This window comes from Haemaphysalis longicornis, unplaced genomic scaffold (assembly GCF_048455015.1).
Source record: "Haemaphysalis longicornis isolate Haplotype H1 unplaced genomic scaffold, Haemaphysalis longicornis Haplotype H1 scaffold_6, whole genome shotgun sequence".
NCBI classification, from domain to species: domain Eukaryota; kingdom Metazoa; phylum Arthropoda; class Arachnida; order Ixodida; family Ixodidae; genus Haemaphysalis; species Haemaphysalis longicornis.
The window spans coordinates 56,714,011-56,786,099 of NW_027526407.1; the positions used below are offsets into that span (position 1 = coordinate 56,714,011).

The window sequence follows — 72,089 nt, forward strand, 5'->3', positions numbered from 1 at the left end:
CTCGTCCTCAAAAATCTAAGAAGCATTGGCGCAGCACATCGACTGCCGAAAGCGCTTTATTATAAGCGTCGGACGGGTTTCACTCGCGACATCACCGGGAACGTTGGCGAGCTCTTCCCACCGTTCACCGATGCTGCTGTCTTGGTCCGGACTCGCTGACTGGGCGGGTTCCGTCGCGAGTCCCGCGCATCGGAAACAGTTACGGAAAGTATTGGGCGTCACGTTGCTCCGTGCTAGGCGCAATGTCTCAGTCGCGGCTCTTGCTCCGTGGTCGCGGCCAATCCACATCTCAATCGCCGCTCGAGATCATGCATTTCGGTGGCCATTCTAGGCGCCCAGAGTTCGATATATCAGATGTGAACTTCGTTATAAGGAATATGTTTCCCGTGTATTTCCGTAACTGAATTATTTTTGTTCGATATATAGCATAATTCGCTCTATCCGGGTTCGTTATAGCCGGATTTGACTGTAGTCCACGCCCAGAAGGAGCGTTTTCTATGGGGATGCTCCGACGACTGTGCGTTGCACATATACCTAAACAAAAATACCTTAACATAAATGCCCCAGAAAGTGGAGGGGGAAATAGCCCCGCCGGTAGCGTAGTGGTCATCGCACCAGACCGGTATTCTGGAGGTCGTGGGTTCGGATCCCACCCGGCGGGCATTTTTTCTCCACTTCCTTTCTTTCTTTCCAAATTCTTCATCTGTTTCTATGACCTACCACATCCTCCCCTTTGCTTTCCGAGGTTTTCTTGACTGCCAACCCTTATTTCTGTCTTAATTCGACGAGCCCCTCATTTCCTATATAAATTGTAGAGGAGAATATGGACGAGACTCAAGTGATCATGATGGGCGCTAGCTATAGCACGGAAATCCCTGTTCATGGACATGCGCCATGCGTTGAAGCCGGAAGACGACGAGGAAGCTTGAAGGAGCTTGGGGAAGAGGTGGCGTCATTGAAGATCGGCATGAAGTGGGGCTGCAACTGTCCTTTTTCCATAGGTAGTCATACCTCACTGTGCAACACCCATTTGAGATAGCCAGCTTACACCGATCCCCTTAAAGGAGGCTTCACCCCAAAGCGTGTTTTATAGCTTCGGTTGAGACACGCTGCACCGTCCGATGAGCTGAATGGACGCCAACAATTCTGCTTTGCATCCCCACATAGTTCCCTTCGGGGAGATGGTGTAATTTTTTCCATACGCTGAAAATTTTCGGTCTACGCTCACTTTGTCGCCGGAGACGATCTATCCACAGACATCTTCGCTGCAAAATGTTTTGCAACTTTCGCTCGTCTGCTTTTTTGTTTGCTCGGCCAGCTTTCCATCAACAGTATTCCCATGCTCGTAAAGCACCCACGCGCAAGCTGAATTCGTTCGTAAGTGCAGGGGGGAAGGGGGGGGGGGGGTGGTTGCATTCTCTTTCGTCGTTGTTTTTCTGCTTGAGTGCTCTTGTGGAGTGAACGGAAAGCATTCCGGGCGACGGGTGGAAGAAATCCCGATGGAGTGCAAAGGGCTCCCGGGGCTTATTGCTGGAACATCCAGAGACGGGGCATTAGCAAGTGATCCCTGCTGGTATAAAGTGCGGCTTAGAGAGCCGCTTTACCCAACAGCGAGCGCAACTCCGACTTGGAGCGTAGTACTCGGAATTTTCGGCGAGCCCAACACCGGCCGTTAGCTCTTTAGAGGCTTTTTAGGGGCGAAACACCTTAAGACCTCGCTTTGTCCGGGGCTTGGCGACCGTCTACACAGTGTTGCGCATGCGCGAGGAGCATTGGATAGAATTGTATTGGATTGGATTAAATTGGATTGGATTGGATTGGATTGGATTGAAATGGATTGGATTGGATTGGGTTGAAATGTATCGAATTGGGTTGGAATTGTATATGCTGTACACACGCGTTGTCACTCATTTACATGCGCGAGTGGGCAATGCCACGGGGGATTTACGGTAAGAACGATCCCCAGTGCTTCGCCCATTCGTCATGGTTCACTTCGTGGGGATGCGGGAATTTTTTTTTTCCCTTCGTATACGGTATGCCATCCTCTTTGTGCTACGCCCGTGTGTTCTTATAACTGTTGCTCGGAAACACGTGGTTAAGTTGTTTGTGAACGGGAGATTGATTACTGCTCATTGTTTCTTAATAATGTATATTTACGGTATTGTCAGTACTATTATTATTAGTAACGATTCTATTTGTCTTACTGCCCCATAAAATTATTATCGCATACACTGAAATTCTTTTCTGCAATTTGAGTAACACCTTGTGGCACGCTTTCAAAAATGGGGTACTGGAGTAATTTTTTAATACGGTCTAAAACAGCCAAAGCATGCTATTTTGATATTACGACCCTTCTAACTATCCGCATTTGCAATCACGAAATGTGAACCTAATGAACTGCACGGTACGTGGCTTACATCACCTCCGAATTTTAAAAAGTCCTCTGGCACTGAAGTCTGCTTACATAAAGCGTAGTGAGGAATGCGTTCTGAAGCTTGGCACGAAGGTTCCGAGAAATTACAACAGTCTGGACCTAGCTGCGCACCAGATACAGATATCGGCGGCATATAGCCACACGTTGGCACCGTCGGATAATACCTACGCGGGTCGCGAGCGTGGGAAGAAGGTTGGGCTGAGAACACCACCCTGCGGAACCCCTTGCGTAGTAGCGCGACGCCATGTAAATAGACTTGCCGCGATGGCAGCCGCAAGGCCATCCGTGCATCCTATCTGGTTCATTCAATGGACACCATTTTCCGGCGAATAGCTGCGCCGGCAATACTGTCAAATGCAGCCTTTGCGTCTAGGAACCCGGCAATGGGCACATATTTCCACGTCTTTTCTGTGCGAATAATAAAAGTAGCATTCGTGGTATACAAAACTCAACGAAAAGGCACGGACGACGAACTCGAAATAGACACAGCACGTGAGAGGATTGCGCAAGCTCTCTACTTATTTTTTATACTGAAAATATTTTCTTTCTCGTAGCTTAAGGCTGTTAAGTGCAAAATGTGGTTAATAGCAAGCATAATAAGCTATTGGGTGATGCTGTACATAAATATTCGGTCAAAAAAGAACAAATAAAAACCGTTTGTTATGCTCTTGCATTTATGACAATGAAAGAACTAAGGAAGCTGCATAAAGAATAATTTCAGCTTTGAAATACGCAAGGAAAAATCTCTGTATGGTAAAAACGTATTACCGCACTAACTTGAAAATTAAAGAGAAAGTGTTTTCGGTGACCTAATATTGAAAGGGAATTCATTTTGCTGTGATTTTTTAATTAAATATCTGGAGCATTTGCATATATATTGCCTTGAAACTGCGTTAATCTATTCTATGTATCAGTAACTGGTCACATATCTGGCTGCTTTAGGTGTAATACATAAATGTGATTGTGTCATATGTGTGTTGTTCACGGTATTAAAGAATTATCTAGCATCATATATGGGCGGACAAGGCACTATATTTGGGTTGGCTGGGACATATACGGTTGTACTTGGCGCCATATATGGCTCTATTTGGGGCCGTATATGCCCATAATTGACGCCACATACGGGCTAACCGCAACATATATGGCCCTATTTTCCGCCTTATATGGCAAATGATAGCATATATTAACACATATATAATTATATGTGGCCATATATAATTTATATGTGGTCCATATATGGCATTTTTGTAAGGGATTACCTGTGCTGTCTACTTCATGTTCGCGGTTTGTGTCTACGTTGGCGTTTCGTACCACGGAAACGAAACGCTAACTAGCCCAGAAAGTTCTGCTCGGATAGACGTGACACCCTCACCATTTTTCTGCGGAGTGCCACAGAGGCCACTTACCTTAACGATGAAGGAAGCTACCGAAGTGTGTGTGGAAGGGCTACGCATCTATAGAACACTGCGGATCGTTTTATAACCACCATTCGTTTATCTGCCTCTCTCAATGTACTAGCGACGGCCCTTCTTCGAACGAGTGTAATTGTATATTCCTTTTTGGCCGCTCTTCTATCAGTGCAAAAGGGCCTGGCGTCCGTTTCTACAATAAATGCGTGTTGTCTGCGCTCGTCTCATGGTCGTTGCGTCTGCAAGAAGGCTTTCGTAAGCAGAGGTCAGACCAGAATAGTCGCTGTTTTCAGACTACACATTCTTAACGGTACCAGACGAAGCTAACAGGCGATGAAGCTATTTAGGGCTCCGCAGAAGACGTCACTCCTCTGCCGCCATGTTTCACTTCCAACTCTTTGGCTCCTTGCTTTGAGATAAATTGAGAGAGAGAGATAGAGAGAGAGAGAGAGAGAGAGAGAGAGAGAGAGAGAGAGAGAGAGAGAGAGAGAGAGAGAGAGAGAGAGAGGGGGGTGACAGACAGACAGAATGACGAAAGTTTACATTGATTGAGTTTACATTCTTGAGGGGCAAGGTTCCCTTTGTTCGAAAAGCGCCCTTCCAGTTCCACAGCCACATTTGGTTTCCTGCGCCGTGGCTTTCCTAATCCCCCGCGCGCTCTTCACGTGCGCCCCGGGATTGCTTTTTAGAAGTTCGGGCGCAGCGCAAGAGGCCCTTCAGAGCGCATTCCTGGCGGAGTCTCTACTCCGGCGATGAGCGTTTTTCTTGGCAGCCGTAGAAGCTTCCTTCGCTCGAGAGACGCGATATACACTTTTGCGCACGCGGAAGTTGATTTCCGCTATGCGCACGCCGCTGTCTTCATTTTCGTTGTACGGGGGTGGGCCTCCTTGAAACAACGGCTCATTTTTCGATGTCGCCACTGGTACTCTGTTTCCAAGAGAGCATGCCTTCGTCCTGGCACTTTCGTCTCGGGGGCAAATTCTATTCCACCTTCATTTTTTTTTCTTTCTTGAGAAGTTCTGTCGTGCTCAAAGCTGATACCACTGAGAGAGAGAGAGAGAGAGAGAGAGAGAGAGAGAGGAGAGGGAGGGATAGAGAGAGGGAGGGAGGGAGGGATGGAGGGACGGACGGACGGACGGACGGACAGAAGACAGACATACAGGCAGGTGGACGGACGGACGGACAGACACAGAGACAGACAGACAGAGACAGATACATAGACAGACAGAGACAGAGACAAACACAGACAGACAGACAGACAGACAGACTGACAGAGCTGATAAACGAGCTTGGCTTGGCTTAGCGGGCTTGACTTTTTACATCTATATTGCAATAAGGAAGGGTGAAGGACGTGAGCGCTCAAAAATATAAGCAAACACGACAACGCACACACAAACAAACACACACGCAAACAAACACGGGAGTGTGATTACTTTCAACATTCGCAAAAATTTGTCCCAACCACAGTGACGGACAAAATACACCAAGGCCCTTCCAAGTTACTTGTAGCCTGTGCAGCAGCGGTCTCCAAGGCGCCATGGTTCCGGTGACGTCACCGACTTTCCGCCAATCTGCGGTGTAGCAAAGCGAGGACACACACACACAGTCACGTGCTCGGTGTCCTCACGAACACTGCAAGTCTGAATGCGAGTGGAGGACACTCGGTGCGCGTCTTGTACAGGTATTCGCTCGTGGAAGCGGTGTTACGGCGTATGATAAATTCAACACCCTTGCATAGACCATGCAGCATAAGCGGAAGGCGGCATCAATTGCGTACGATGCTCGAACTTACAGCAAAGCTGCACCCGGCTTGACTTGGTGAGAGACGAAGAAGGGTGGGAGGTGGAAACCTTGGAGCGTGCCCAGAAGGGTGAGGGACACGTTGAAGGATTGGGGGTGCCTCTTTTGAATGCGCCTGGGGGGTGGGAGAAGCGTATTGTTTAGGGGCGAAGCCCCTTAGGGGCTGGGGCTCTTGGCGTCTCCTGTCGTCGTCATCGTAATCGTCGTCTCATGTACTCACGGTACTAAAACGCCGGGAAACTCGTTCACCCCCGCGCTAGAACGTAACGCCTACTAAAAGGCGCCGGGAAACTCGTTTACGCCTCGCGCTAGAACACTTCGTAACGCGTACTTAAACAAAAAAAAAGAACACTGGGACACTCGTTTACACCTCGCGCTAGAGAGCTTCGTGCTTCAAGGGCAAGAGTTTTCACAGAAAAGCTGTATCTATCCCCCAATGGTTTCATCTCCGTTGGCAAAAGGGCCAAAGCACCAAGAATGCACTTTTACACTGCATGATGCGCCCCTCCCCGGGTTTCACGTTAGTGGAGATGGCCGTTCAGTTATTTAGGTTAGATTAGTTATTAGTTATTCAGATGACCGTTCAGTTATTTAACCCTCTCAAACATATGTCGCTGTTCCCTTCACAAATCTTCGAAATAAATTCAAATTCAAATTCAGCTACTGAAGCCACCGAACTGAACGCTGTCTCTTCGACATTATGACATAAAAAAGAGTGAGAGCATTAAGCGGACTAAAAAGGGTGCGTAAGACCACGGGGTAGAGAACCGAGCACAAAATTACGCGTACAAGGTCACGATCGAAATGTTTGTGAGGACTTCAAATGTACGCAGCGAAAGCGGGCGCAACATTTTAAGCTCTTCTTTGGGGTAAATATGTTGCAGTAAAAGAAACGAGACACGTCTGTAATCTGCGCAAGGCCGCATCATTGATTTGAAAAATAAAAGAAAAAACGTACTTCGCAGATGAAGGTATCTGATGGATATATCATTCCAAATATTGGCTTGCGTTTGTTTTCTCTTTTACTTACACAAACAACAAATTACTCATGATATGAATAAATTGTTGCCGAACAATGAAAAAGAAGAAATCAAGCGAAAATGGTAATTGAGCGAGCGAAATTTGTTCCACTTTTCGGCCCACCATCTAAGCAATCGCCTTTCGACTCGTTCGAGTCCAATTTCAAGACGAGGGGAAAATAAAAAGCTACGCTCTCACAAAGTGTCCACCATCCTTCCTAATTCACTTTCGCATTCACCCACGTCGCCCGCTGCAGCAGTGCCGTCTATTCGCAGGAATTCAAACCGTCATTGGCTTTGGAGAATCCCGCTAATTAATTACGCGGCAGCGCTCGCCGGTGTCGTAAAAAATGCCCCTCACTTTCGGCCGCTGTTCATTAGGACAAAACGGTCGGCCATTTTTCCCCATTTGCAGGCACGACGGATCGAATAACGGCCGCCGAGCAAATTGGCTCTGCGCCTACCGCTGTCGTCTGCTTCGCCCTGGTATCGTCTGCGTCGCATCTTCTCCCGCTTTTCCTTTAAATTCCTTTCTTCGTTATTTTGTCGTCTGCTTCGCCGTGGTATCGTCTGCTGCGCCTCTTTTCCCGCCGTTACTATAAATTCCTTTCTTCCGCCTTGTCGCCTGCATGCACTGTTTTAAATTCCCTCCCTTTTTATCTCTCTATTTCTTTTGGTAAAGCTTTCACTATCAATCTTTCTCTTATTGCGAGTGGGGACTGTGCAATACTTTTGTTGTTAATGCTAGAAGATAAACGAAAGGACAAGTTGGTGCTCGTTTGCGGTACTGGTACGTGAGCTCCAAGCGGTTGAAATTACTAGTATACGAAGAAAAACGCGCTGTTGCACAAGCCTTCTATCCGTAGAAATTCGTGGGTGAGCTTTCTAGGTGTGACGAACGTTAAGAAACGTGCATACAAAGTGCAGACGACCCTCTCTCTCGCACATATGCGCACTAATGAAGGAAAAAAAAAATTCGTAGGTACGACATCCAATTATCAGAACCTACGAAGAGCGTAAAAAGACAGAAACTGAGGAAAGACTTGGTCGGACGGGGCTGGAGTTGGCATTGATCGGTATCGTTCGCTCGTTGAAAAGTACCGATTTTTTATTTACGTGGTTGGTCAGTTATTGAAATTAGTTTATCGGTTGTGCTTTGCCCATTTAAGCTATTTGCTTCATCAACCGCTTTTCAGGACTTGGGCAATCCTCCTCAGTGTTATGTTCTACCCTGTGGATATCTTTGGGGACCACCACGCAATGGAGTAACAAATTTCGGAACCGGAGGACGTTTTTACTGATTGATTGAAATTAGTTTATCGGTTGTGTTTTGCCCATTCAAGCTATTTGCTTCATCAACCGCTTTTCAGGATTTGGGCAATCCTCCTGAGTGCTATGTTCTACTCTGTGGATATTTTTGGGGACCACCACGCAATGGAGTAACAAACTTCGGAACCGGAGGACGTTTTTATTTATTGAATTTATTGGTTCGTTAGGATTTATTGATTGGTCGATTTATATTACAGCGAAAGCTCTACTGCGCTACATCTTTCAAGGTCATTCATCGCGTCGCAAGCGACCTTCAGCCGCCAGTGAACAACCCTGCACCTTCCTTTCTTATCGCTTATTTTCGCGCGCTCGGGAACTCGCCCCGCGGTACCACGTGACTAGGCGAAGGGGAAACGGCTGCTTTTCCTGCGCTTGATCGCTCAGCTCCGGCTAGGCCATCTCTGCGTGCGTTTCGCACAAGCGAGCCGCTTGATTAGGCGAGGCTTAACTGTTGCTTGACCTTGAAAGATGTAAGGTTGAAAGATTGCTTGACCTTGAAAGACCTTGAAAACTGCGCTTGACACCCTAGAGTCTCGCCAACCATGGCGTGCCGGCTTGGCTGTCCATGCATGCCCTTTATCGCTAGCTAATGGATGAATCCAATCATTCAGTAAGTATATCCAGGCGGCAGGTTGTGAAATCTCAAGAGAAAGCAAGCTTCCACGAAATACTGTGTGCAAAGTCTTTGCTTTCGGTGTGATAACTATTTTAGGGGCGAAGCCCCTTAGGAGCTGGGGCTGTTGGCGTCTCCTGTCGTCGTCGTCGTCGAAATCGTCGTCTCATGTAGTCACGGTACTAAAACAACGGGAACGTCGTTTACGCCTCGCGCTAGAACATAACGCGTACTAAGAAACACCGGGGCACTCGTTTACGTCGTTTTGTGCTTCAAAGACAAGACTTTTACAGCAAAGCTGTTTATACCTCTACCCCCCAACGGCTTCATCTCCGTTGGCAAAAACGCCAAGGCGCCAAGAATAGACTTATGCACTGCATGCTTCGCCCCTCCCCTGCAGGTTTTACGTTAGTGGAGATGGCCCGGGATTTTTTAGAAGTGTTAAAACCTAAGCGATTTTTTTTTTCTGTTCATTTGTAGTAATTTACTCTGCGACCCTAATTGTCCACCGGTTGTCGATTTGTCTCACTGCGTGGCCTGCCCAAGTCCATTTCTTTTCCTTTACTTGAACTTTGATATCTGCTACTCTAGTTCGTTGTCTGACCCAGGTCGCTCGTTTCCCGTCCCCGAGTGTTACTCCTAACATTAATTCGTTCCATGGCCGGTTTAGCCGACCTAAGTTTGCTTTCCAGCTGTTTAGTACTGATATTTGTTTTATCGCCACTTTTATCAAGCGTTTGCCAGTCCTCCACTGCACGCTCGTGGTATGCATACGTACGCCACATAAATTTAATGTATGCAGTCTTGAGGTATCAAGAAAAGAGCAATAACGTACGTTACGGCTGGCACTGTTTAAACAAGAACTGCGGTAAAATGTTAACACTCTCGGTCCTCTCCGTCGAACTGCTAGGATTTTTTATGGGTGTCCTTGTGGAACTTTAAAGGGGCCACGAAGAGAAAATGCAACTTCGTGTAATTTGAAAGAACTAGGATTCAGCATCTCACTCAGCTCCCTTACAGCCACAAAAGATGTTTTTTAACGAAAAAAAAAGCAAGAAGTATTTAAAAACTTTCAAATTTTGCGCCACAGTGGCGTGTTATGGGCAACAATGACGTCATACGGGCCAACAATGAGGCATAATTTTCAGTGCGTTAACTGCACGTTAGCATTCAAGTGATGCGCTCAAATGGAACTAGAGGCCCCATTACGGACGGCCTGTCATGTGTTGTCGCGACAGGTCAGTTAGGCGGCCACCAATCGCTCAAACAAGATTCCGTGACGTCATAGAAAAGTTGCGGGAAATTGGCTAGGGGGTCGCGACTGCTTCCCACGTTTTCTTCAATATCTCCGTTATTTGTTCGAAGATTGCCGTGATACTGGTATCATTGTTATCGGGACTAAGCAGTCTTTCTACTAAACCTAACTTGTATTTTGTCTTCATGGCTCCTTCAAATGCGGGGTCATTACTCTCGCATTACTTGGTCCAAATGGCAAGGCCCGCGTTGCTGGCGAGCCCGCAATGTAGGCCCGAGCCGAGGTAACTACCAATTGCCTCAGTGCGGGCGACGAAGAACGAGAGACGAAAATTAGAACTGTTTAATCCATGGCGAAAGAGAAAATGGCGCAGCTTGCAGTAGTGGTGCAAGGCTGGAGAAACAGCCGAGCTGGGGGTCGACCTAGTTTCTCCCCACACCGACAGCGTATCCCAGGTGAGAGGGAGCAGCCGGACCCCAGCAGTGCAAAGCCGTTTTGGACGGCACTGTAAAATAAAGACCATTAAAGTATGTACAGTGTTTTATTCAGTAGCAATCGTCGTCATCCCTTTCATCGTCGTCTTCAACCGCGCAGCAGCGTAGAGCAAATCCTCAGCTGGCTAGGCTGGCGTCACCACTCTCAGCCTGTTTTTAAAGCGAAGCTGTATACCTCTACCCCCCGAGGGTTCTTTCGCGACTGTTGGTGTCGACAGAAAACTCCCGCGAACAAATCAAAGAAGTTACTGGCACCGCCAAGAATCGAACCTGGAACGAATAGAGAAACGGAGCGACAGCACGCTGTATTACCGATAGAGCTACGAGCCTACACGGAGACGGGGGAGACAGATGGTGCAGTAACCGCGCCAATCGAAGTGTTTACTCCCAGCATCACCGCGGATAGCCACGTGATAGTGTCACGCGACCTCTCGCGCCGCTGTGCGCTCCGCCAAGGCACGTGTAGAGGACATGTGCGGGCCTTGCGCATACGCCAGAGTTCACCAACGCACGGAGGCGACGAGATCAGCGGCAGAGACGGAGGAAAAGAGATATCGTCCGACACGGCGTTTTAGCTTCCTTTAATTTTATTAAAAAAAAAAGAGTTTCCACTCATGTGATTCACCTATACAACTCAACCAATCACCATTCATGAACCATGCATTGATTTAACCTTAGCAAAGAATATCTCTTTGAAGTAATAAAGGGCGTGGTTTAGGCCATTTCACTTGTATCTGGTTCCATTCTTTCTATAGTTCATATCACAACCTAGCTGCAGCACTGTGGAGGCTACATTGGTGTCCCCCTCAGGGCGCCTAACTCACCGCGAAGGAAGCGACAAAAGGCGCCGGGGCCGTGCGGTGCCACTTGCCGAGAGGGGAGAAGGGAGTGTCCTTTCAGGACCCCTTTCACGGCGGATTAGGCGCCCTCGGTGGGCGCACTATTGATAACAATGTAGCCTCCACAGTGCTGCAGCTAGCTTGTGATATGAACTATAGAGCCACGTGTGTGAATTCAAGTGACGTTGCATGCGTAATTGTTGCTGGTGTCGTTTACAGCTTCGCTTTCATACCACCTTCACAGGGTGGATTGGCGCGCATTTTTTGTTGTTTATTCTTCTGTCGCTTTGTGTCGGCGGATCGACGGCGCAAACGTATGCTGCTGTGCGGCTCACTGACATGCTTGCCAGCATTCGTCTTGGGAGGATGCGTTAGGCCAGTAGATCTGCACATTCTGCTTTCAAACGAGGCCCTATCAGGAAAGCCGTTTCGGTTCAATGTGTTTCTGGTGAGGCCCTTTCATCTGGGATAGAGAGCGTGTACTCCACAGAAATCGGTCGGCGGCTTCTCTAAAGAGAAATCGTGAGAATAAAACTAAGCTAAGACATCGAAATACGGCCTGTTTGTCGTCTCGCGTGTTTTTCGACATCCTACACTCAGCAACACTATAGATTCACATCACAAGACACAACAACTAAACTCACCCACAACTCGGCGACGTGACTCGGCGAGAAGACATGCTCACGCAGTCTCGTACCATATTATTTATTTATTTATTTATTTATTTATTTATTTATTGTTGGGTTTAACAAGCCGACGCAACGCCCACGGTGAGGCGCGCTGTAGTGGAGGGCTCCGGATTAATTTTGACCACCTGGGGATCTCTAACGTGAGCCGAAATCTCGTACACGCGGGCGCTTTTTGCTTTTCGCCTCCATCAGAAGAGCGGCCGCCGCGGCCGGGAATCGAACCCGCGTCCTCGTGCTCACTCGTATCATAGGAGAGAGCTTAGGTGACCCCGCAGTTCTTTTTCAATGCGAAGGCGTTAAATAACCCATTGAGCGAAAAAAGCGGCTACAGAGTGGCGTCTGTAGCAGGCTCCTATATTCCCCTTTGTCTTTGACGCGTCCCATGGCGCGTTCGATGGCACTTGCACTCACACATAGGCCAACACCCCGATTCATATTCTCAGATTCGAAAACGGCCGTTCTAAACTATGCCAGAGGCCAGATCTCGACTCAGGCCCGCCAAATTCTTAATCAAAAACCACCTATTGATCCTGTAGAATTGATCTGGCTCCCTACCCACACGGGTGTTGGAGGAAATGAAGTGGCACACACCGCTGCCCGAGCTCTCGAGCCCGAGCCAGATTACTCACGTACAGAGCTAGAAATCACGAAACATTACCGCCTCTCCCGCCGCAAATACCCTCCCGCCCTCCCATCCCTATCAGTGGTAGAGGAACGCCTTTGGCGTCAGCTTCAAACTGAATCCCTCTCCTGTTTAGCCGTACTTCATCACATTCACCCCTCACTGTACCCCACAACACTCTGCCAGCACTGCGGAGAACGGGCCACATTACATCACCATATGTGGGCCTGCAAGTGTGACCCCTACCCTCTCATCACCTCCCTCGACCAGTGGGAATCAGCGCTGGGATGCTCAAGCCTGGATATCCAGAAGTCGCTCACGGGTCGGGCAGCCACAGTCGCCGAAGCTCTACGGTCTTCGGCCACCAAGCTGCGCTAACCCTTGGTTAAATAAAGTGTTATCTCTCTCTCTCTCTCTCTCTCTCTCTCTCTCTCTCTCTCTCTCTCTCTCTCTCTCTCTCTCTCTCTCTAGAAAAACACACACACACAAAAGAACACGTTATGACATGCGCAGAGGCACGTGTAAAAGCGGATAGTTCTCAGCTGTCATTCCTAGTAGCCAATCCCTTTGAGTCAAAATGTAACTATTTGAGTTGGTTATATAGACGTCCCGGCTGCGTGAATTGGTAAATCGTCCGTGACCTTCTCACGACAGCTGTCATCATCACCGATCAATCCCCCTGAACGGATGTGTGAGAATCGTTGGTTGGGCATGCGTACTCGACTCGCATTCCTCGGAGGTATGGGTTCGAATCCCATCCGGACCCAACTTTCCCTAATTTTCCTTTCAACCCAATTACTACACTTTTCCTCTCTTTACGCCGTCCGGCATATTGGGAGCCTTCATAGAGTTTCATTACTAATATATACTAGAAGTAACTCTGGCGTTGCGATCCCGGGCCGCCACGGGCGGCGCCATTACAGCTATCGATGTTCCTCGTCTACTTGGCTTAGCTATAGCCGTCTGGCTTCTTTTTTTGTGTCGAAGCCAAAATCAACAAAAGAGGGTAACATTGCTTTTGTTCATCGTTCATGAAGCTTCTAAAAAAATCACTGACATATAAATCTTTTTGGAGCTTTACTTTTATAACAACACAACAATTTTGAATAACCTGTTACGGTAATATTGTTGCTTTTTTGCAGCCAGGGCCAACTTTTAAGCCGGTTCTTGAGCCATGCTAAGGACAAGCGGAACGTGTACATGACGGAATGCTCGCTGAAGCGCGGCTCGCTTTTAGACAGTGGCGCCAGATTTCCCTCTTGCATATATTACAGTTAAACCTGGATTAACGAACCTCTATGTAACGAATTCCTGGATTTAACGAAGTTTTTCAATTCCCCATTGCCAGCTCCATTGAAACCCATATGTCTGCTGCCTCTAACTAACGAAGGCGTTGCGATGGCTAACCTTGATGTAGCGAATTCGCTACGTTGGTGAGTCATTGTTTTTTGCCATTTTTCTGAAGAATAGGCTAGAGAAATGCAGTAATTTAGCGAATTTCGCCCGCACCGCAAACTACTTTTTGCGTTTCCACTAGTGAGAGCGGTGTCGGTTAGGGGCTAGGCCTGCCTGCCGGCGTGTATAGTTGCTCGTCGCCGCTGCTACCTGTAGTGTCGGTTCTGCTGCCAGAAAACGAGAAATTTTGTCTTTTCAAAACAAACTCGAAATTTTAAAGGTCGTCTCCGCCAACGAGAAAGAAGAACGTCGCCGCCCGTTAAAGTGTCCCAGCTATACTCGGTGACAACTTAAGAATGGCGCCGGAAGTTGCCGCTGTGCCTTATCACCGTAGCCGGATGTTTCTCCGCGCAACGCAAGTAGGGCGTTACTGGGAATATTTTGAACATGGCGTGCGCCGTTCCCGTGATTTGTTGGACTTAATATGCTTATAAACGACTCCAGCGACGACAAACAAACTGCGTGAGATAAGGCAGACGATATCACGTATTCATACCAAACCCCTTTCAAAACGCGCGCGCACTGACGTCGCGGGTCCGGCGCTTTGGCGGAGTGATACACTATATGAGGTGGTGCCGTTCTTGAGTTGTAACCGAGTATAGTGATTAAGCTCGTGGGAAAGCAGCAGGCGCAAATCACGCAGTTTTTCACCGCGAAATAAATTCTTGAATGGTGAGTTCACCGTCACTGATGTCTAGCAGTCTGGTTTCGTTTTTGCCTCATTCACGCAAGCCTTAACTCGCAACCTGCACGCAACAAAAACCTGGATGTAGCGAAAAATTGCGAATTTTTTGTCAACTTCGCAATATCCCGGTTTAATTGCTGTGTAGTATGGAACTCTATGGGAGCCGTTTCGCTGGTGCAGACGCCAAACCGCGGCCTTCTGTTCGATGGTTGTAGGTCCGTTACTCAGAGTGGCTTTCGCGAAGGCGGCCGATATCCCTCGCCCTTCATGCAAATCACTTCTGTTGTCCGCGGGAGCCTTGGCATCGGCATAATTCAGTGCAACTGCCATCTCTGCCTTGATTAATCACTGAGCGATGGCCGTTTCTATGGCAGCGAGAGTTTGCAAACAGTCAGCGGCAACCGGTTTCTGTTCCGAGCGGTGTGCTACTGGTTGCTACTAGGATTGCGTGACTGGAGGAAGTGGTTGGTCCTGGCGAGAAAAGTGCTAAGTAGAATAAATCGAGCTTAATCGATGCCGACGTGGCCAATGCAAGTCCGCTGGACGCAATGGTGACATCCGATATTTATCTGGCCGAATTTTCATAACAGTAGGTGTCTGTAGCTCTTGGCCCCACGCCCGTGTGTGCGAGATTTCGGCTCACGTTAAAGATCCCCAAGTGGTCGAAATTAATCCTGAGCCCTCCACTACGGCGCGCCTGATCGCCCGTGTAGCGTCGGCGCGTTAAACCTCACAATCAATCAACTCTTCGCACCCCTTCGGCTATGTTCGGACTACCGACGCAAAAAGCCATATCGTGATCGATAGACGTAAAAAACGGCGCGTCACTCAGTTCGGTTGGGTGAGACGTGAAATGACGTCACTCTTTAAAGTTATTAAGGCAACTGCGGCAACAGTCTGAACCCAGCGTTATCGTGGAAAGCTGGACAGTTGGTAGGAGCTGTTGGTCCTTGCGATATAACATTCCAGATAGAAAATTACGCCCACCTCCCCTCGCGGGAACCCTGGTGTGATGCGACGCTGAGGGGGGTTCAAGCGCAAGCGGAGCGCAACCGTCGACCGAAAGGCCGCCGGAGAGCGGCACACCGGTTATATGCGCAGTGCGCCCGAAGGAGATGAGACCGCGGAGAGAGAGAGTGCCGCGGCTATGACGCAACACAATCCAACACAATCTACTTTAATACAATCCAATCCAAATCCAATCCAAGTCAAGCCAAGCCGATCGAATCCAATCCAATGCCCCTCGCGAGATTGTTCGCTATCGGAGAGGAGAGGGGGAGAGTGGCTGCGGACAACAACGGACGCACGCGGACAACAACGGACGCACGCAGGAAGGACAGGGCCGCCGACAAGAGATGCTCTGAGCGTCGCATCTAATAAATCGAGGTCAATCGACGCCAACGTGCCCAATGCAAGTCCACTGGACGCTATAGCGGCGTGCGATATTTACCTGCCAGCCGATTTTTTGTAACAGTGGGTGTCTTCAGCTCTTGGCACCACTTCTCGTGGAAGGGACGATGTTAGGTATGCAGTTGGTAGCAGAGGTTCGCAAACTTCCACGTATTCCAGTGGGCCGGGTATCCCCTAAAGTATTATTAAGGCGAAATCCTAGGATACCACATCAAACGGCGAAGATTGGCTTCCGTAGCCCGTAAGCACGAATGGTTCCACAATGGCTGCCGATATAAAGAGAAAATAAATAATTAGAAACACCTTTGGGTTCGCTTGTGATTTGAACCCAGGTAGCTACAGCAGGGTGAAAGTGCTCTAACTCTACCTTATTTTTCTTATTGCCGTTCTTCCACAGAGCTCATGAACACGACACATGCACCAACAAACCAGTCACTACAATGATAAAACTGCTAGCAAAAAAGCGGTTAAAATTGCTTGAGGATAGCCAGCTAATAAATCACCGGCTGCCATTCCGTCAGGGCATGCTGAGCCCTTCAAACCAAAATAATCAGGCGAATGGACTCGGAAGTATAATATCTGGAACGTTTATAACATGAACGGCGAACTTCGGCGACGTGCGAATTCCAAATACGCGTGCGGGCACTGCACTACGCTATACGTCGGCCAACGGAAGCCCCGGACTGCCGGACCGTCGTGACTCAACAAGCACTGAGCAAATAAAGCAGCTCTCTCTCTCTCTCTCTCTCTCTCTCTCTCTCTCTCTCTCTCTCTCTCTCTCTCTCTCTCTCTCTCTCTCTCTCTCTCTCTCTCTCTCTCTCTCTCTCTCTCTCTCTCTCTAACTCGACGACCTGCCAGGATGGAAGAAGAATTAACGTGATTCGTGCCTCGCCCGTGACAGTTGAAAAGACTGAATTCAAAACAGCACAAAAAGACGGGACACAAAACGACGACACTCAAGAATATACCCACGAAAGGAAGGCGAGAAGGAATCATGAGAAAGTAAATACATCAAACAGTACACACAAAAAATACAGGAATTATACACTCGCATTGACCAAAAAAAAATGGCCACGTATCTGCTCCTTTCGTTGCAAATGTCGTCGAAAGACGATAGTCTCTGTAGACGTTTGCCAAGGAAATGGCCCCCTTTGCAGCGTTGCGATCTCACACGTGGCAAGAGGCGCGAGGCAAGGAAAGCCAATCCCGGACAGTGCAGCTTGTTTTTTTTTTATGAATTCAGATCGCGTATTTTCTTAACTCGTAAATCAACGGAAGGCTTACCAACGCCATTGCCGCCTGCCTTGTGAATGAGGTATGCTTGATAGGTTTCACGCTCACGCAGTTGGTGGTTAGGACCAACTAGCCCAAACCACCGTTCTAGCGCAGTTGAACTGGACTTCGCGTGAGTGTAACAGGGGCACGCGGAGGAGGGCTGGGACTGCGGGGACGCTGCCGCTTGAATTGTGGCCATATTGCCTGTGGGAGTAATTCGCGCCAAACGAGAAACGAAGGCGAAGAAAATTACACCATCTTCCCGAGGGGAACCCTGAGGTGATGCGAAGCATCACAGAGTTCCAATCCAATCCAATCCAATCCAATCCAAGCCAAGCCAAGCCAAGCCAAGCCAAGCCAAGCCAAGCCAATCCAATCGAATCCAATCCAATGCCCCTCGCGAGAGAGTGTTCGCTATCGGAGAGGAGAGGGGGTGAGCGGCGGAGAGCGCAGCTGGCGCGGCGAGGAGAATGGGAGAGGGGTGGACGCCGACAACGCCGACAACAACGTCGGATGGATGCAGGGACAAGGCGAGTGAATGAGATGCGTCGCATCTAATAAGGCGAAAACGCGATGTAGCAATAAAGAAGTCTTTACTGATAATCGCTGGTCTTTCTCCGCCTTCAGAGCACGTAACTGGGCTTGAGTTCCGAAGTACTGATGTCGCATGTGAAATGTATACATGAGCAACCTCGAGTAGATGCAATCGTAGTTCAAATGAAGAAAAATAAATGGACTTGGGTTGACCATGGACTAAGACGAAACGACAACCGATGGACCACCAGGGAAAAGGAGTGGATACCGAGAGACGAGGCTAGAACATGGGGAAGGCCAAAGACTAGGGAAAAAAATAGCAGTGGCTTAGCTCGACTATTCCAGGATATACGCAGCGTGAGTTAAGGTTCAGCTGGTTATTCTTAGCTTTCCTCGTTGTCTAGGATTAGCTTCCGTAGCACGGCCGTATTTTCGGTAGCTTTAGTCCGGCTGGAGTCCGACGACCGCATTTTGGCTGTAATCCGGCGGCTGTACTTCGGCCGTACACGGGTGGCTTTGGAATGGCCGGAGCCCTAAGGCTGGAATCTGGCCGTATGACCGTAAGCCGGTCGACTGGCCGACGGACACTGGCCGTTGGACAGCCATGGGAGTACGGCCGTATACGGCCAAAAGGCCCACATTTGGACATGGGCCGAACATGGCTGCCGGAAAACGGCCGGACAGAAAATCACCGGCCAAAGTACACCGGCCTGTTTTAGGCCGAACAGTCCTGTGCTGCCTGGGTTACTGCTGCTTCAATGACACACGCACGGTATACGCGTTATGGGACACACGTATATTTATCAAGCGGCTCCGGCGCAGCGTCACCATTCGCCCCAGAGCTAAGCTGGTTCACCGGCAACAACGATTGCCACCGACTCGCAGCAAGCATATATCGGAACGACCAATCGGTATGGGTGTTTCCAGCGACCCTTAGATTGCTGCGAAACAAAATAGCAAACAGAAAAAATCAAATTGGTGTGGACGCCTGCTCACGCCTCCATGGAGGGTAACGAGTTTGCCCACCAACAAGCCCACGCACTCGCACCCAAGGCTTCGGAGGAAGGCGTGGAGTACTGCCCGCTCATCACTTTCAGAGAAATCACGCAGCACTATCGGCTAGAAAGACAGACACTCCCTCCACCTCATCCTAGCCTCTCTAAGGAGGAGCAGAAGACAGTCTTTCGCCTCATTCAATCGGAATCCTTCCACCACCTATCAACGCTCCACCTCATGTTCCCGGAGCAATACTCCGCCGAATGCAAATTTTGTAAGAAACCAGGATCACCCCGCCACATAATTGGTGAGTACGACTTTAGCCCAGAAAATCCACCCCTCGACGATTCCCCCCACCCCCTCTTTTAGAGAGCAATGGGAGATTTTTTATGTCCAGCTCCTCACTGGCGACCCAGATAGCGCTGGCCGACCATGCGCAGGCGGCATTACGTCTTATGAGCTCCAGTACCGTCATAAATAAAATAAAGGTTTGTAGCTCATTTAGTGCAGTTCCAGGGAATAAGGAACCACTCTCAACGGGCCACAAGCCCCATTTTGAAGCTCAATAAATGTATTCTCTCTCTCTCTCTCTCTCTCTCTCTCTCTCTCAGGCGCACGCCAGTGTTGCTGCGACGCACGAGCCATCTGTTCCACACCCGGCCACCCCTCGCGTGATCATCAAGTGGACCGGGCTGCCACGTGCGGAACGGAGGTCGTCGAGACGCAGTGGGTAGAGCACCATGTACATTGAGTTCCGCCCGCAGGGTCGAGGGATCGAAACCAGGCGCCGGATAGTATTTTTTTTATATAGTGTAGGGGGAGGGGTGCGGACTACGACTACGGACGTCAACGCGGCTGACATCGTGAGTTACTGAGATGCTCTGCATTTAAAATACTTAGGTCACGTGAGCAAAACGTGACGTCACTTGGAACTCCTAAGGACAACGATGGCACTGGACGGGTCCCTGGGTCCCCGAGTGAACGCTTTACGCCGTCAGTATCCAGCGTGCCAATTTGTGTTGGTTACCACCAAAGTATGTCAGACCATAGCCTTCTTTAGGCGTATAAAGGAGGCTATGGCCAGACGTTTCTTGCGTCGTCGGCTGCTAGACGCCGGGAGTCAGCTTCTTACCTGGAATTCCCTAGGAGGCGACGCGCGGGGCCACAAGCCTCCTGCTCACTTCAACACCAAATTCCCTAAATGTCTCCAACTTTTGACGTCACTGACAGTGGTTTTAGGAACCAATCAAAACGTGGAATTTCTTCTTTCTTTTAGCCGCATACCTAAGTAGGCTGCTGTTGTTGTTGTTGTTGTTGTTGATGATGATGATGGCCTTATATATCCCATCGTACAATGCGGCGCGCATTTATGTCCATATATGCCTCATGATCATTCAACGCACCGCATATTATCTTAATCCTACCCGTTACAGCCACGCCATACGTCGGCTGTGTGCCCAACGTTGCTCAGGCGGTGCGCCGGGAGTATTAGCTCTCTGGGTTCGAGGTGCACCGTGAGGCTAGGCCTGTTGCTAAGCGGGACGGATTACGTGCGCGGAGCATTAGCGGCGACCGGGGACCCGAAAAACGGTCTACTCGGTCTTAGAAGTCCGTCTTCGGCAGTGTCGTTTCGTTTGTCCATCGCTTAAGCGTAGACGCTCCTTGATGGCTAGCCGCAAGGCAGGGCTCTTTCAGTATGTACAGTCTTGGTCACGTTTCTAGGCTATGCCAATAAGGTGATGGTCCACAAAGAACTCAAAATACAAGCTTTCCTGTTTAGTTAATCTTCAATGTTGCATGTCTTACCGCCGAAACCAGCCTTCATTCTTACTGTCATCAAATGATTCGGTCACAATTGAAGGCTAAGCTTTCGCTTTTAAGTCTTTGGGGCCGAGAAACTTCTGGTGTGGTCTATAGAAACTATTGACACAGACTGGACGGGGGTAGTCTACACGAAAGTGTTCGTGTATGAGCACAACCATCAATTAGAACCATTTGAAGTATAGTGATTAAAGTCTAGCGATTGAAGTCTACCGATTGAATTGTAGTGATTGAAGTCTAGCGATTGAAGTCTAGTCTAGATTGAAATCTAGTGATTGAAGTCTAGCGTTGAAGTCATGCGATTGTCCTGTTTGCTTCTCTCTAGGTCCCTGTCTTTTTTCGCTGGTAAAATGGCTATAAGTCAATACCAACTAGCCCAACTTTCAGCCTTAACCATCGACTACTTTATATCACCATTTCTTCAAAACGAAATTAACCTAGAATTCGTTTTATTTTTGCACATTATCCGCTGCAAACACCTGCGAACTAAATGAAAGAATTCGTCCGCCATTAAAATTCACTCTTGCTCGAGATGGAGTCATTCAAAATGACTTCGCCAACTTGTACAAAACTCGACCTGCTGCCATAGACTGGCCGCTGCGTCAGACGTAACGCACTGATATCCCGAATCGACGCAGACGTAGGCGTGTACATGCTTGCAAGCACGAAGCATTGAATCATGCAGGGCCCATAATTGAATTATTTATTTGCCGTCGCTATCCGCAGCGAACACGTTCGGCAACAATTACGCCGGAGGGGAAGGTCGATGCGGCGGCTGCCGTGTAAACGAGGCAGAGATGAGGCGTGTTGCACTGAAATATTTATCTTACCCGGGAAGGCGAATTAGCCGACTCTGCGGGTGGAGTGTTTGCCGGGAACTCGCAGCCGCGTGAAACCGCAAATATCAATAAGCGTAGCGCTGCCTCGCTTTTGCCGATTCAGCAGTCCGGATGGCGCAACGAACGAATGGGCTAGGCCGGCTTTTTTTAGGTATGAGAAATCCTGCCGGAAATACAGCGACAAAAACCGCAGGCCATCTACACTAACGTGAAACCTGGGGAGCTAGGGGCGAAGCATGCAGTGTATAAGTGTATTCTTGGCGCCTTGGCGTTTTTGCCCACGGAGATTAAACCGTGGGGGGGTAGAGGTGTACAGCAGTGCTATAAAAGTCTCGTGCCTTTGAAGCACGAAGCGTAATAGCGCGTGGCAACGGAAAACCAGTGTCCCGGTGTTTTAGTACCGTGACTGCATGACACGACGACGACGACGACAGGAGACGCCGACACCCCTAAGAGGCTTCGCCCGTAAAAAACTGCCGAAGCTTGCACTAAGTCGCGCAAGGCTTGAACCATAGCGAAGCTGCAGGATTTGTTTGAACGTGAGCACTGAAGTATACACATCACACGCATTTGTACAAGCTTGTAATTGTTTATTTGCATGTTCCGTCGTTCTTTGCACCGTGCTAGTAGTAATCATGGCCATATATGCATCGATATCGTCGTGTTCCTCATGTCAAACATTCTATGCGTGGTAGCGCTTGACGGCAGCTGGGGCGCGGCGGCGGCGCGTACGTGCACGATGCATGCGCGGTGTTTCTGGAGTCGCGTCGACGTTTCGTGGACAGGTGTTGAGCTGCTGGTTGCTAGGCAACGCGAGGCGCTCCTTGGGGTTCAGTTCTCTTTCATTAATTTTTTTTTCTAAAACCATTGCGCGTACCGGGGACGCTGGGCGGTCGTTGCGAGGCAGGCGCTCATGAGCGCTCGGAATTTCTTAGTATTTTTAACGGGTTTATTTTTTTACGCGTTTAATATTTTTAACGCCACACATTACGGCCAGCTACAACAGCTCCGCTGTTAAAATGGAAAAATCACGAGGCATGCCACTCTGAGGAGGTGGATGACCAGCGATACTTTTTAGCACACGACAGAGGTGGCACACTGGGTTTGCGGTGAAACGTAAGAGCAAATTTTACTTCTCTTGAACGTTGACGGTGGTCGCCCGTAAGAAACACACATGCATACAAACACGCAGTTTTGTTTTGACCCTACTGATCCTGAAAATGGTGCCTATTGAGAACTACTTTGAGGCATATCCAAGGGATGAGATGTGTAAGCTTGAGGTTTAAGTCATGTTGTATTTTGCAAATGGGGTCTTACTACCCAAGAAGCTTATACGTTTGAGTATAAGCGTATAAGTCTCATCCAAGGGATGAGACTTATACGCTTGAGTTTCATTTCTTGTTTGGAAGGGCGTGGAACTTTGGTGATGGCCGCCTTCGAGCTAATAGAGAGTTTTAGCAGTCCGTCCGTTTCGTCGTGTACGTTGTTACCGGGTTTTCCGGGACCCGTCTGGGTACTTGGGCATTCGTCGCGGTAGGGGGATTAGTTCCGCGGGCCTGCCTTCGACATGTCCGCGCCTCCTCGCCCTTCCGCGCGCGCAGGAGCAGATGGGTTCCGGTGAACCTGGTAACAACGTACACGACGGAACGGAACGGACGGCTAAAACTCTTACAGCGAGACTTTCGTTTCCCAGCGCTCAAAATACACGCGCGGCTTCGGGAGTTCCCGCATACATGAAAAATTCACGGAACCCTAGCCATATAGCCTTCGCTTTAAAAAATGCATACTTCCACAGCAGAAATGGCTTGCCCCATCTTCTGACGAACTATTTCGACTATACGATCGTTATTGTTAGGAAGAGATAGGATCACTCCGCCAAATTTGTAGCTTCTTCACCCAGTTCCATTCAACGGTGTAGTTTTACCAACTTTGTGCAGCACAGTTGAAACTGCAAAGGAGTGAAGTGGGCAGACAGTAATGCGCACAATAAAATATTCCCATGGTGCGTCGTTTGCTTCCATAGAGTTATTACAGTCTGCTTGTATCTCCCGCTTGCCGTGGGTGGGGTCACTCCGCAATGTCACTCCGCAAAAAGTTTTGGCGGAGTGACATTGCTGTCGGTACATCTGCTGCCCTGCTTGGCTGGGGCCGAATAATCCTCACTCTATCTGATAATGCACGCTGCTGATTATAAACTTTACACATTGTTGCCCCCGTTCTGTGAAATGTGGGTTTCCTTACGCGTCTTCGTGTTCTCAACGGAAGACGTTCCGTTCTCCCAATAAACAGTTCCCGCAAGTTAGCTCCAGCGATTTTTTCGGAACCACTTTCCTTGCGGTTTCCACTCCCTTAAAAAAACGCTTTGCCCGGAATTCGCTCCAACGACTTTTGACGGAACGTTTTCCGACACGGGTTCCGTCCTCCAGGGACTTTGACGGAGCCTCATCCGCTAGGCGTCCCGTTTACCAAAAAACGGTTATCCGAAACTCTCTCCAGCGACTTCTGGCGGAACCTCTTTCGTTAGGCGTTCCGTTGTCAAAAGGAAAAAAGAAAAGAAAGCAGTCCCCCGTCACTATCAAAAGAGATAATCAGCAGCCCTTTGCCTCGGTTTGTGCGACGCGTGGTGGTGCCAAAAACAACTTTGCGCGGGTATTTCAGAACAGCTGGATTCCGTTAAAGTTAAGGAATTTCTGTACAATTTGAACGAGTATTTATTTCTTTTCCTTTTTTTTTTTGCGTGACGCTGCCGCGTAGTTTTTGGTTTAGGAAAGAAATAATAGTTAGCTTAAATCAGAAAATGCGATTGTTAATACATGTACTCGGAACGTATGCCTTATTTAAGTCAAGATTTCTTGCCATTTATTGTTTGGTAGATACAGTCGAACCTCGTTATGACGAAGTAGTATCGAGACAGTAATTTAGTTCGTTATATCCGATATTCGTTGTAACAGTAGAGATAAAAATCGGTTCAAACCAATCGGTAATCTGGCCCCGGAAAAAATCCTTGATACAAAAACGCATTATTTTAATCTTCGAACCTACTATAAAAAGGTAACCCTTATCTTTCTCCTTGGGGCATTTCAAGCTCAATGAACCTGGACATGAAAAAGGAAATTACAACAGAACAAAGTTCATTTGACAAAACAGGCCTGAGTTCCTATTTTTTCGAGGAAGGATGTGATCTTTGGTGGCTAATCACACCACCGAGCAGAATGAAGTTTCCAGTGTCCCTTTGCATTTTCTACTTCTGCAGTTTCGGACGCCGGGAGTTTTTCCAAATAGGTTCTCAATTTACTGGTCAAATATTTCTTCATTATATCCGATAGTGCGCGCGGCTCTCCCAGTATCACTTTAGTTACAAAAGAACAAGTGTCACTGAAATGAAGCGTGACAACATAAGTTCGTATTTAGTTCGCTATAGCCGATAATTCGCTATATCAGTGTTCGTTATAGCGAGGTTCAACTGTATACTAAAATCACTGAGCATCTTTTGCAGGTGTGTTAAATTGAAATGAAGTTAGAAGCGTGCCAAGTCGCGAAGTTCTATCTTGGTAGTAGTTTAATTTAGCGTGTTAGTAGCAGTAGCGCGCCCAATTGGTCAAGACCCCGACTGCGACGAAACTCTGTCAATATCTCTTGCATCTCGCGAACAGTGAATATGATAAAGTCCTTTGTCGCTTTGTCGTACATGATAAAGCACTTTGTCGCCCTTAGAGGGTGACGATAAGCCTCCGAAATATGCCGAAACAAACAAACGAACAAATAAAATGTCTTAAGAGAGAATTTTGGCTCAACAACAGCATCACAAGAGAAGAGAAAGCCGCTGCCGATGACAACCGTTATATCAGCCTGCACACGAAGTGAAAAGTTCCTTGTTTTTTTTCTTTAACGTCCGCTTTTTGCGCATGACCTTCCTTCATCCGTTCCAACCCACTTTCTATGCATTTAGCCGAGGCTCAAGACAACTCCAAGTGCCTCCGACAAGCCCTCGCCGGCACCGCGTTGCGCAATTTTCGGAGAACTCGTCGCTCAAATCCGCCAGAGAGCACCGCGCTAGAGAGAGCGGCACGAAACTTCGGAAATTCCTCCGCTGCCAAAAAAAGCACGCAACGAACGGCGAAACGGCCCGCGAGCGAAGAGCCTCGCTTCTCCTACCCTCCGCGCGAATCGACCAGCGCTGCTGTCGCAACCCGGACGTGCGGGGACGCGCATGCGCTAAGTGGGCAATTTTTTTTTTTTTTTAACCGACAGGAGAGAAGGGGACCTCGGCGAGGGGAATGAGACGGGTTTGTTGTCGTTGGGCAGCGGTTTGGCACGGCTGGTTCGGCGAGACTGCTCCTGCATTGCTTCCTCCGGATTTCTTGTCGCCAAGCTCGCCTCCGCTGTCGGCTCAACTGCGCCTCCACATGGGTTGGGACAAGACGTCCGCGTATTCCTCAGTGCGTCAGGAACACGGCCGGACGCAGCAACGCGGGCCCAGCGATACTGAAATGCACCGTAGCTGCATTGGCAGCGCTTGGGTCAGCGTTTCATAAGTTGCCGTCGTCGTTAGCGCCTCAACGCCGATCGTGCATTAGCGCGCTGTTGTTGTTTTGGCGGTACGGCGTCGTCCGTTTCACCGGCGTGCTGCGGCTGATTTCCGAGTTGGTCGTCGCCCGTTCGAGAAGCGTTCGACAATCAAGAGTCGCGGTTGGAAGTCGTCCGGTGGGTGAACTTGAGCGTTCGTGTTGTCTCTGCAGTTGCGTCTAGTCGTGACCATGTTGCATTCGACTCAAGTTTTGGCGGCCTTGCTGTGCAACTTGGCCTCGTCGAGCCTCGTCGCCGGTTCCGGCGATGCCTTTCACAGCAAAATAGCGCCGCGCGCAGTAGGTATGTGTGCGTTCTTTTGTCGATTCGTTGCGTCGCGATATCTCGGCCTTTCGGCCGTTGCCTTTGTGCGATATGAAAGGTGCGAGTGATAAGGCGTGCTGGAATAGAAATGCACTGTAGGTACGCAGCGTATCTCACCTGAGTGCACTTGGAGAAAAAATAGCGGCATAGGAACGGTCTTGAACGGCTTCGCAGGATACTGTGAACGTCTACATGCTTGGGTGGGATTGGATGCGTGAATGCAAGGGTTGAACTTAATTTTTTGAGGTAGCTTGTGGGCGGAAAACTAATGTCCTCGGTGGCATTGGCGTACGGACCGGGATCTGTGGAACGTAAAAAAAAGAATGAAAAAACGCGCGCTGTTTGAAAGATAGAAAGAACCAGGTTTATTGTTTACTATTTAAATCAAATATTTAATCTCAGTGGTGACGGCGTGAAAACACAGCGCAGCTCACGTTTACGAATTTTGGTACGTGTTCAGGAATTTGTGTTGGGCGTGCTGTCCCGTATGTAATAATACGTTTTGCACACCGCCTCAGATTTGCAATCGCAAACTGGTGCTGTCAATCAGTCTTGCTAAAGCAAGACTGGTCTTGTAGTCTGATGTCATTATCATTGCTCCGTGAAAACACGCCTGCCCCCACTTCGTAAGCCCGCGACGAAAGCTGTCCCATAAATGAACCGACCAGTATATTTAATAAAGCATACCCGTTCTCATCGCACCTTGAATTGGCTTTTCGCAACTTATTTAATGTATTTAATGACAGGGCGTTATCTGCTGCTAAATTAATAGAACAATTTCGCGATGCTTTTTTTTTTCTCTTTTAAACATACGGTACGGCATTATACTGATTAGTGATGACGGGAAGCACCAGTAAAAGTTACCAGAAGCATTGCCACAAATTTGTGAGCATTTAAAACCTGCTTACGTATCAAAAAGGAGAGACAATAGCAAGATCAGGGAAATTCATTGTCGCACTTCGCTTTTTAAAATCGTCTTTTTTTTTTTTCTACGCACAATTGGCGATTGGAATAACCTTCCGGAAAACGTTTCCGCATTTGGTGTTAGATTTGACACCGCTCTAAAGTATAACCTGCTTGCGGCATTGAAAATGATGTTTCTTGAATTACAGTGATTTTGTTCCTGTATATTATTATTTTTTTTTCTGTTTTCCTTTTATTCATTACTGCTGCTGCGTATTGATTTCCATTCCAATGTTTGATGACAGCAGTGACTCATGTCCATTTTTTTCTTAAATTTCGCCTTTCGTCCAGCTTTTTTTTTTTTTTTTGCCTTCAGCTCCGTCTTTCGTTGGGTTGTACTGTACAATGCTCTTGGCTGCAAGTTTTTACAAATGCTTCTGTTGGTATTTATTTCCGTACATTTTTTTTTAGTACGAGATTCGTGATTCCGTTTCTGGACTGAGTGCTTTTTTATGTATCTCCTACAACAATGCCCTCCGGGCGAATGCAGTATGAATTTAATGTTCTTCGGCATTACGCATCTAACCAGCTACAACTAACCGCGACCGCAATTTGTGACGTTGCAAATTATGTTGAAGGCAGCCTGAAGGGGCATCACCGGCTTTTTAATCTTTGCAGACTTATACTTTAGTAAAGAACTGTTGTTTACGTGTAAAATGGGTTCAAAAAATGAATTAGGCTATGCGCACTGCTGCACATATTCTCAATCACAGATAATGACGAAGAAACCATTTGGCTTCATGCTTTTTTTTTTTTTTTTCGCTGGGTTGCACTTTCTTATTTTATTTGTTATTTTTCTAATGGTGGAGTGGTATGTTTTAGGTCACCTCTGGGGCAGAGCACATAAAGCACTGCTCTACGTCATTTTGGAATTCGTTAGTTCAGGGCAATCACTTTTACTTAAACTTACTTTTGGAGGCTCGTGTTTTCTGGTCGCTGAAATTGCTTGCATGAAGGTACAGTTTATATTTCAGAAACACGTTAAGTTGTGCACATAGCGATGTGCATGCTGGAGCGATGGAGGCAGGGGTACACAACTAAACATAGTGATGGTAATATGTAAGTGTAAGCCAATTTGTTTCTTCCTTTCAGTATTTAATTCCGGCTAATTTTCTGCATTTTAAACTGTGAGATGTTGTGATTTCGGGTTTACTGATTTTGTACTGTTAAAGTAGTTTGGCAATGTCCATATTTTTCGGCTGTCACATAATCTAAGAGTCGAGCATGTTTCGAACGAAGGCAAGTTTCTTGAGGGGTTTGTCAGAATGGGTTTTACACTGCATGGGTGTTCTTTGCTCATGTTCATCGGTTATTTTTGCTTTATAAAGTTTATAGCGGGTAGAGCTGGACAAGCTAACCTGAAAACGACACCGAAGGGGAATTTCTTTTTCTTTTAATTCAAATAACTGGTCTTTGGTAACTTGCCCGACTCCTATCAGGGGAGCAAAGCATGTTGTTTATTCCCAAAACAAAAAAAAATTAAATTTTGACACTTTTTTAAATTTCCCGCCTTTTAGGCAAAACTCGCATCAGACATGATGCCATTTCTGGGATGTGGTAAAGTGGCGATTTGTACGCTAAGCACATTCCAGCATCCAAGTGATGCAACCCAGGAGACTCGAGGACCTCCTGAACAATTTTGTAAATTCAAAATCCTGTTTTTATTTCTTGGAAGCGGCCAAATGTATAAACGAGTATTGAAGATGTCACATGCGCTTGGCCCGGAAGCTTATGAGTGGTACCAGTAGTCATTTGATTTGCTTATTTCGCCTCATTATCGAAACTTTGCGATAGAAACACGGGGCATTGGTATCATCGTGCAAAGTACTGTGAAGGGCCACCTCTAATCACATTGTTTTTGAAAAACACTTCAGCAGCCCTTGTAACATCTACTACATCTGTTCAAATGAAACGCCTGGTCATAAACCTCCCTGGTATTGTATTCATTTTGTTCAGCCCATCGTACTGTAAGAAAAGAACATGCCACTGGCATGTTCAAATAATGGGATGGTTGCTGGACTGTTGTTGGCTTCAGATGCCATCAAACTTCTCTAATCCTTGATTATCTTGCACCCTGCAGAGCTGGACCTGCTGAAGATGCTGAACGTCAGCAGCCTGCACAAGGGTGTCGGTCGTACATCCGGCCCCATCAGCAGCCTTCCAGCATGGCGGCTTTTCTCCGGCATGAACGTCGTTCAAATACCGCTGGAACCAGAGTCCAAGTTCCGGAACCAGCTGGCCAACAACGAGGCACTGTCGGCCATCTTTGTCGCTAGGCCTAACCGCCACAGTGTGGCCACCTTGTTCAGCATCCACCTACCAGGGAAGATGTCGCCACTCGTAAGGGTTGCCGTCAACTTCAGGACGCGCCGGTTCGTGCTCTCTTACACGGTGCCGGACCCTGTCAACATGTCCGTATCGGAGGAGGAAAACGACAGTGAAGGAGAGAGGGCATTGAGCAGAAGAGATTTTGACACTGCAGATGACATCAATGAAGTGGATGGGGCTGAGCCAGTCCCAGACGAAGCAGAGGAGGCTTTTCACTTGAACTCTGCGGATGTGCGGCACGTAAAGTTTAGGCTGACGTCGTACAAGACGTTGAAAAAGACTCACGGATGGACTTGGATCGGTGTCAACCTGACGCCGGAGAAAGTAACTTTGTACGAGAACTGTGAGAAACCAGTCACGATAAAGCTGGTGCAGACGCCCCTGCTAAGGCTTCCAAGTGACGCATTGGTCTACTTTCGGCAGGAGCCTGGCTTGAAGCGGAAGTTTGTGGTAAGTATGACTCCTTTCTGTTAACAGCACTGAAAGGTCACAGTGGCAGTTACTTTTATGGAGACGTTTTGCAACCTCATTGCTATGTAGCTGCAATTGAACTCTAGTTATTTATTTCGATACCTACAGTGTGCCCAGAGGACATTGCAGTAAGGGGGAATGCGGAGAGAGTTTGTGATCACACATCAAAACATCACAACTCAGAATACACTGAACATTTATATGCACATGAAACCTATTGTGCAGCCGAAATAAGCATTCAACCCAAATCGTACAACCTAAATAGACAACATTTTCAGCCCTAGTCTTTCAAGAGGTGCGAGAAATGCTCATTGTGTGTTGCTTCCATGGTAGTTTTAGGAAGCAGATTCCAACAGCTGGTATTGTGCTGGGCAAAAGAATTGCACAGAAATTATAAGAATTTGAGTACCGTAATTACCCGATTCTAACGCGCACCCCATTTTCCCGGGGAAAAAACCGAAAAATCTTGCACCTCCGTTTGTAACGCGCAAGGAACTTTGTGAGCAAGAAAAACGAATGCGAGAGAAACGGGCGATTTATTCCTCGAAATAATCTCGCTCATCTTACTCCTCGTCGCTCTCCGAGAGCTCCTTGTCACCTTCCACTGACCGCAACATCTCGTCATTGGTGCCGTCAAGCACCTTCGCGATGCCACACTTCTGAACGTACGTTCAACCATGTTCGATGGGATCGTGGCCTACGCCTCGCATGCCCATCCCGCGAGCTTCTCCAAAGGCATACGCTTCAGCCAACCGCTCGTTGTGAACGCGTGGGAGCCGCTCGTAAGCCGCGGAAGTGGCGCACCTTCGTTGCCGCTGCTGCGATTGCTGTTATCAAGTACGCAAGTGAATAATTTGACGATTTGTGTGAACGCCGAAAGAAAAGCCTAGGCGCCTAGATCTGAAAAATTGTTGTTAAAAGCTTTGGCGCCATCTTGAGATGGCGGTGGGTGGAAATAAATTTCAGCTGTTTCGGCAGTTTTGGTTGCGTATCCGATTCTAACGTGCATGCGATTTTTCGGCCTATTTTTGTGGAAAAAAGGTGCGTGTTAGAATCGGGTAAGTACGGTACTAGTGGGTAAGCATTCTCAAGCTGCTTCACAGTTTGCAATTTTTGTGTTTCCTTTGTGGCATCTTCTGTGTTTTTCTTTTCTTTGAAATTTTTTGTTGTCGTTAATCGTGTGAGAGCACCATGTTGGGTACGTCTGTGGCTCCGTTAATTTTTTTAGCTTTTTTGTAGCCAGTTGGGCTAGGATTAGCCAGATTGGGCAACTTTTTTTGTTTTTAGTTCAGAACTGCTAGGCGACTGTTTTATTAGGTGACTCTTGTCTTTCTTTTATTTTTTTACCAATGATGCTACTAATAACCAATGTGATCACCAATTATGCATTTTCTTGTTGAATACAAAGCATTACAGGGTGGGTGCTCTTTGACAGTTTTCTGTTTTCAATTTTTGCCCTAATCATGTCAGGGCTGTCTAGCTAGACCTTTGTGATTGCAGTAATTAATTTTTGCTTTTATATTAGTTTTGTATTTTTGTTTTTATTTTAGAAATATTCTATGTGCTTAGACTACCTTAACAAATGCCTTCGTGAAAAACACTTTTTTTGTAGATGCAAAGTATATTTGTGACTGGGATATTTGGCAAGGATGCTTAAATGGGCCATGAAGACAAAATACAGCTTCATTCAGCTTGGGAGAGCTAGCCTTTGGCAACTCACTCAGCTTCCAGTCAAACCACGAAAGATGCTTTTCTAACTGAAAAAAAAAAAAAAAGAAACTCCTGGAAGTATTGAAAAAATGTCACATCTTGTGCTACAGCAATGTAATATGGGCCGGCATCTAAAAATAGTCATCAGTGCATTTAACTGCATGTTAGAATTCAAGTGATGCAATCAATTGGGACTAGAACCCTCATTACAATCACTCAGTCATGGCGGCTGGCTATCGCACAAGCAAGATTTTGGAACGTCGTAAAGGAACCACCGGAAAGTTTCTGGGGAGTGACCACTGCTTTGTCTGCTTTCTTCAATATCTTAATCGGTTGGAAATTTGGGATAAAATTTTTATCATTGTTCTCGTAGCAGATCCAGAGCATACTTGGCAGTAATGAAATTACATTAGTTAAATCACAGTAATTATTAAATTATTTTCTGCTGTAATGAGTAATATAATGAATTACTTTTGAGCGTTGGCAATTTAGTAATGTAATAAATTACTTCAGGCCAGTAATTTCATGGAAGTTACTCATTACTTTCCCAAATACTTTTGACTACGATATAGCCTGTTCGCTTCTCTTATGGCATAAAAAGTTGACCAAGAAAAGTTGAGTTCCAATGCCCAGAATCACGTTGTTTTCTTCGCGTTCATAGAGTTCCAATGCCCAGAGAGTCTCTGGGCATTGGAACTCCACGAGCGCGAAGGAAACAATGCTTCGATGAGGGCTCTGCCTGCTTTCTCACGCCTCTTCATTCCCTTTTCATGCGTTCGGGGAATGTCGTGGCGACAATCAGTCGGGTTAAACAAACACGTGCAGATTGTGTTCAGGGCTTCATTGCACTGGTCACTGGTGTAAGTGCACTGCTAGGAAGGCGCGTTTTTCCATCCTGTGGGGTAAGCACGGAGAAGTAATTTCATTACTTTTGAAATTACTATTGAAAAGTAACAGTAATGCAATGTCATTAAGTTAGGTTCCTGTAATTTCTAATGTAATTTAATTACATTTTAGAAATTTAGTAAAGTAAGGAGTAATGTAATTGAATGACTTGTTAGAAGTAATTTTGCCATCTCTGATCCAGAGTAACACCAATGTGTCTGTTTTTTTTTGTTTTTTTTCTGGTCAGAGCTTTCGTCCTCAGTGCACCTCTGATCTTGCGTTTCGTTGCATCACTGCCTGGCAGGTGACTGTCTGCACCTGTGCTTGTGAAGGAGGAGATTGCTTTGTGTAGGATGCTTTCATCAATAACAGTTACAGCCTTTCTAAATGCTGCCAAATAGCTAGATAAATCCATCCGAGAAATACAAACTGCATTCATGATAGGGCACTGTGGGTGTACTTTAGAAACCGCCCAAGCTAGGATTTCTGTTGCCACTATTATTTCTTAAACTCTCGTCTTTTCGTAACATTGACCTTGCATGTGCAGGGGTGTCTGTTTTTGTAATGAAGCTGTTGGCTGGTTTGCAGACTTGGATTGCAGAGATTGTTGCCTAAGTTTGTCGTAATTATCTTCACATTACTTGAAAGCAAAGCAAACCGGTACCAATTTTTCAGCACAGACTTGAAAATTAAGATACAGTTGTCAGTGCTGGAGGCTGAACCTGCACACCCTACTGCTTCCAAGGTGCGGGTCGTTAACTCACCCAGGACGCCTTAGCTGCTTTAGGACAATAAAACCGCAGCAGTTTGTGTGAAAGTTTCACGAGCGGCTATTAGACCTACTAGGTGGGACAATAATTTATCATGATTTGTGAAAAATTATTAAACTGGAACCAGCAGCAACGGAATTAGAGGTTGTTATGAGACGTATCTGTGAAGAGAAGTTACCGGGCCCACACATATGTGATGGGTTGGGCCAGACTATATTGGTTGGCAAGCAGATCTAAAGAGTCTTGTGGTAGCTTGCAAGGTCCTTGCCCTTGTTGCAACACATTTAACATACCTGGATGGGCGATTGGCCAGGAATGGAAAAGGCTGTAAGCAGCATTTTGTAAATGACTGCTTGTCTACTTGCCTCCTTTTTTGCACGCTCGCTCAAGCGGTGGGTTATTTCTCGTGCTTCATGCACTCCAGTGCTTTCTCATGGAAAGTTCAGCGACCTTTTTTTTTGCTCTTATGAAACACGATAAATTCAGCATGTTCAGTTCCAGCGTGGGTTTTGTTTATGAGGTTGCAGCATATATTTACGTACTATGTTGTCTGAAAATTGCCGGAGTGTATTAGGCAGTGCGGCTAGTATTTGGGTTACTTTTTACATAAAAAAACTAGCGACCTTATGACTATGAAAAATGTGAAACTTGTTCACTTTACACTATGTAACTTTTTTCAGGAGGGGCGAACTAATGACGAATGAGAAAAATACACCTTGCAATCTTTTGGAATCCGTTTCGCCATAAAAACGCTCTGGACTTGCAGGGAGTTATTATGCTCATACTGCCAAGTCAATACCACACTGCCTGCTGTGTAAGACCTTTTTCATTTTGTGTCCCAATAATAGCCTTTACGTTTGCTGTTCTAATTTTCTAAATTTTTTTGTAAGTGCAGACATGTAAGGCAGTGCTTCTCAAATGGGGGTCTGTGAAGTCCTCCCCGATGCTTTCCCGGAACCCTCCCACCCCGTTCATTTCTTCTTTTTGCTAAACGTTGCTGGAAATGCGAAAAGGTCGGTTCTCCAATTGAATATTTTTCTGCGTAGCGGACGTTTTAACATTGTCTTTTTGCATGACACACCAACTATGCGGGAAAGCCAGTACACAAAAGTCTGGGTGACCCTGAGCTGCCAGAGCAAATTGTTTGACAATGACACGCACGAGCATAAAAGTCAAACACACAAGTCGCGCACTGAATAAGTGTGTTAGGGACTTCAGCTGAAAGTGCGAATGGCTTACATTATGAGAGAGACAGAGAATGCTCTTTAATTTGAACTGGTGAGGTCAGCCCTGCATGAGACGGTCAACATTAGGGGCGTAGCCATGGGGTGGTGTCTAAAGGTGTTAGAACACCTCCACAAATTTCTTAATTGTCTTACCTCCCCCTTTTCGTCTGATTGGGTCCATATTTACACACCAAATCGGCATATTAATATGTAAAAACGAAAGTAAAAATGACAATTAAACATGAAAATGATTCGGACATTGTTTGGGACAGGCTTTCTTTCTTTTTAGTGTTTTTTTACCAGGGGCGTGTAATACTCCCCGAAAAATATTTCTGGCTACGCCACTATCGTGGGGTCCTTCATCTCTTTTGCGAGCCCGAAAGGGGTCCCGACACTCATGGTTGAGAACCCCTGATCTAAGAAACAGTTTTTAAGCTATTGTCAGCAAGAACTTCTCTGGCTACCCTGTGTAGTATGTTAACCGAGAAACATTTCTAAAAAAGGGGATCCTTGTCATTAACACAGGAAAATAAGGGCGGCTGAAAGAACGCCTGTAATATTGCTTCTCTAGTCATTTTGCAGCGGGGCTGCCAGTCCTGGATTTTTTATTTACTGTGTTGTCAGCTGTAAGGCACGAAATTTATGCATTCAAGCAGTTTAGCATTTTACATAACTGTAAGTGTGGCCTTGTTGAGTATGGCTCTGTGTACACTTGCCGTCCATAGTAATTGGACTATAGGAACAGGAATTTCATCTACAGCAGTTTTAAAGGGTCCACGAAGAGAAAATACAACTGTGTTTAACTTTAAAGAGTTCGGCTTCAGTACCTCACGCAGCTCCATTCCGGCCACGAAAGACGTTTTTCAACCGATAAAAACGCAAGAAATACTTAAGAACTTTCAAATTTCGCGCCTCAGTGACGTGTTATCGGCGCGAGTGACGTCATATGGGCCAGCACTAAAAACATAATTTTCAGTGGGTTAGGTGCACGTTAGCATTCGAGTGATTCGATCAAACGGAACTAGCGGCCCCACTACAATCGTCCAGTCATGCGTCCTGGCGATTGATTAGTTCGGCCGCCGTCAATCGCCCAAGCAAGATTCTGTGACGTCACAGAAAAGTTGCCGGAAACTGGCTAGTGAGTCGCGACAGCTCCACACGTTTTATTTAATATCTCCGTTATTTTTTGGAAGTTTGCGATGAAATGGGTATCGTTTTTATCAGAACAAAGCAGCCTTTCTGATAAACCGAACTTTTATTTTGTCTTCATGGCTCCTTTAAAGGGGCCATGAAGACAAAATACAAGTTGGGTTTATTAGACTGTTTAGCCCCGATAACAATGATACCAATATCATCGCAATCCTCGAACAAATAACGGAGATATTAAAGAAAACGTGGGAAGCCAAGGCGACCCCCTAGTCAATTTCCCGCAACTTTTCTATGACGTCACGGAACCTTGTTTGTGCGATTTGCGGCCGCCTAAATTACATGTCGCGACGACACTAGACTGGACGTCTGTAATGGGACCTCTAGTTCTATTTGACCGCATCACTTGAATGCTAACGTACAGTTAACGCACTGAAAATTATATTTTATTGTTGGCCCGTATGACGTAATTCTTGCTCATAACACGTCACTGTGGCGCAAAATTTGAAAGTTTTTGAATACTTCTTGCTTTCTTTTCGTTAAAAAACCATCTTTTGTGGCTCTAATGTAGCTGAGTGAGATACTGAATTCTAGTTCTTTCAAATAAAACGTAGTTGTATTTTCTCTTCATGGCTCCTTTAAGGCCAGAGGGCATCGCATGAGAAGGGGGCAACAAATACAGTGCGAGAATGTACACCTTAGTGTATAGGCATTGTGTGGAAACTTTGAGAATCTTCCTGGGAGAGGAGGCTGGCTCTCTGTTTGCTTAGAAAAAGTTCTAAAACTGCAGGACCACCTGTGGGCCTGCTGATGCAAAACCATTGCTTCGAAAAAGTTTCATGAATTCACAAGCCTTTCTTGATTTCACTTTTGAAGGCACGTATAGTAGCGCATACCACTAGAAAATAATGAATGTTTGGTAAATCTGCTTGTCAGATCCGCTGCTACATGTATTAAAAATTTAACTGAAACAATCAGTTTTAATCGGTAACTTTGCCCGAAACTCAAGTTAGCATACCCACAAAGCAGCACATTTTTTCAGGGGGAGGCTGCAATACCTTTAAAGCAGCTGGCGAAATAATTTGGATCGGTCATTGTATAAGCTAATAACTTCATTAAATAATTGTAGCTGAGGTCAATCAGGTAGTGCCAGTCAACCTGTAACATAAATTATGACTTGCAGTCACACCAATGAGCTTCAGTTAACCAGTAATTTCAACCAATGAGTACTGGGCAGCACCATTCCATTTCACGTACTCGTATACAGAAGTGAAAGCACCTAGCACAACCTACTGGTTCACTTTCACCACCAGCAACATCCTTTCGACCAACTGCTAAACAAGACCCACCGTTCTAAATTCATAGCCCTGAAGTAGTCTTTGGTTCGCACTGTAACCTTGGGTTCCAGCCCCTGCAATGCTAAGTTTTTTTTTTCAAGTTGAGTAATTTTTTGTGTAAAAATGTTCTAAATAATACGGTCGACTCGCAATACAAACTTGAAGGGACCCCAGGATTTTGTTTGAATTATCAGAAGGTTTCATATACATATGATTCTTGGCAAGGTGACGACAGCACACATTATGATTAGGCATTGATTTTAATCACATTTTTTAAAATTTCCAAGTGTTTTTGAACCATAACTGCACAAAATAAACAGAAAGAGGCGTAAGGTTCACAAGCCGTATACTGTGCGGGTCACTTTCGTAACCGCCGTGTCGCTTTTCTTTTTCCTTTTTTTGCTGACACGCGAATGCGTGATTGTGCGTTTTTTTGTTTTGTTTTTGTGGCAGTGGCCCGTGTGGTTTTGACCGCTTCGACAAGTGTAGGCAGTCAATCATGTCTAGACATATTTTTTGAGGCCTGTTCGTTGTTTTGGTTTTTAATTCGCATCGTGAAAACGGTAAATAAGGCTAGAAAGTTGAGAAACGTCACTGTCCACCTTACTTGTGCTTCGTTTCAAACGTTTGTTTACTAGCAACGCCCTTTTCCTGAAGGCTTGTATTTTTTGACTGTTAGGATTATATAAGCACACAAATTTTCATATAGTTGTTGGAAAGCAGCAGAAGTACGAATTAACCGACTGACAGAGTTTGAATTAAGCGGCTTTTAAATACATTGAAAGGATTGCGGGCGAACCAAAAATTTGACTTTTGTTTGAATTAACCGAAAGTACGAATTGTCAGAGTTTAAATTATCGCGAGTCTACTGTACTTGGATCTTTTTTTTCTGTAAATAACAATAGTTGTGTCTGTTTTAGATTGCTTCATGCTTAGTGCATCCCCTAGCACAGTGATTGATTGATGCTTTCCACCACGCACAAAGGACCACTTTTGTATGGTTCACAAAATGTAAATTCGTGACTGAGCAGCTGGAATGGCGGTGTCATGTCTCATACTGGCATGGGCCGGTGCGCACAGCCTGTCAGTTTTTGTCAATTTTGCTTCCGTGCTCTTATTGCTGAGGTGGTGTTGTGCGTTAATTTCTCTGATGAAATGAGGTCTAGGCAGACGTGTTTCTAGCTGCACTAAAAGCTACAAGAACTAGTTGGACGCTTTTAAGGGGACACTGAAGGGATTTCGCCAAACTTCTGTTTGTGTTTGCATTGCATAGACAGTTGCAAGTAAATGTATGTTTCACCATATATCCAGTTGCAACAGCAGTATTTAATTTATAAGGCCTAAAAGAAGAAAAAATACAATGAGACGCCAGGAGCTGCTGCAACAACTGCAGCAGTGACGCAAACTCATCTTGCGATGTGATTGGACGATGTCGAAGATTTTAAAGTTCATGCAGATGCACTTGCACGTATGTAAATGGTATTTTTTTTTCTTTAGGAAAAACTGTAGTGCTACGGGCAACAAGCATATGGGTCGGAATGTGGTGCTTGCTGTTTATTTTTGGAGAGTTGTTTAAACCAGTTTTGATTTTGATTCCATGCAGCAACTCACTTGGCACCCGATGTTATCCCTGGTCACTCATTCTCAATATCTCGGGAATTTGCATACCATGCTTCTGCGTTCTTGTTGCATGCAGAATGGGTCGAATAGGCTTCCAGCTCAGTTACATACTGTTCACTAGCCAAGGTGTACACAGTGGCTGAAGGCCCTCCGCATAATTGAAGACACTCAACTGCTAGGCGTTTCACCCCAACCTTCAGAACTTGCCTAACTTGTCCCCGAGTTGTAAGAGGCGCATTCGCACCAGGCTGACCGTAAGCTAAGTACCGTGTCTGCAAGCTGTCAGTCTGCATGGAGTCTGCCAACTTGATCGTGGAGCAATGAAGGTTGCATTGCAAAGTAGGGAATCAGAATAACTGCGAGTTGGGCTTGTTGGTATAGGTTCATGATGGGAAACAGCGCAAAACAAGACTTGGACAAGAAAGACTACGGGACGAAGCACTAGGTGACAGCTTCGTCCCGTAGTCTAATAAACCAAAATTTCACGCTTCGTCCCGTAGTCTTTCTTGTCCAAGACTTGTTTTGCGCTGTTTCCCATCATGAAAGTAGGGAATGTGGTATAGAAAACATAACCTAAATAATAAATTAGAAATCTTGCCCACGATTCAAACCTGCTCATTGCGACGCACTTTGGCCAGTGCCTTAGACCACTCTTCCAGAATGGCATGCTTGCTGGCGAGAAAATTTCAAGTATATAAATCTGGCAGCTAACCTGTTATGTTATACAAGCCGTTTAGTTGTTAAGTTGCAGCATTCCGAGCAGCTTAGATGGGTCCCTTGAGTAACGTTTGTGCAGTAAGCGTCCCCCAAGACCCCACAAAAAGCTTGTCGCAAGCTGCATTCCTTAAGCAGTTGAGCTGAAGGATGCGGATTCAATTCCAGACTGCAGCGGCTGGTTCTCTGATGGAGGGGAAAAGCGAAAACGCCCACGTGTTTGAGATTTCGGTGCATGTTAAAGATCCCCAAATGGTCAAAATTAATCCATAGCCCTTCACTACGGCGCGCCTCATCGCCTGTGTAACGTCGGCGCGTTAAACCTCATAATCATTGAATCAGTGCATTTCTTAGGCACCAAAAGCGATTGCAAATGTGTGTTTGTGCCACTGACCGCTCTGCTAGTTCACTTGTTTTACACTTTACAATAAATTCTTTGGTCGATTTTAATTCTTTATTGCCTATGTTAACTCTGGTAACTCTCATTCTGCCCTAAATTGACCTTAGATTTTCTACAAGTGGTCCAATCACACTCACATATGCAGCTTACAATTCCAGTAGTAATAGAAAAACATTGTAATTTCAATATATATGGATCTCATATGGGCTAGTGAAGTTTGGCAAGTTGCACAGTCAAACAGTCAGGCCAATTCAAAAAAGTTTGCCTCACAGGAAACATGATGGGAAATCGACAAGGACCATGCAGAAAGTAGAGTGGCCCTTCCAAATTAATTTTTCTACTCAATAAATTCATGTAAACACACCTAGAGTGGTTCTAACATGGCCTATGGACTCCGGACTTTATTCTGCACAAATAATCTCCCGATGTTTACAAGTCAGTTGAGTGTTGCTTCAAGCCAGTGCATTTCTACCGAATTGAATCGCAACAGTTCCTGCACTTGCACGTATGGCAGGATACATGAAGATGGTTGGTTTGAAGAGAGACAGGTACATATGGACGAGTTTGATTACTGTGTTACGGAAGCATTGTGGCAGATTGCAAAATTGTGCTGTAACGGGAAGTTTGTGCCGTCTGTTTTATTTTAGAGTGACAGCACAGCATCCTAGGGGCTGAAGCTGCATTTTCACAACTGTTGTCATCATTCTATGGGCAATCGGGGTAATTCAACGTTCAAACTCCAGGCCCGGCCTTTTCCTACCTGCGTACAAGGAAAGGCTGGCGGCACTGACTGACAAGGGGGTTACAAAACGTAACAGCACTGCATTAACTGACGACAATCTTTTTTTCTTTTTGATGAAAAGCGGTTCGCTTTAATATAATTTTTTGACAACGGTTTCTCTGCAGGACAAGCGACGTAGTTTTCATTTATTTAAGCGTAGGTGGTGCAAAGGTGAGAAAGCATGATTGTGCCATTTGGAGGGGAAATCTAGGACAGCATTTTGAAGCTAGGAACTGTGAAACTATGGGAAGTTTGGGAAGTTTTCTAGGACCATGGGAAGTTTGGCACTGCACTTCTATCCTCGAATTCAGCCATTAAAGGAGCCATGAAGACAAAATACAAGTTGGGTTTATTAATAAGAAAGACTGCTTAGTCCTGATAACAATGGTACCAATATCATCACAATCTTCGACAAAATAACGGATATATTGAAGAAAACATGTGAAGCAGTCGCGACCCCCTAGCCAATTTCCTGCAACTTTTCTGTGACGTCACGGAACCTTGTTTGTGCGATTGGCAGCCACCTTACTGACTTGTCGCGACGACACATGACTGTACATCTGCCATGGGGCCTCTAGTTCCATTTGACCGCATCGCCTGAATGCTAACGTGCAGTTAATGCACTGAAAATTGTTTTATTGTTGGCCCGTATAACGTCATTCTTGCTCATAACACGTCACTGTGGCGCAAAATTTGAAAGTTTTTGAATACTTCTTGCTTTTTTTTTCGTTAAAAAAGCATCTTTTGTGGCTGTAATGGAGCTGAGTGAGATACTGAATTCTAATTCTTTCAAATTACCCACCGCGGTGGCTCAGTGGCTAAGGCGTTGCGCTGCTGAGCACGAGGTCGCGGGTTCGATTCCCGGCCGCGGCGGCCGCTTTTCTGATGGAGGCGAAAAGCAAAAACGCCCGTGTGTTCGAGATTTCGGCACACGTTAAAGATCCGCAGGTGGTCAAAATTAATCCGGAGCCCTCCACTACGGCGCGCCTCATCGCCTGCGTTGCGTCGGCGCGTTAAACCCTACAATCAATCAATTCTTTCAAATTAAACAAAGTTGTAGTTTCTCTTCATGGCCTATTTGCTTGAAGAAGCAGTTTTTTTAGTGTCATGCAGGGTTTATTCTGGACACATATTCTGGTAGCGGTTGTGGACATATATTCTTGTGAAACTTGCCATGTTCATGCCGTACGACAAGGTTTCACAGCATTGTCCTTTGAGCACAGCCTTTTTCATTTGGGGAAAACTTTTAAGACGCCCAGCTTTGACTTGGGCTCATGTACAACGCTGGTTCTCCTGTATCAGCGACAAATGCCAGTGCCACAGCATGCTTGAATTGGCCGTCCACGCTGTCTTTGAAGGGGCATTTAGCCGAAATGGTGTTACTTGATCCATCCAACTGCATTCAGGCACTACTACAGTGTTGAAAATTTATTTGGTATATTACAATGGTTAGGCAAAGCACTTCCAACTCCACATTGCAGCTTGGTGCATAGAATGTAGTCTGTGGTGGGCACTGACTGAACATGTGCGTAGCCTGTTTTTGGCACCCATGCACATTGCACACAGGGTGTGACTTGTAAAGTCATTCTCCTTCTCAAAAATACCTTATCTGAAAAAACTGCTTGGGATTATTTAGGCCTTGAAAACCACCCGCAGATCGACAGGTAAAAGTGCAGTCTCGGCACAAAAGCTTTCAAGTCATAGAAACGAAAGAAGAATACGGCACAAAGGGAAGAAGATAATGACATCGAAAACAGACGTGCTACAGTTGGACACTTGCACACAATCACTGCATCATAAAGAGTGCTGAGGTGTCCTCGTTGTTTTAAGTGCGAATGCACTTCTTAAGCGAGCCTGAAGCGTCCGCCGCCGTCCGCATAGCAACAGCTGCGGGTGCGCGCGCTCCTCGTCTTCCTTGGCAACGGGGGGAGATGGGCGCGCGCTGCCTGGCCGCTGACATGGCACATACCCACGTGGGGGATTGGCCAGGAATCTCCTCGTCTTCCTTGGCAACGGGGGTAGATGGGCGCGCGCTGCCTGGCCGCTGACATGGCACATACCCACGTGGGAGATTGGCCAAGAATCGGGCGTGAGAAGGGCTAATGCACCCGCTTAAAGGAGTACTGACACGAAATTTCAAAGCTGAGATCCGCTCTAGCAATCAAGTACAACGACAACACAAATAGGTGTCTGTGAATAAATGCATCTTTCTTTCTTTGTAGTTGTGTGTGTGTGTGTGATCTCTCTTTCGCGAACATTACCGAACCGCGCAAATTCAACTCGTGCATTCGCACTTTCACATTCTTCCCCTCGGGGAAATGCGGGGAATTTTTTTTTTTATCTCAGTGAGACCTGCGTTGTATAAATGTATCGTTGTTTGTTTTTTCCTTCCCAGGGCTCCGTTCAAGTTGCTCGTCTGTACAGCGACCGCATGGCGTCACGACCGTGGAAGTGCAGCAGCAGCGGCATGGCGAGCATTGACGAGTGAAGTTGGCAGCTTCGCACCAGGTCCTGCTGACGATTTACCCGTCAGGCACGCGAGCAATGTTGATGTGTCTTGGGGACTTATTCGTGTTTGAGTCCCGTGATTTTTGTTTCCTATTCCAGAAGACCTGGAAATACAGGAGGTAGGACACAGTGTGAAAGCCATTTTAGAGCAGATTTGTAAATATGCATTGATACTGGTCGACGATTGCGGATTTGGTTACATTTTGGAACCACATATCTGGAACCAAGTGTTGGTTTTTAGCTTTAGGACACCAGCGTGAGGCCTGTATTGTGAGTTGGTCTTCACGTGGACTGGTAGAAAGTTGTACTAATGCGCTGATCAATGGAGCAGCGTCATTTACTAAGAAACGGCAAACCACAATGTACATTGAGACAACTGCCGGCTTTGCCGTTAAACGAAAAATTCAGGAGAAACAGATGCAGGTAACAGAGCCTAACGCAAGAGGGTTCGAGAGGGGAGGTGGCCAAAATGTTGCACTCCTGTACATTCAGAATGCTTGGAAATGATACGTTCAAGCATAATTGCAACTGTGAAAAGCAGTGGCACTAGTACGGATTCTTGGGCAAGTTGGTGTGGCGATTTTGACAAATTCATGGCGCAAGGAACGAGGACAAGGAAGAGGACACACAACACAGCGCTATATTAGTTCGCAGACTTGCCTGGCATTTTTTTCTTTTCATGATGGTTTGTTGCACCATGCCCACTGAGCAAGGTTCTCGCACTACTGTCTACGTAGCTGAAAGTTTTTGCTAATTGGCATGAACCCAAGTGTAAAGCAACTTGCAGCATGGGCCCAGTTTGTTGATTCTTAAAGCACTACAAACGTGCATGGTATAGCATGGGGCTGGTCTGAGCATTGTAAGTTCAAGCACTGTTCAGCCACCAGCTCATTAATTCTTAAAAGTTCAAGCAAAGCACTCTTCAGCTACCAGACTGACACGCAAGCACTACGCAGATTTTTTTCAGGTGATATACGGGCACGTAATTTCAGCGCTGTTGAAATGTGCCTGTGCAGAGGGAACGTTGATAATCCCTGGGCCAGCTAATTGAATTGCTGGTTATATTTAGCCTTCGGAATTTGCTTTGTCATGCTTTGCGCAGTGTAAAAAATGGCAAGTGTCTGTACGGTTATGAAGCCTTGCTTGTTCAAATACTGCCATCATAGTGACAGGTTAAATTTGTACCTAGCTCTCCCAAAGTTGAGTGAGCATTGCGACTATCACTTCCCCAACATCAGCGTAGACTGCGGGCGAGCTAGGAAAGTCACTCTAAAAAGGAGCTCATAGCTTTTGAGTGCCAAGAACAGCCAAGTTAGATTGCAGAGGCTACAGACAGTATCTAATCAGAGTTCTTAAAAACTCTGAGAAGTTATTACGGAGTTGTTTCTTGGGGTGAACCTTCCAGTATTTAGAGTTTAATCGCCTGTGTAAGCTTATGGTCACAATTGATGGGAGGATACTAAGTATATGTTGTGCATTTGCTTTGATACGCGAGTCGCTACAGGTTGGGGGCAAAAGGCTTGCAGTGCATAGATAGGACGCTGCCATTTTTGTTATTATTACGTACAAGTATTGTACCGCTTTTTAAACTTACGCCTTAAGGTACCTGGCTTACGAACAATTCAGTGAAAGAGTTCACTGAGATTTTTAACTTGGTACAAATTGCCTTTTTTCTGTTTTCGTTTTTTTTTTTTTATACCACACCGTCCTTTCATTTCTGCCTCGCTGGGATGAGCAGTTGGTAACAATGTTTATTCTCCACAAGTTTGGTGCCATATTGCAGATGTTACTATAGTGAGTTAGTACGCTTATGTTTCTGTGATTTTTTAAATGTTGATGCATCTCTAAGCTAGTGGGGCAGCTAGAAACCTGTTTTTTTCTAGGTCTGTTTGCACTCAAGACTACCGTTGGTTTGTGAGAATCTCATATCGTTTTGTAAGCTCTTTCATTGTACGTTGTTGGTTGGACTGGTTGGGCAATCCTAAATGTGTCAGCAGATTACAGTAGCCGACCATTTTTTCGAACTCTGAAAATTCGGACTTTCCCGAGGAACTGCTAGTTGTGCTGTGTGAGTAATGACTCGCGGATTTTTCGGACTACTCTTTTGGACTATTTTTCGTTCCCTTCCAGTTCCGAAAAATTGGTCGGCTATTGTGTACTGAAGTGTTTTGAACATGATTATGTGATGCTATTGGAAACAAAGGCTGTGAATTTTTTATGCCCATAACCATGGTACCAACACATTGCACTCCTTGCGCTGAATTTGCATGGGTAGCCTAATCAGTACGTTTTTATGTGATGTTTACAAAAGCGATGTCCGGGCAACTCTAGAGCTCGGTCGTAAATCTTGCAATTGAGTCTTTTGTTGGAAAATTCCTGCATAAAATACCTTTGTGGAATCGAGATAGGTGGTAACTCTGCAATACATTACAGTCATATCAGTTTGTAAAAGAGGACTTATCCAGCAGACCCAGTGTAGTGCATTGTAGGGCACACTATTTGATGATGTGGGTCTTGAAAGTTAAGTGCACTCTTATGTTTTAGCCACATGTGCTTTGGATACCAGAAGTCGTTTTTTGAGACCATGGTCCCAGCGAAGGACAAGGTTTGGGAAAGTATCGCACTGAAGGTTAGGGTCAGTTGTGTTAGCTGGCCATTAGCAGCTGGCATTCAACAGAGTGCAGTGTACCATCCATTGCAGTACAGGCCTTGACTACGGCATGGTATGTGGTATGGTCTGCATAAAGTAATAAAGCAACTCAAAGTATGTGTGGTATACTTGCATCACTATGTTTCATAACCGGGTGATCTTTCCTGGCTCTGTTTATACAGCCCCTTTTGTTTTGTGAAACCTATTTATAGCAGCGTGTACAAACGACGCACAGATCATTGTGCCGAGACAAACCAACAGTGATAAGGTAACTTCAACACCGCTAAAAAAAGTCTGCCAATTTAAAACTTCTCCTTTTTCACGTCTAGCTAATGAGGGGATGAAAAACTTGAATGCTGCTGCCTTCATATACCCTTGTTTTTTTTCATATGCTGGTCTAAGCATGGCAAATGCTGAAACATTGCTTTCAAATGTGTCAAGCAGTCTGGAAAGTGGCAAACCTTACTTTTTCAGTTTGGCCCACTCACACACAGCCACTATGAACAGTAAGGCTTACGTTTCATCCACTTTGCCACTGAGCCCTCAATAGTGCTAAAGGGGTGATTTCTTTTTAGTTACAGGGGCTGGAAGGGTAACCCTGCTTGAGAGAGGTCAGATTACATGGCTGGGAACCAAGATCTGCTGTTCTAAATCCCAGCTTGTTGCTTTGAAGTGCGCAGCAGAAAGGGATAAGCCAAGTGCTTTCAGTTTTTCCTGTTATTTGAATAGTTAAAAGGTTGCAGATGTGAACGCAAGGTGTACTCTGCTGGTACGAACTATGATATATGAAGGACTTGCTACCAAATGTAATATTCTAGACTACCTGATGTGATGCGATTTGGTTTCATGGGTTGCCTGACAATCTGCAGGTGTCAAAGAATGAATGGCCACGAATCATTTTAAGTCAAGTTAACGCTGAGCCCAGCAATGTCTTGGAAGATCCTTAAGTTGTGTTCTACTTGTCATATTCTTTTTTGCTTTTTTTATTTATTGGTGCTGTGTGCTGCTTGAACAATGTAGGTGACATAAGCATGGGGCATGTTTGCTGTTTTAATGCAATGCTGTTTTGCCATCTGGAGTCTATTCTGCTTGCACCCTGGCAAAACGTCGGTGTTACAGTCCTACTTTGGTGATATGAAAAGATGTTAGGGGGTAGATACTTCACATATACTGACGGCTGTTTCTTCCTTGTTTAGTATACTGCAGCCTTTTGATGGGAACAAAGTAAATGTTTTGTTTTTCTAATGTCAAAAGATGTACGACAAGTGTACAGGTGCCTTTTGATGCAAGGCTTAAATGCCTGGCGCTTAGCTACCGCTCAAATGCAAGTGCTGGTAGGGTCTGCTGCGCTTGTGTTCAGGATGGGTAAACTCACTCGTACCGTTATTAACAAGCATCGCTAAATTTGATTGCCGCGACTTTGGCATTGCAGCTGATTTCCCGTCTGATCTAAAGAAGGAAGGGCAAGCCAGTGATGTTTCGTAGTGATGAATTGACCAGTAGATGCAATGTGCCATTCTTGCGAACTTTTATTTTGGCAGTACATTTTTATGTCCAAAACGTGAGCGCATCACAGGTTACAAATTTTACGGAGCATGTATTAGTATACTGAAACAAAGTACGAAAAGTACTTAAAAAATCATGCTTGTGCGTTGTCACAATGTTTGCATTCAGTAGCTGTTTAATTTGTTTCTTTGCCTTCATGGTGTCGTGCACGCTGTTCAGGCCTTAGAGAACATTTCTGTTCTGGTCATGCCTTTGCATTGAAAATAGCTGGCTGCCTCAGCGACCATATAACTTTTTACCTTCTAGTTTGTCTCATTTTTATGTTACAGAATTTATGAACAAATGTGTATACAAACAATGAGAAGGCATCGCTGATGCCTCTGATGCCGCAGCAAAGGCAAGAGATGTAGAAGCCAGATTGCGCTTGCACGGAAGTTGCTCACACCTCTTATTTTATAGAATATATTTAATCATTCGTACGCATGGGCTCAAACGAAAAGCCTGTTAAAGAGCGTGAACTCTGTCTTTAAATGTGTTTGCCAACTCCTGTGGTTATTGAAGGCAGAAAATGGTCTGTGGTCTGAATCATCTGCAATAATTAGGGTTACCGTGCATGCGGCATTCCTGCCAGGTCATGGATGGTGCCGGCAAATAGCATGTCATCAGAGAAGGGTCTTAGGCTTGGCAAAGAGTGATCTGTCTGGCCTGTAATGAGGTGCATGGCTACAGCTCTGTATTTTCTTTGCTCGCTGTTCTCTTCTCGGTAATTATTTACCAAGACCTTTTAATGCGAAGTCATTAAACCACTTGTGTCGTAGGCCATATTGGCAGTCGTCGCATACTCCAGATTCACTGCATTACCACGACGGCGAGCTTTGATGTTAATCCATGCATGGTAGCTGAGGAAGGAAGGAAGGAAGGAATAAAGGTAAAAGAAAGGCAGTAATGTCAACCAGGCTGTGGCCTAGTTTGCTACCCTACATGTGAAAAAGGGGAGCAATGGGAAAAAGCTGATTGGGATGTAATGAAATGCTCAAATTACGGGAAGTGACCTGAGCCTGTTGTGTTGCGATGTGTCATCTGCTAAAATGTTTGTGTTGCTCACCTGGTGACGCGTCAAGCTTTTGCGACTGCCGCCCCATCCTTCTGTTACCAACTTTGTCGTCATAAGGACGTCTGCTTTGACTTGTCTGGCATTCAGGCCAGCTGTGGCAGCGGTAACGTTAGGTCCTAAAATGGCATGTCGTAAGCCTACTTACCTTGCTATTGAGTAACGTTAAAGAACAGGCAGTGCACTCATGGGTGATGTGCACCTGTCCTGCCAATGTTCTTCGATTTGTTGTTGGCATTTTCTGGAGAAAGTGACTGAAGATGTATTCGCACAAATTCGCTGGGGGAGAGAGGCACTTTTGGCAACAGTTTGATGCCTGGCACAAGTTGTACATAATGCGTGCGTGTGTGTTTGTGGGTGCGAAAGTCAACGTGATGAATGCTGCCTGTACATGAAGGGGGTGAGCGCACAGTTTGCGTTGGCAGCCTGTCCGTCAATATGCAACTAATGTAAGCGAGTGCCGTTCCGTGAAGGATTAATTAAACGATGTACCAGTGAATGATGCAAGACTCGTAGTGTTTTCTTTTGTGCTTTGACGGATACACATAGTTGACTGTTGGGGCCGCTCTTCGAACTTTCACAGAGAAACGTATCTCGTCCAAAGATTCCTCAGGATTCTGACATGCTTTTCCTGTTCAAGCTGATCATTCAAAGGATGGTGGGATATGTCCAAGAAAATTATGAATTCGCGCTCACGAGAAATGGTTCTAAACAACCGTGCAGGGGCGTAGTTATGGGGGTGGGGTGTTGGTGTCAGGACACACCTCGAAATTTATGCATGCAGGAAAATGAATAATATAGGGTTCAGGCGTCTGGCACAGTCTCTTTTCTTAAATTTTTTTGGAGGCTATAACACCCCCGAAATTACTATAACATATATTTCGTTGAGTTTATATACATATATATATATACATATATATATATATATATATATATATATATATATATATATATATATATATATATATATATATATATATATATATATATATATATATATATATATATATATATATAAAACACGACTTTGTTCAGTTTCAAAGAACTAGCCTTTGGTAACTCACTCGGCTCCATTGCAGCCACGAAAGGCGTTTTTAACCGAGAAAATGCCAGAAATGTTGAAAGCGTTCCAAATTTTATGATGCAGGGCGGAATGTGAGCTGCATTGATGCAATAGAGGCCAGCACTAGAAACAGTTGTCAGTGTGAACTGCGCACTATTATTCAAGTGATGCGATCAAGGGGCAGTAGAGGGCCCTCTACAATTGCACAGTCATGTTTCTTGGCGGTTGCTTTGTGATCAGCGCCCGCTAATCGTACAAACAAAATTGTGTGACGTCATGGCGATGTCTCCAGAAAGTGCCCGGGGAGTCGCTAAGCCTTCATCTGTTACGTTACGCCAGTATCTTCGTTATTGGTTTGAAGTTTGCGATAAAACAGGCCTCTTTAATTGTTATGGGGAGAAACCGGTACTCTCAACGAACCAAGCTTGCATGCACAAAAAAAAAAAAAATAAAGCCGTTCCACTCAACGTGAGAGCTGTCGGAAGTGCAGAGCAGTGATTCGCCATAATGGGCTGCAGCGCCGTTATCCGCTCACTGCTACAACCCAACGCAATTCAAATATCCCGCCTTCGCAGTGCTCGCCCCCCCCCCCCTCCCCCCCCCCCCCCCCCCCCCCAAAAAAAAAAAAACTGCGCCCAGCGGGAGTTCTGTTCTCTTTGTGCTTGCTTTCCCTCCCGCATGTGCCGGCGTTGCACTGCCACTTTTTTCCGCTTACTATCGTGAAAACCAACCCAACGAGCGTTCCTAACTAAATGAACGCGGGCACTGCCGGTTAGTTACGTATATTTTGCCTCAAATGTACCTGCAGTTTTTTTTTTGCTCTAAACAACTGGGAGATGTAGGACAAGCGCCAGCGGTTCACGAGTTTCGAACGCGTATGACTATATGACGCTTGGCTATCGAAGCCTCTGGGTTACGCCGCGACGACGGAACGCCATGTGTGGCTCTACTTGGGTCCAGCGAGCGAGCTACGACAAGGCGAGCCCCGAAAGTGTTCTAGTTACGTATATACTTCTCGCAAATACTTGTGAAAACTAGGGTGAATTTCTTTTGTTGGGGGCAGGCGGGGCTTGCAAATGTTCCCTCGCAAGCGTCTTCGAAGCTCGCACTACAATGCTCGCCATGCGCCCGTCCCACCTCTACTTACCCTAATTCTTATCCCTCTCCTTACGCTTCTGTCGCGCAATGAAAAGTATCCTGGCATGCCGAGCTTCGTGAAACACCCGCAACATCGACTGTCACCACGTTTCACTGCATGTCCCTGTAAACGCTTCAAAGCTACCGCTGTGGTAGCCGATGCTCTTCTTCAGGTTATATGTTCAGCGCCACGATGGAAGGATAAAGAACTTAACGTCACTACCGGTCAAGAGGTGCACTGGCAGGCCGACCTCATTTTCGTCGACCGACCGTATACCCAACCGGCATGAGGACAAAAATCACCATGGCACCAATACCCACAACACACCCACGCGTGATAACGTACAAGTAACGCCTTCAGGTACAAAACAATATCCACGGACGCAGCCACCTGCATGGCCACCCAAAATATGGTAGCAAGCGCGATGAACAGCGACCTCACGTAGACTGCGCCCGCAACAATAAAACCACGTCCAATCGAGAAAGCGGCCATCGCCTTGGCCATTTTCAGTGCCCCCAACGAATTGGCATACAATCGCGGGTTTTCAGAAACCGCGTGTTTCAGGCCACATTTTTTTTTGTAAATTGCGATAGTATGCCCTATCGCAATTTCGCGCACGACCCACGGAATCATTACAACGAAGCTGATCAAACCGCTTCATACCGCAGCCGCCCCTTGTATAGTCCCCAAGGTTCAGTTGTTCAGTTGGAAATCAGCGAGCACGTACTGTCGCAAACGATCGATTGCTGTTTGTTCCTCAATCCAAGTTGCGAAGCCAAGATCAAGCAGCACTACTCTGCTGATTACACCTTCCCCCATCTCTCCCGACTACACAAGCTTCACCTAACCCATTACCCGCAGCCGTGCCGCAAGTGCGATCAAAACCAACTAACCACGCTAATCCCCTCGAACAGAGCAGCAGTGGAGTGAGGCACAGTGCTGCCAACCTGCGAAGCCACTTTTCCCTTAACTCGGATAAAAAAATCCCTAGATTTCCCTAGATTTGTGCTGCAAGCGGTTATCAGATGTTTGCTCTCAGATATTGTGTTCGTGTTATGCGATATGACTGCCGAGTTTACATTTGCGACATAATCTGAAACCATTCTTGAAGTAATGGTTTGTGATGTTTGTAAGTAACAATTTGTAATGCTTCAAACATTTCATTTCATCAAACAACAAAAGCAATAGAGGTCATCACGTGGGGGGGGGGGACATGTAGTGAATAATACATATAAAAATTACCTAGAAAGTAAGAGCAATCGCTCGACGCATACACAACCATACGACATTCCAAGAAGCAGTACGTGTTACAGGGCATTGTATATAAGCCGGAGACGTGTTAAATTATAAAAAAAAAAAAATCACGCCATATCCACGGAATGAATGATGATAAGTGGGGCGAAGCTCGAGAGGCGGAGATCATCGGTAACCGTAACTCTCCCGTGAAAGTTCGCCCATTACATCATTAAGAAAGACGTAAGACTGTGTGCGTACATTGTACAAGTCAACTTTTATTTTGTTCTTGTTCGTTTGTTGTTTCGTTTCTTCGTTTGTTCTTTTCATTTCGTCGTTGTCATGACTGGATTGCGAGGTCCCTTCATTACGACGGCTTTATGATCTGTGAAATGAAGCGAGAGAGGTTCTTGTACTGGCTGCAATGGGAAGTTTGCAAACACTAAGTCTATACACGTTCCTCGGATCGTGGTAGGGTTCATATGGATACATCTGAGTGCGTATTTGGAAAGCCCGATCAACTCCCCCTCTGTTACCACTGTGGCGAGGCAGGACACATGTACCGTCGGAGTCCCTACAGGGAACTCGGGCTACGGGGCTTCGGAGTCAATGCTCCTAGGCCCAGACCTGGTGAAAGACCCCGCGCCATCGAGGACTACCCCGCACCTCCACCACAATTTGTCACGTAGGATGGGACACAACGGTAAAGAAAGAACTTTTATTTAGGGCGAACTTGTGCCCGAACAAGACGAGAGGAAACGAGCAAAGGTCCTTGCGTCTCGTTCGATCTCCGAGAACGACTGCCTGCGTTCGTGGCGTGATCTCTTGCGGGATCTCCCCCTCGCAGTGCACGCGCGCTCGCGCCTTCGTTGGCGAACACAGACAAGCTCGCGCTCCCGGTGCCGAGTTTGCGCTGCCGGTTGCAGCCGGTTCTTGCGCGTGCAACGCGGCCCACTTTGCGACATCTCCGAAAGCATGCGGCGGTCACGTACCACGAGACACAAGGGATGGACAGACCCATGGCTTTAGGAGCTTCGCCCCTAAAATAACATAATCAAGAACACCGCAGTTCACTGCAAAACACAAAAATCTTGTACTACGACACAGGGAACTTGTAAAAGCATGCAAGTATATAAGAAAGAAGGATAATGGGATCGAGCACAGACGATGCGCAGTGCATGAGATATTCGAGCGAGCAAGTTTATGAAATTCATCAATCATGTTCTTTTGCTATTTACACCAGCAGTGTCAAACGTAGGAGTGATAGCTTCGCTCGATGCACATTTATGGGGAATAGATATCTGCGCTTCATAGAGAAACTGAAATGCATTGGTACATTAAAAAATAATGAATGTTAAACTTAACCAAGGACGCCATTACACGACTGAAGGTATAAGTCCATGTGGACGCAAAAAATTCCCTGGATTTTGACAAATTTCCCTTTTTCCCTAAAGACAACCCAAATCCCCTAGATCTAGGGAAATTCCCCGGGAGTTGGAAGCACTAGTGAGGTACTACAGAGTAAAAACATAGCGCCTAGCGTACGTTACGCTAGCGCCGGCGGGTACAGGGACCCGACTGCACATGCGCGCATTCGTTCCGGTTTGGTGGCTTAGTTCCGGTGACATGCGGCCCGCCTCGCCTTGCCCGCTCGTTCCGGTGAGGGGTGGCCCGCCTCGCCGTTACCGCGTGCGCATGCGCACTCGGTTTCCGGTTCCTGCCGCGAAAGCGTGGCCTACGCTAACCGCTGTGCTAGAGAGTTTTAGCATAGCGGTTAGCATATGCTATGCTCGGCGGGTACCAGGACTCGATTGCGCATGCGTGCGCGGCAACGGCGAGGCGGGCCGCTCTAGTTTTAGTAAGGCGGTTGGCTTAGCGGTTTAGCATAAATAACGGTTAGCGGTTCGCCGCCATATAACGTCGCAAGCGCTAGGCCTTGGTTAAGCTAGCGGCATCTATCGCGGGAGAAGAAACTGCGCGGCCACCGCAATGGGCATTTATATAGGCGCAGCCCTGGAATGAATTGTGGATGCTATCATTTCGTCTAACAGATACCGCTACCCTATCCTTCGCCGTCGCGGCTACGAATATTACAGCGAAACTTTATCCGTAGTCCACCTAAAAATCCACGCCAGGAAAGCCAACTTTCTCAGACTAGGGTGAAGTGACAGAAAAAAAAAACGTATCCTGTGGTTGTAATCGAACCTGGCTTCCTCTCTTTATGGAGCCGACGTTTATCCGATTAGCCATTCCAACACGTTTGAAGATTAAGGCGGAGCTTTCTATGTATCACTGATGGCGTCTGTAGTCCACCTCAAACCCACTGCAGAAAAGCCAACTTCAACCTATAAAGCGTGCTCTGCCTCAAATGTACTCTTTAACAGGTGAAGCCTGCTTTAGGTTTTCTTTTTTTTTTTTAAGGGGCCATGCAGACAAAACACAAGTTCGGTTCATTCGAAAGATTGCCTCGTTACAATCATACTGACACCACCTTTAAGGCAAACTTCGCTCAGATAAGCTTCATAATTAGAAAAAAGGAAATGGCCGTGCGACTCACTAGCTCACTGCCGCAGTAGAACATATGACGTCATAGGCACATCCGTGTGATTGGGTGAGGTTTGCAAAAGCAAACGCAAGTTAGGCAGGCTTATAAGCTTGAATAATTAGCTATTTTCGCTTTAATGTAATGCATATTCATTTTATAGCAATAAGAATGGTGGTGTGAAACAATGGAAGTTGCAAAATTACACGTAAACAGAAGTACCGATGCGCACTGCTGTAGGTACTGCGCGCACTATGCTTGTTATAGCTGCATAGCAGTGCGGCGCTTTAGATTTGTCTCAGACGACATTAGCCGATTGGCGTAAGCGAGATTGTCTTACGCGACCCTGTTTGTCGAAAATACCCCATGTTTCACGAAACTATTACTACCGGCCGTAACCAGCCAGGTACAAATATGGGGAAAAATAAAGCATGCGGAAAAAATAAAGCGGTGCGGAGCAGTATGGTGGCGCCATCTACGAGGACTGACGGTAAGCAAGGCTCCGCAGTCCGCTGCAGACTGAACAGCGCTCGTGAAGCTCGCTTGAAGACCCGTCCATGTGACCTCATGGCAGACGTCACCTAAATTGATTAATTTCTCAGTGAACAAAGCAACCCTTGCGGCCGAAAAAGCGCTGAGGCACTATAAAACAAATTTCTCGAATAAAAGAAACGTGATTTTGTCTGCGTGGCCCGTTTAAAGCGATGCTTTCAACAGCGGAATCCGTCACGACAAAGCTTCGCGTTCAACCATCGCCGTCAGACGGAGGGGTGCATCATTTTTGCACTCCGCGCTTGCCGCAGTGGGCCGTTTCGCCTCTCTCTCTCTCTCTCTCTCTCTCTCTCTCTCTCTCTCTCTCTCTCTCTCTCTCTCTCTCTCTCTCTCTCTCTCTCTCTCTATCTGTCTCTCTCTCTCTCTCTCTCGCACTCACACACACACAACACACACACACACATATTCTTGCTGTGTGCTATGCTACAAAGCAACACGTACCCGCACGCAGACCTATTACATGCCGTCTGGGCCGTTACTCGCCAGCACACCCTCGCTTCTTTAACGAATACGGACCCTTCTATAACGCCACGCGGCGGCTGTGCCACAACACCCATTCCGTCCCTCCAATTCGCAATCCACAGTGCGCTCAGCAGCTTAAAGGGACAGGCAACCGATTTTTGTCTAGTATATTTTCTCTATTCCGAATGAAGGCGCACCGCGTAAAACCCCTCAACCCGAAACGGTTTCTCTCATAGCGCACCCTAGAACTCTTTCAAATTCGGAATTTTTGGATCTACCAGCCATACGTATCCCGCCAAAATGAATGCTGGCAGCCATGACAGTGAGCCGCGATGCAACATAAAGTTGCTCCACGTGAGATTAAATGAGGTATTTCAAAATTTGTCCCCGGCTAAAACAACAATAATGTACAACCTTTCCTATTACTTCATGCAGTTTTTGAATCACGCGTAGAAATCGACGGAGTTGCTTGGACTTGTAACGTAGTGCCATGTTTAGACGCTTCGTGTCGCCACCTATCAGACTTCAGAAATCGTAGTGCAAAATTAAAATTGACCACATCTTTCCGCGGGGGGAAACCATGGGGTGATGCGACGCATCTGGGCGGTGCTTGTTACGGTTGCGCCGACCATCGCGGTAGCAGACCTGTTAGTCTCCATTCAAATCATCGGTGGTCATCGGATGTCATCGGAGCGGCGGCGGTGGAGCGACTGAGCGGAGCGGCGCAGTTATCGCGTTTATATGTACCGCGCGTTAACGGTGAGGGGAATGAGAGAGAGTAGCGCATGCGCATGGGTTAACCGAGCGCTAACACGCGCTGACGCACAGCTGACATGGCGAGGGGAGCGAGCGCTAACGCAAGATGGCGCTGCGGTGAGAGCGGCGTTACCGCGCAGCTGGCGTGGCGAGGAGAATGGGGGAGAGGCGTGCGGATGGACGCCGGATGCATGCATGGAGGGACAAGGCGAGTTAAAGAGATGCGTCGCATCTAAAATTATTTCCACATGTTTACTTAGAAATGCCTTGCGGTTACCCCAGTATATAAAACTCTGGATTTTAAATGAGCTAGACGACATGCACTCCACAAACATCGGTTGTCTGTCCCATTAAGCTTGGACGACCAGCCAATGCTGACCATCAGCTGGCTCGGACCACAGCGCGAGGCTCTGATGCGTCGGACTAAAGGCGCCACAACCTCGGCAATGCGCTGCTGAGCACGAGGTCGCGGGTTCGATTCCCGGCCGCGGCGGCCGCTTTTCTGATGGAGGCGAAAAGCAAAAACGCTCGTGTGTTGGATATCTCGGCGCACGTTAAAGATCCCCAGGTGGTCAAAATTAATCCGGAGCCCTCCACTACGGCGCGCCTCATCGCCTGCGTTGCGTCGGCGCGTTAAACCCCACAATCAATCAATCAATCAACAACCTCGGCAAGCAGTGAGCAAACTTTTGCTGTTTCTTCGAAAGCTGCTACTGCTCCTCCTATAATTCGGCTCATCCGATGTGTATCAGCCATCCGGGATGTCATTTTATAGCTCAAAGGGAATCTTTCTCTTTGGCCCTTGCCTTTCACGGCGATGTGGTACGTACCGCGGTCGGGATCTTTTGCTGCCGTCGTCTGTGTACATGTTAAAACCGCATCTCCGATAACGAGCGTAGAAAAACTGTACCTTCCCTTCCCAACGAAAGTTGAGAGAATATCGCGAATGCTTCGTCCAATCCAAGGAAAGTGCGTCCAGTTGATCGTCAAACCTTCAAAGACACAAATCGCGAACCGAGAACGAACCCATGCGACGATTTTTCGCGCACTACGGTAAACGCATAATCGAACGATCTGAATGTATACCCATTCGTGGGTTATGAAATAAAGGTATTCTACTTTTGCGTTATTGATACGTGTATTGTCTTATCTAGAAGCGTTCCTTTTTTGCGATTTTCAAGTAACCTTTTTGACACAATGGAAGCCCGGTGTCACGCACGCCGAGTGTGTCCAGAGCTCTTACCAGAGCTTATCGGTCGACCAACCGGTTTATGGGAAAATGCATTAGTTTTTTGACCGGACGCCATCGGTCCCACTAAGAAGGCTTGGGATTCAAAAGTCACTCTACGTTAGTAAGCCGCTCACGTTATCGGATGCATGTGGCATCTGTCTTCTCCTGAAGAGAGAGGCTGTGATTCCTCTTCTCTTGGATATATCTCAAATACAATCCTTTTCTTTAAAAGAAGAAGGAAACACAGCCCGCGGAGGCCGCAGACGCGGCCGCGGAGACGCCAGCGCCATCTCCCGCCCCCGCCGCGGATCCTCCCGCGGCGAAGTGCGAGGAGGTGGCGCCGCTCGTCGGCACCCCAGCAAAGAAAGAACTGAAACTAAAGCGTGGCAAACTGTTCGCATGGCGACGCAGTGAAACATCCCCCTCGCGAGGGGCACGATCAAATGCAGAGCATTTCCGGGGGCGCACGACGTTAAGTAGTTTGCGTTACGTTAATGTTGTTGCACTTGTGGCAACTGCTGACGAGAGAGCGTTCGTCAGCAGTAATTTGAATGAGCCAACGATATAAGGCGCGTTCGTAGCGTCCCATTCTGTGTCGGCTTTGTGGCGCAGTGGGTAGAGCACCATGTACATTGCGTTCCGCCCGCAGGGTCGAGGGATCGAAACCTGGCGCCGGATAGTATTTTCTTTTATATAGTGTAGGGGGAGGGGTGCGAACAACGACGGTGCGGACTACGACGGGACAACGCGGGTGACATCGTGAGTTACTGAAATGCTCTGCATTTAAAAATTAAAGCCGTTCCACTCAACGTGAAAGCTGACGGAAGTGCAGAGAAAGTGATTCGCCATAATTGGCTGTAGCGCGGTTATCCGCTCACTGCTACCACCATATGCGATTCAAATTTCCCGCCTCCGTAGTGCTCGCGCTCCCCGTGCCTGAAACTGCGCGAGCGGGAGTTTTTTTTTTTTTTTTTTTTTTGCGCTTGCTTTTTCTACCCCACGTACCCGCGTTGCCTTCCACTCTTTAACTTGCTAGCAAAAACCAACCCAACGAGCGTTCCGGACTAAATGAACGGGGACGCTGCCGGTTTATTCCATATATTTTGCCTCAAATGTACCTGCAGTTTTCTTTGCGCGAAACAACGGGGAGATATGTATGACAAGCGCCAGTGTATGACATGTATTTAAACCGCTTGGTTGTCGAAGCCTCTGCGGGACGCCCTACGATTGAACTACTTGGGTCCGTTATCTCGCGGCACCGCTTGATTCCGGCCGTAGTTTGACATCGACTGTTACAGCGAGCTGCGACGATAAGGCAGGCCCCTTTGAGGGCCAGTTGTCGGTGTCGGCAAAGGAAGACAGCTGCAGATCGATACCCACGAACTCGAAAATTGCACGTGTCTGTGCTGAGGATTGACCGAGAACGGATGGGACTTGTGGGTCACGTTGGATGAATACAGAGACTGCCTATAAACTCGTGGGGCTAATTTCGCCCCATTACAGCACTCGACGATTTTTCCAAACAAAGGTCAACTGGCATTTTTCGGCGTTGATATTAAGGGATTGATGCCCAAGGGAGTTTTCGTTGGATAATATTTAGCACTTGTCAGCAGCGGGAGGCAGAACGGAGATAAAGAAGCACGCCTAAGCAGAAATAACATTAAACGATAATCGCCGTTAACATTGACAGTGTATATATGACGACGCTATTAAAGCGTCTGGTGTATTCACTGATAATAGCGTAAAGCATGTTCAATAACAAGATAACCGGGCTATGTAAAAAAAAAAAACAATATTCGGACGTTAATTTATGTCCGATACTGCAGTGGAACCTCGTTATAACGAACACTGATATAGCGAATTATCGGCTATAGCGAACTGAATACGAACATTGGTCGGTCACGGTTTATTTCAGTTACACTTATTCTTTTTATAAAAAAACCGCAACCACCAGAGCCGCACGTGATATCGGTTATACCGAAGAAATATTTGGTTCGCCCGAGTGTCGAAACTCGAAAGCCATAGCTTAAAAAGGCAGAAAAGAAAAAAGAATGAGAAGATAACAGTTGTACAAAAGTAGTTCTACAAAAGTAGTTCTACAAAAGTAGAAAAGGCTTTGTCGTGCGTGGACACTGTAAACTTCATTTTTCAGTGCTGTGAGAAGCCGCCAGGCGAAGATAACATCCTTCTGCAAATAAATATGAACGCAAGCCTGTTTTGCCAAACGAACTTTGTTCTGGTGTGATTTCACGTTGCCATGTTCCGGTCGATTTAGTTCGAAATGCCACAAGGAGACAGGTGCGGGTCGCCTCGCTTATAGCGGGTTCGAAGCCTGGAACAATAGTTTTTAGGGTCTAGGATTTTCGCGTGAGCCAGACTGCAGATTCGTTAGAACCGATTTTCACGTTTACTGCTACAACGAATATCGGCTATAACGAAGTAATTAACTGCCCCTATACTACTTTGCTAAACGAGGTTCGACTGCAGTATATGCGTGCGAAGCTGACAAAATCTGCACCGTTACTTGCGTCCATTATATGTATCATTGGTCATCAATTTCGTTGATACAAAATGAAAGGTCGTTCCGTTACTTCGATTGCCTTTTTTTTTGTAGAAGGCTGGATATCAAGCTCTTGTGCTGACTTTCGCGACGTGTCAGCGACGACAATGGCTTAAATGTGCCTGCGAGTCTCTGGCGCGCACGACAAGACAACAAACGGACGGACCTGCAGATACGCATGTTCGTTCTAACCTAAGGTTATTTGTTGTAGCGCAATTAGCTCTATAATCGCTTGAGGGGAGGAGTTAGATGGACTTGTCGCGAGGAAGCGTCTAGGGTCCGCCTAGCCGATAGTACGCTGTGATTTCAAGTAGTCCTTTGAAAATGTTCGGAGCGAACGTAATGTTGGGATATGGATTTAATCTCGGTCTACGCTTCGTATATATAGTTGACCCGCGAGTACTTGGAAAAGTCTGTCCTGTCTACGACACGCCGAAGTTGAAGATGCGCTCGCATTAGCTACTCTCCCTGCATTGTTGGAAGGCAAGCCTCTCTGAGCGACGCTGTAAATGCACGACATTGGCCGCCTCAGTGAAACCGATAATCTTGCTAATAATCTCCGAGATGGCTGAAGGCTGGGGCTTTTAGTACGCGTTGTAAAGCATATCGGCAAACTGCTCCCACTGCTTCTAAGGCAAATAAGTTGCTGCGGGGTATTAGCGTATACGCAGCTCATTTTTTAATCGACCCGTAAATACAAATCCACACCCCTCCCCCCTTCCCCGAAAAAAAAAATAATCCAAAAGGTGATGTTATCCGAACTCTTGTAGGTGCACCACCAGTCAGCGTAGCGTTCGAAGCCGACTTGAAGATATGGCGGGCTGCGGGGTAACAGCGTACGGTTCTTTACTTTTGTACGCCAAGTCGCGTGGCCCCTGTATATTCCAGGTCGACAGCTTGACACTTTGACGGCTTGCGAAACGCGTGGTTTACAGTCTAGCGCCATATCGCGAGTCGGCTCAAGGCACAAGAAAATCCAATATGGCGCGCAGGACCACTTTTTGATCCGATAGAGGCAAGAAAAAGTCGTCTGTTCTTCCCTTCATCTCCCAATACCCAGGTCCACACCTCCCGCTTGGCAGCCAAAACCACACGACGGAAGACGAGGAAAAAATATCGCCTGCTTCCGATGTACGCGTCTTTTCTTGCTGCTCGAGGCATATACGCTTCCCGGCGGCTATTTGGTTGCTGCTTTTCCTTCATCTTCTGCTCCTGGGAGCTGTCGTCGTCTGCTGTGCAGCGTCCGTCCGAAGTTGTGCCGTTCAATAGCCCGTTCTGTGGAGGCGTTGTTAGAGAGGCCGGTTTATTTTTCCCAGAAGAATCCGGCGCCCCGGGCCGTTATTGAATTTCGCGTCACGTCCAACGCGCGCCGTATTATCGCGAGCCCCGGAGGGGCCTACGCCGCATTCATCCGCCCGCCATTGCCGCCGCTTCGCTCGTCGTCTGCTGGAAAGAATTTTGGGTCTGCGCGTATGGTTTTAGAGTTTGGGGGCTGTCCGTTGCGTTCAACGGTGGTCTTTTGTTCTTGGTCTATATACAACACCGCCGGGACGCTTCGTTTGTTTTACTTCTCGCGAAACACGTCGCGCGCGTTAACGCCGCCTTCTTTTCTCGTCGTCTGCTCAAAAAAAGTTCTTCACCCGCCGAGTCCTGCTGCCTTTTCGCGTCGTCTGCTCAACGAGCCACGACCGGGCCAGGTTTCGGCGGCGTCGCACTTTAATTTTGAGGCGTTTTGTTCTTACTTTAAGCGCGTGTTTTGCGTTGCCCGGCACGTTTCGTGGTTTGACCTGTTCACGCGTTTTTCGCGTAAACGCGACCCGTTTCGTTTATGATTCTGTTGTGCGCGAAGCTTTGAGGTTGATGTCGGCGTTCTGAATAAATTTTGTACTGTGTATTTTGGCGCGTGGTGGGTATTCTTTATCATATACTGACTACGTGAGCCTGCTGTGTTATTATAAGCAGAAGCTAGCTGCATCAAGCTACGTATATATTTAAAGTATAGTCTTGCAATTTTAGCGTGTCTCGTCGCTTTTGTCGACATTGGCTAATTAAGCTCCTGAAATTGTTCTCCTGAGTTGATGGATTTTTTTACAGTGATGTTTTCTTGCGCGTCCCTGGGTTGAAAACTTCATTGCTCCGGTGTTTGCGCCGCTTTCGGGACTCCTGCTTTTCGTGAGTACCTCTACTGTTCTAGGCCAGCTCAGAAAGAACTGCTCACCAGCGAAAATTGTTCGCACTGTGCAACATTGTTTTTCCTCTGACTGCAACGCTACGTCTCCGCTTTTGCCCCGACGTGTAGTTAACGTCAAGGCGGAACACAAATTAAAGTGCGGTTTGAAGCGCCGCGTGTTTTAGGAGCGAAGCTCCTTAGGGCGTGGGTCTGTCCATCCTCGACGTATGTATGTAGCCACCTCTAGTTTAGTTCTTGGATTGTTTACTAGATGGCGTGGCTACCTCTAGTTTAGTTCTTGGATTGTTTACTAGAGGGCGGTACTTGTATATGATGAAAAGATGCGCTTGGATTGTTTACTAGATGGCGTGGCTACCTCTAGTTTAGTTCTTGGATTGTTTACTAGATGGCGGGGAGCGTTGTAATAAAATCCGTTCGCTGTTGGCGCGCGCTCGGAGTCGCCCGATGGATAAGGCTGCAGATGTGCGAGCCCGCGAGGCAGAAGCGCTCCGTGAAGCTGCGCGACGCCGCCGCCAAGATCCCAGCGTTCGAGAACGAGAGGCCCAAGCGTCACGGCAACGGCGCGAGGACCCTGCCGTACGCGAAGCGGCACGGCTGCGGCGCGAAGAGGATCTCCAAAACGTCAGAGAACGGGAAGCGGCGAGAAAGCGCGCGTATCGGCAGGCAGACCCCGATGCAGTGAGAGCTCGTGAGGCGTCTGCAAAACGCATCAGGCGAGCTCAGCCCCAAGGTGCCGACGCGCGGTTTAAGCGAGACTTTCTAGACGTTACGTTCGGACACAGATGTAGTGGGCGAACTTTCACTGAAGAGTCACGGTTTTACCGATGATTTCCCCTCCGGAGCTTCGCCCACTCATCATCATTCACCCCGTGGATATGCTGTGAATTTTTTTGTTTTTGTTTTTGTTTTTGTTTTTCGCCCCGACGCAGAACAGCGCGCATGAAATTGTAATACTTAGCAGCGTGTTTGCCTGTCCTCGCAATTATGATTTCTGTACTGGTTCGTAATGTTTCTTTGGCGGCTCAGGTAACAAAATACTCCGAATTGACAGAGTTCCTTGTAATTTAGAGCGTCTCGCTGGCGTTAACACTCCCCTGGTTATGTGCAGAAAACGTGTCCTGAAGCGTCGATGACGTCACTGACCACGTGATCACATTACGAGAGCGTGAAGCTTGTCACGGGGGGGGGGAGGAGAGGGGAGAGTTGAATGGCGCTATCCTTTGATTGATTGATTGATTGATTGATTGATTGATTGATTGATTGATTGATTGATTGATTGATTGACTGACTGACTGACTGATTTATAGGGTTTAACGCGCCAACGCAACGCAGGCGATGAGGCGCACCGTATTGGAGCGGCCACCGTGACCGGGAATCGAACCCGCATCCTCGTGCTCAGCAGCACGCCAGTCCTTTCCAATGTTTTATCCCCGTGAGTAAAAATTTTATCATTGGGCAGTGTTAGCTCCGATATAAATGGCGCAGTCGACAGGATGACGTAACTGCGCGTGTGGAGCAACGTCCAGAATATGAGACGATGTTATCAATGTTTAACGGATGAAAAGGCCTAGGGAGACCAGGCAGGATCCGTAGCGCGTAAGATTAAAGCGCGTGCAACATCACCAAAGACGCATGTTCGCAACTGTGGTAACATTTCTGAGCAGTGACATGATCCTACGTCTCTTCAGCCTACAGAATTACGTAAACCGCCATTACTTTTGTGTATGATATATCTGCTCTGCGAGTTTTCTGAATTGACATAAGTTTTTAACGGCCAACGATAGCACATATTATGGCTTGGAGAAAAAAAAGTTTCTTCAAAACAGTATGCACTATTACGGTGCGCTTCGCGTCATTTAATCTTTAGGCACTTAGTTTCAGGCAGCCCTTAAATGTTCCGTCTTTAGTTTGAGTTAGGAAGTTTTACTGTTTATATTTTACTCGGTTTGTTTGCATTAAAGGCTCGACTTCTCTATACTTCTCTAGTAAAGTGTTTGCGCTCTGAAAATACTTCAAAAAATGTCCATTTACTTTTGTCCTGACACGCTGACTGGACATATTTTAACAGAGTAATGGAGAGAGAGAGAGAGAGAAAAAAAAAATAGAGAGAGAGAGAGAGAGGGAGGGAGGGAGGGAGGGAGGGAGGGAGGGAGGGAGGGAGGGAGGGAGAGAGAGAAAGATAGAAGCAATGACGGAGAACTCAAACAGAAATTTTAATGCCACACCATGCAGTTTAATAACTCCTCTTTACAACGAATTCGACCCAGCATGTAAAGCTTTAAATAGCACAGAACGAAACGGAGTATTACGTAACGCTGTAACGGTGCCTTCAGAACCAATGAATCTCTCTCTCTCTCTTTCTCTCTCATTTTAATTTTAATATTGGGAACGTCGCTGAGTTTATTGCCTGCGCTTAATAGCTAGCGCTTTATTTTCTTTTTTCCACATCCGGAAAGCCACCTTAATTGTTTCAAGCCTTTCGCGTTGTAGCCCGTTTAAACTTTGTCCCGACACCCTCCAACCTCGCAAAACGGCCATTCCGCCCAAAATAGAAAAAAAAAGCAATAATACAAAGTAAAAACCGCTCGCTCGAGTCCTTGTTACACAATTTGTTTCTGCCAGACTCGACAAGCTCGGCAGCCGGTGCCTCGCCGCGTTAAACGAACCGTGCGAGCGACGTGAACCGAAAAAAAATTAAAATAAACGAGATTAGGTAAAAGAAAAGAAAAAAAAATACGAAGAAAGCAGCCATTTCGCCCGTCGAGAAACTACTCGACACGAAAAAAGTAAAAAAAGGCGGGAGAGAGCGGAGTTCTTCTAGTTAAGGCCACTGGAGCGACCGAAGCCAATCCAATCCAGGCTGCTCGCGAAGGAAGGCGGCCTCATACATAAGCACCGCGCACGCAGCGTTTCGAGAGCACGCCTCTTCCGTCCGTCAGACGGTTTGACTGCGCAGTTTATTTATTGCAGTGTCAGGAGTGTACTACGCCGCAGATTGCCGTGACGTTGCATGCCCGCCGCGATCGTCTGCGGACTATCGCGGTCGTCTGCGCGGTTTGCAACGCCCGCGCGCCAGACAAAGGGCAGTCCCAGTTTTGTGGAAAGTGAACGAGACACTGCGCAGCCGTTAAAAGGGACGTTAACGTTCCGAAACCTCGTCATGACAGTAATCGCTCCGAGTGCCGCGACGTACACGTGTTAGAAAACAGCTGGCTGTGGTTGTGAAAGCATGTCCGGTAAGTCTAACTTTACGGGACAGGCAAGGGGCAGTGTTCTCGCGCACGTTCTCGTGTTTGTCCGTTTTGAAAACGTCCGTTTTGCATCCGTTTTATTGTGACGTACTTCCAGTTGTAGGTGGGCTTTGGGTTGAATTTTGCGCAACTGTTCTTGTAAACACATTTTTAACGACTAAACCTATTTTAAACTATCTTTTACGAGTTTATTGTTCCGCCAGCGAATCAACAAGGCGATAAAAAATCGTCTGTTTCGAGAAGCCGTCGCTCATAGCTCCGCTATGCTAGCCACCATAGCTCCGCCGTGCTTGCATGGCGTCACATCCGGGTGTTCGCTTTTAGCCAATTAGGGCTTGCTCAAAACGGACACTTTTGAAACGGACACAAAACGGACAAAACACGAGATTGATGCCCCTGATTTTTGTCGAGTCTGTTTTTTTAATCCCACTTGAAAGGGAAAGGGAATCACTTAAAACACCCTGATTTAAAACGAAACGGTTTTGCTCAGGGCGCCCTAGAACTTTCGAAATAGGAATTTTTAGATCTGATAGATTGATTGTAGGGTGTAACGCGCCGACGCAACGCAGGGGATGAGGCGCACCGTAGTGAAGGGCTCCGGATTAATTTCGACCACCTGGGGATCTTTAACGTGAGCCCAGATATCGTACACACGGGCGTTTTTGCTTTTCGCCTCCATCAGAAAAGCGGCCACCGCGGCCGGGAATCGAACCCGCGACCTCGGGCTCAGCAGCGCAACGCCTTAGCCACTGAGCCACCGCGGCGGATAATTTTTAGATCCACCTGCCATACATGTCCCCCCGAAAAGGAACACTGGCAACCATGACAGTTAAAATACCATAGCATTGAACAAACTATACAGGCACGAGGTCGCGGGTTCGATTCCCGGCCGCGGCGGTCGCTTTTCTGATGGAGGCGAAACGCAAGAATGCCCGTGTGTACGAGATTTCGGCGCACGTTAAAGACCCCCAGGTGGTCAAAATTAATCCGGAGCCCTCCACTACGGCGCGCCTCATCGCCTGCGTTGCGTCGGCGCGTTAAACCCTACAATCAATCAATCAATCAATCAATCAGACTATACAGTATTCCCGAAAAGTTTCATAAAAGTTTCGAGTGAACAGGAATTCTTTGTGTTGCTCTCTCTGGTAACCAACGAAGGGTTGTTAGTGATAACCAGTATTTGGGTTAAGCGCATGATGCAAGTCACGCTTGAAATGTAAATTTAATTGCGTTTCCATTTGCATATAATCAGGCGGTGGATTTTTTGCGCTCCACAGTGGACCAAGTTTTATGCAGACATGCAAATTTTGTCCCGCTATTGTCTGTGTACTTGGGTATGCATGGTCCCCAACACGATACGGATTAAGACAGCGGGTACATTGAAGTCCGTTAATACCAGTTTGTTTACAGACGCAAACTCCGGATAGGGTTAATTCTACGCCAAGCGTCCGAGCCTGCAATTTGGCTGAAAAAGTTCGTCGGTTTAATTACCGTACTTAAAATCTGTGTGCTAAGAGTAACCAAAAAAGCGTTCTTTTCTAGACTTGGGAATTTATTTTCTTAAAATGCTTTAATTCGCTGCCGCCGTGGTTCTCAACCTTCAGTGTGCCGGGTACCCCACTTGAACTTGGACTTGGACGCGGAGACCCCGTGTCAATCCGTGTCGACGTGGGGTGGACTATGTCGCTCCGTTTCATAGTTTCGAACAATTTGCACTTGCAACTCAAGTTGCTTTAACACACCTTATATCCTGCTTTTTGTGTGTTCGGCTTTTGCACACAGCTGGCGTGTTGTGCAAGAAGCCGTCGTTAAAACTTGTGCTATGCAAAGAAGTTGAACGTACGTGTCACGCAGCAAAGCCACTGTTCTGCGTCGCCGTCAAGGTCTGGCAACAAGGAGAAAAACAAGGGGGGGGGGGGGGATCGTTTTGGGGTGGGCTTTGCGGACATGTAAGCTGCCCTCGCGGAAATGCCCCCTTGAGGTCCGCGGACTCCCATTCGAGAATCACTGCACTACCGAAAAAAAAAAAATAATAAGAACGGTGTGTGACAAAGTTCAACGTTCAACTTAAATACAGGTTTCTCTTCACGGGACGAAGGCTTTCGTAAAAAAAATAACTAAATTAAGTTAAGCCTTTTCAGAGGTTTTCTTTTAGCGGAAGCAAAAGAAAACAGATCTTATGCGACGTCAGGTGTGATTTGAACCATGAGACCACCGAACACAGCGACCGCCAATGAAACGTCACCACTCCAATATTCCGAAAATTCCTATAGAATTTTCTCGCGTTTACGTTGTTTGCACAAGTCGCACGTATGATCATGGCCGCCGAGATTTCCCCGCGCGCGTGGGAAACGCGCGCGGGGTGATCGCGGAGGCCATGGCATGATTCTCGCACGAAGGGAAAAATGGCGCGAAATATTGTTGTCAGGGCTCTTAATCAACAGTACATTTTTTGAAGCATGCTTTAAATTGTTGAGTGTTCCGCCTATAGGACGCTTGGCGTCTAATGACCGAAAACCAATCTCCCTTAGTGAAGAGGTGTATACCTTTAGTTTTTGTAGCAATGCAAGAGTATGCGCTCAATTTACCTTACGTCAGCACTGCAGACGTCACCACATCGTCTGCAAAACATTATGAAACGAGGTTGTCATGTTGCTGCTTTTTGTATACCCTGGGAGCTGGAACATTCATGCTATCTTGACAAGACCTAGCTCGACAGTAACCCCTCACTATGCCCTACTAAGGACGTGACGTATGTTTATATGAAACGGGACTGTCTCCCTCTCCGCTGACTGTCGTCGTAAGTCCGAACATTCATTCAATGTTTTGGAGCGGAGTTAATTAACTGCAGTAGCTTACGCTACATCTTGCATCACGTCGCAAGTGACTTTCAACCGCCAGCGCGCAAAGTGTGCCTTTTTTATCGCTTCGATATACCCGGGTACAACTTAAGAACGGCAACGGAAGTTGTCGCTGCGCCTCATCACTGCAGCCGGATGTTACGCCGCGTGGCACAAGTAGCGCGTTACTGAGAATATTTTGAGCATGGCACAGCCATTCCCATGATGTTTTTTTTACTTAATATGCATATAAACTACCTCAGCGACGACAAACTAGGTAAGAAAAGCCAGACGATATCACGCATTCGTAGCAATCTCCTTTCAAAATGCGCGCGCTCGTAGACATCCGGAGTGATACCGCACATGAGCTATTGCCGTTCTTAACTTGTCCCCGAGTATAGCTCGGAGCCTTGCAGCTGCGGTACCACGTGACTAGGCGAAGGTGAAACGGCTGCTTCGCCTGCGCTTGGTCCCTCAGTCTCACAATCGATGGCTCACCGGCTTGGCTATCGGCGCGTGCCTTTCAGCGCAAGCGAAAGTATGTGTCCAATCATCCAGCTGATATGGATACACGGAAGGCTAAAAAAATCTCAAGCAAAGGTAAACTTTCACGAAACACTGTGTGCGTAGACATAGCTTTCGTTCGTTAGAACTAGGTTTATAGGAGTGTTAAACCCGAGCTACTTTTCAATGCTTGTTCAGTTTAAAATTGTTGAAACTTTTTCAGTTCGAAATTAGTCCAGCGATTGTGTCGTCAGTGATGTTCCGTACTGAGGAGAAATATTTCCATTTGTAGGTTCAGAAATTTCCTATTTTTTGCACTTTTTTCCCGCATGTTTGTCAAGAATTCCCTTCAAAATTCCATGCGTATTATTTCGGAAGCTCATAGTCTTGATAGAGTGAACTAGAATAGTTCACTCTAGTCTTTGCGTGGTTTCCTGTTCGGTTGTGGGCATTTGGCAGCGCCACCTGTGTGCACTTTACGTAGCCTTCCGGGCGCGACGTCGTTCAGAGAATCAGAGTTTCCGCGTGAATGAAATTCTACTACATCATACGCGCAGCAACGTTTGACTACGCATTCCATGTTTTGTCCCAAACAGCATGCTCACTTTGCATGCCAAACTTCCAAGTGAAAACTGGCCGTATGAAAAAGAACACGACATATTGGTAAATAGAGGTAATTTTAGCTCAGCGCCGGGATGGCTGGCGCCATCTCTCGTTGACAGCACGCGCACTAAGGTGCACCCGAAATACTTTTCTGTGTACTTCAAAGCAATACATGACCCGCGGCGGTGGCTCAGTGGCTAAGGCGTTGTGCTGCTGAGGACGAGGTCCCGGGTTCGATTCCCGGCCGCGGCGGCCGCTTTTCTGATGGAGGCGAAAAGCAAAAACGCCTGTGTGTACGAGATTTCCGCGCACGTTAAAGATCCCCAGGTGGTCAAAATTAATCCGGCGCCCTCCACTCCGGCGCGCCTCATCGCCTGCATTGCGTCGGTGCGTTGAACCCTCTTCAGCCCCTCAGCCACTGCTGCTTCATGCCTTATAGCTTGTTGTCATGGGGTATTCCTTCCTCTATGCTCCCTCCTTTATGAACTAGATTGGAAGCAGTCTTGGATGCTTGTGGCTTGCGCGAACATGGATATTTTAACATGAAACCGACAAAGTGTTAAGATATCCTTTAAAAAAACTAGGCAATAAATGATGCGAGGTCCAGTTTGCAGACATTAATTTTCCTTTTGTCTCCATGACTCCTACAATTCCCTGAATCAGTTAAAGATTCCCTTTTCCCTTTTGGCAAACATTACAGCCGGAAATTCCCCGAAAAAGGGAAAATTCCTCGCACGGAACATCACTGTGTGTCGTGTTCCTTCCTCCAGTCGTGTGTTACTGCCCCGCTTTTCTTTTTCCGGGTATGTACAAACTCGCCCAACTTCCGGTTTGATTTCGCAATCCCCTGGGTAGCTCATACCATCCGGCGCCATCCAGTATATTTCAATCAGAGTTCGCAACTTTTGGTTTACTTGACGGAAATACTAGCAGCCATAGCTGTTAGCGGCAAACCTAACCCTCCCTTAGGTTTAAAGACGGCAGGTTTTGCACCTCGAAAACAACTCTCTCCGAACCCAACAGTTCAAAATAAGAAAAAAAAACGAACTTGTTTACAACGCGGGGCGGGCCTTGTTATAGGGGTGAGTCAAAAAGGGAATTCACAACATTTGAAAGAAAAAAAAAAAGAATCAGGGGCGTTCGTTATTAAAGAGAGTGCCCCCGGTGACTTATGCCGGGACATACGGGTGGAATTGGATGACGGTACGGGCGTCATGAAGTCACGTGACAGCGCCGATGTGCGGCAGCAGACGATAACACGGAGCAGGCTTTTGTTCTAGTTACGTCGTCTGCTTTATTTTACCGTCCCAGCGTGGCAACTGGAGCATCTCTCAGGAAGGTTTATTATACCCTGCTGCTCAGCGGAATATGATATATGTGACGCGTACTTTTCTGGCAACCTGGATTTTTTTTGTTTCTTTCCTCACAAATGGTGTGCAAAACGTAACACCTTTAAATATGGTTCTACGCGTTACGTAATAATGCCACGAACGGGCACTGGCTGGTTACGTGCAAAGGAATTGGAGTCGCAGTTAGATCGCCAACCTTGCTATCCTACCGGTTCACAGAGAGAGAGAGAGAGAGAGGGAGAGAGAGAGAGAGAGAGAGAGAGGAGGAGGAGGAGGAGGAGGAGGAGAAGATAGGGAGGGAGGGAGGGAGGGGTCAGTTGTATTTCCTGGCATTGTATAATTTGAGATTCAGGGAAACCGATTTCAATAAATAAGTGTTTTATTTCTGAAGTAAAACAAGAACGCGCCAGTCCCGCCGGCGGTAGATGTATTACTTTACGGCTGATTTTGTAGTTACGTTCATTCGGAATTGTAAGGACACTTTTCTAAAAAAGAAGGATTGAAGACCGAAGGAGAAAAATATGTTAATACTACATGATTGAAAAATTCTTAAGTTTCAAAAACACTAGCGTTACTCAACAGCGTACAACAATTTATAAGACGTTTTCCACATATATATGAGGATGGGATCGTCAGTAACAAACTGGCTCACGTAAGGAATACAAAACCTATTTATCAAGTGCATTGTGAACGTCCGGTAGAGGGCCACGATTAACATTGCACATCGTTGGGTCATGGCGAATGCACCACGACTCCATAAATTTTCTGTGGCCCCACCGATGTTCGCGTGCTAGTGCTTCTGTGTTTAGATAATCAAACACATGACCATTTTTCGTACAGTGGTTGACCAGTTCTGCCTTTGCACGTGTAGCATTTGTAACCATGAAGACTTCTAAGTTCCTTCATTCGTGTTCCTCGTCACCTCCCAGTCTCCCCGATGTACGATGCGTCGCAGTCCTAGCATTCAACCCTGTAGACAAGTTAAGAAAACTTGTTGGGAAGTTAGTTGGTTCATGATTCCTAAATATGTTTAGTGCAAATACACCATCTTCCCACGTGGGAACCCTGAGGGAATGCAAAGCCGTGGAGTAGTAGCGTGTTAATTGGTTGTTAGAGTAAAGACACGTGTAGTAGCGTATGAAATGTCTTCTTTATTTATCGAATAGTGGGGAACGTTTTTCGGCTTCTCGTTCTCGAAGCGAGGAATCCGCTGTTCGACGCTGGCGTTTCGAAGCGTTGTCACGTTGCCGAACGCCATCTGGATCAGCTACTCGCCGCTG

At 46.8% G+C, this 72,089-nt stretch overlaps 1 protein-coding gene across 1 annotated transcript; it reads left to right on the forward strand.

Moving 5' to 3' along the window:
* The first annotated feature begins 25,779 nt into the window (after positions 1-25,779).
* On the forward strand, positions 25,780-49,036 carry LOC144142741 (uncharacterized). The gene is made up of 3 exons (XM_077674418.1): positions 25,780-26,387; positions 29,452-30,149; positions 43,155-49,036. The coding sequence occupies exons 1-3, from the start codon at positions 26,276-26,278 to the stop codon at positions 43,245-43,247; spliced, it is 903 nt and encodes a 300-aa protein (XP_077530544.1). The 5' UTR covers positions 25,780-26,275; the 3' UTR covers positions 43,248-49,036.
* The last annotated feature ends 23,053 nt before the right edge of the window (positions 49,037-72,089 follow it).

What these genes read in the sequence shown, in the direction of transcription:
- LOC144142741 (XM_077674418.1), top strand. Translation starts at nt 26,276, where the DNA reads ATGTTGCATTCGACTCAAGTTTTGGCGGCCTTGCTGTGCAACTTGGCC. An exon ending in AATAGCGCCGCGCGCAGTAG is followed by an intron (nt 26,388 to 29,451) that starts GTATGTGTGCGT and finishes TGCACCCTGCAG; the next exon opens with AGCTGGACCTGCTGAAGATG. An exon ending in GCTTGAAGCGGAAGTTTGTG is followed by an intron (nt 30,150 to 43,154) that starts GTAAGTATGACT and finishes TTTCCTTCCCAG; the next exon opens with GGCTCCGTTCAAGTTGCTCG.